General features: G+C 40.9%; 1 protein-coding gene across 7 annotated transcripts; it reads left to right on the top strand.

The window, feature by feature from the left end:
* The first annotated feature begins 12,817 nt into the window (after positions 1-12,817).
* Positions 12,818-50,328, top strand: MYB (MYB proto-oncogene, transcription factor). Of its 7 annotated transcripts, none has more exons than XM_084955579.1 (16): positions 12,818-12,879; positions 13,654-13,807; positions 18,174-18,291; positions 20,278-20,349; positions 21,857-21,949; positions 22,200-22,420; positions 24,398-24,632; positions 25,842-25,922; positions 26,615-26,719; positions 28,434-28,688; positions 31,451-31,593; positions 32,811-32,925; positions 33,017-33,142; positions 34,005-34,115; positions 36,872-36,979; positions 49,006-50,328. In XM_084955579.1, the coding sequence occupies exons 2-16, from the start codon at positions 13,785-13,787 to the stop codon at positions 49,120-49,122; spliced, it is 1,923 nt and encodes a 640-aa protein (XP_084811705.1). In that variant the 5' UTR covers positions 12,818-12,879; positions 13,654-13,784; the 3' UTR covers positions 49,123-50,328. The 7 variants fall into 7 exon arrangements, with proteins under 7 accessions (XP_084811705.1, XP_084811694.1, XP_084811712.1 ...); XM_084955568.1 differs by having other exon boundaries at positions 13,564-13,807; XM_001928929.7 differs by lacking the exon at positions 12,818-12,879 and adding an exon at positions 29,599-29,961 and having other exon boundaries at positions 13,556-13,807.
* The last annotated feature ends 21,761 nt before the right edge of the window (positions 50,329-72,089 follow it).

Raw genomic sequence — 72,089 nt, 5'->3', positions numbered from 1 at the left:
ATGACTCAAGGCAGAAAGGCCAATAACTACTGACCTCAGAAGTTCAGGTACTCCTTGTTTGGAAAATTATGTGGAATATATCCTTATTTAAAAATCTCAAGAAAAGAAAAAAAGAAGAAGTTCCTGTTGTGGTTCAGCAGGTTAAGAATCCATAGTTTCCTTGAGGATGTGGGTTCAATCCTTAGCCTTGCTCAGTGGTTTAAGGATCCGGCATTGCCACAAGCTGTGGCACAGGTTGCAGATGCAGCTCAGATCCGGTGTTGCTGTGGCTGAGGCACAGGCCTGCAGCTGCAGCTCCAAATAACACCTAGCCTGGGACCTTCCATATGCTGCAGGTATGGCCGTAAAAAAATAAATAAATAAATAAGGAAAAAAAAAATCTCTGTGGAATCATTCCACATTCTGTTTGTGGCAACAGGTTAACCCGCTTCTAGGCTTATAATTCCACAACGCTGCTCTCTCAAAATGAGTTATATTCTCAGCTCACTCATTATTTCCCCCCGAAATAATATTTGGATTATCTTACTCCATTAACCAAAAATAAATTAAGGAATTTCACCTTCTTTTAGGAGGAGAGAGTGGTGAAGTTTCTAGGAAAGCCCATAGGCTTTGGAATCAAAAAGCCTGGGTCCAAATTCTGAGACTGGTCTTTAAAGGTCCTGATACTTGGTACATGTACTTAAACTCTCAACTGCCCTGTTTCCTTCTCCGTCAAACTACCCGGTAAGGCTGCTTTGAGGATTAGAGCTAGACTACAAAGTGCCTGCTGTATGGAAAATGCTTAATAAATGGTAAACCATATTTCTGTTCTTATGGTAAGTTATTTGCAGTTTATGAAACACTTCAAAATGTATCATCCACTTGACGCTCGCTTCAATTCTGTATAATAGGTACCATCTCTATTACATAGATGAAGATGCTGCCTTAAATATGAAGCAGTTTGCCCATGATTACACAGTGTGCTTGGCAGTGCTAGGACAACTCAGAGCCGACTCTAAATCAGATGTGCATTTCTGCCCACATGCTACCCTGCCTCCTGTCACTGACCCAGTGAGTCTGTTCATTCATTTAATAAGGTAAAATGTTAACTCTTCAAGTAAAATTCTAATGTTAAATAATCCAAATGGAACCTATTGGGCAATCTTATTTTCAGCAAGCAAAATTCTTCAAATTTGATCTTTAAAAGAATGATGAAGAGTTCCCACTGTGGCACCATGGGTTAAAACCCTACTGCAGCAGCATGGTAAGCTGCAGAGGTGCAGGTTCGGTCCCTGGCCTGGCGCAGTGGTTTAAAGGATCCAGTGTTGGTCACAACTGCGGCTGGGATTCAATCCCTGGACCTGAAACTTCCATATACCATGGGTGGGGCCATTAAAAAGAAAGAAAGAAAAAAAAAAAAAAAGAATGATGAAGTTGAGCATGAAAACTTTGAATTCTGTTTATTAATAAAATATGATCTCAAACAGTTCCATGTTTTATAGCTACCTCTAATATAGGAACCATTAGCTCCATGTGGCCATTAAGTAACTGAACCATGGCTTGTGTGACTGAGGAACTCAATTTTAAATGTTAGTTATTTTTAAGCTAATTTAATATTAAATTTAAAACCTGACACTTGCTTCAGTTACTGGAAAACTTTTAAGAACATTTTGAAAAAAAAATTGGTTATGTAAATTTACTTTTTCAATTGTATGTTTCAATTGAATTCTCCCATAACAGATCAAGTATTTCTGGTGAAAACTTGGCATTGGAGTTAAGAGGTATTTTAAGTACCAAAAAAAAAAAAAAAAAGAAAGAAAGAAAAGAAAAGAAGAAGAATGCAAAGTATCTTCTTAATAATTTTTATTTTTGGTGTGCATTGAAGTGACAATATTTTACATGTACTAGATTAAATAAAAATATTAATACAATTAGAGTTGTCAGTTTCTTTTTACTTTTTTAAAACATGGCCACGAAATAATTTTTAAAGCAGATAAATGTTGCTGGCATTAAATTTCATTTGCTGTTCTATAGAAAACTCAATTATCTGTGTAACACGGAAAAGTCACAGGTAATATTTTTCATTTTATTGATAAATTTCCATTTTAGACTGGCCTGAGTCTCAGACTTTTCATTACTAAGATCTTTCAGTGTTGCTACTTTCTCCAAGACTGCAAGACGGAAGCTAAGAATGTATGTTGTTGTTGTTTTCTTATTGTTTGATGGGGGGTTGGGGAATGTAGGAAAGGAGAGACAGCCAAAACACCAGAAAAATTCTGATATTGAGGTAACTTTTGACTTAAAAGCTATGTTCAGTCTAACTCATTGCCTCAAATATTTATGGAATATTTACAAAGTGAAAGTGACTTGTTACGTGAAGGTTAATAGGAAGTTAATAGAACCCAAACTGCTGGTCACCCAAATGAGGTGCTTATTATAAATCATTGAATCTGCATCATCAGTTTCTGCTGCTAAAAGTGCAGATTCCCGGATCCTAGAGAGGTCAGTTGAATTAGAATCTGTTGAATCTACTGAACCTAGAATCCATCAAACCTCTGGACATGGCTACTTGAGGATTTGCACATTGAACGACAATTCTTACGTCACTACCATATGAGACCCACTGTTCCAGAAGGCCAGACGGAAGGAAACAAAGGTTGGACACAATGGCCGCATTTTGCTAGAAGCGCTGATTCACAGTGTGCCAGAGAAGGTTTTCTTGAGCGAGCCCTCTCAGCGGAAGCTGGAATAACCAGCAGGAATTAGTCACCAAAGAGGGATGGGAGGAGAGCCGCCAGCAGAGGATCAAGATGAGCAAGGTTCTTGGTTACAGATCCTCCAGCACACGTGGTAACATATGAGCAGTGGACTGTTACCAGGGTGTAAGAATGATATGAGGCTACAAAGAGTCATGGATGTAATGCTAAGGGGTTTGATCTCTACCCTGTAGTTAGGATGCTTTTTAGGCTGAAGGGGACGTTGGTAAAGGTGGTAAGAGAGGCATGTAGAGTCTGAAAATAGCTTCCAGAAGTTTCTAGATGACCCTGCTAGTCTGGTCCAGAACCATTGTTAGAAGCAGAATTTGAAGCCAAGGAGCCTAAGCATGTTTATAGAATTTTCTGACAACTGTGAAGAGGATGGCTTTAAGGAGGCTAGCCCAGCATCAAGGAGTTGATAAGGGTCTCAGCTGAAGTGGTGGCAGAAGAGATAAAGAGGAGAAAAACTATTGGTTAAAAGTTACAGAAATAAGGAGTTCCTGTCATGGCTCAGTGGTTAACGAATCCGACTAGGATTGCGGGTTTGATCCCTGGCCTTGCTCAGTGGGTTAAGGATCCGGTGTTGCCGTGAGCTGTGGTGTGGGTCACAGATGCAGCTCGGATCCCGCGTTGCTGTGGCTGTGGTGTAGGCCGGCAGCTACAGCTCCGATCAGACCCCTAGCCTGGGAACCTCCATATGCCATGGGTGCAGCCCTAGAAAAGACAAAAAGACAGAGGAAAAAAAAAATTACAGAAGTAAGTTTACCTGGAGTTTGTGCTTGATTGGAATGTCAGGGCAGAGAGAATTTAGGGTGAGTCCCAAGTGACTGGTTGACTAGCTGAAAAGTTGGGGACGCCTTTCGCCTTTCACTGAGAGGGAACACCAACAACCTGGCCTGTTCTGATTTCAAAACTTTGCTTGCCATGTTCTTTTGAATGAGTCATTCTATGCAAAACCTGTCACCAGATTTCAAAAGAAACCAATAAATCCGTAACATGGCAAAAGATCGTATACCATAACCCAGGAACTGCATCGAGTTTTGCATTAACAAAATCTGTTCCCATGTTACATTTTCAAAGAAACCTATTTACTGTGAAATGCTTTGGGGATTTGAATCAACATTATCATCATGAAAATTCTGATATTTACATACTGAAAAGCACCTTCAAGTGCATTGCAGTGAGTTTTTTAAACATTGGTAACACCTATTCCTGTATGAATATACATCAAATTCTTAATTAAAAAAACAGAGAGTCTGAAGATAAAAAGCATCTTCTTCCTAAAAGTATTTTGCATATGTATTGCTCTTTAATTGTCCTGTGAGGATATCATTAACTCCTAATTATTTTAGAGAAAGAAAAAGTGCCAATAAAGGCTTTCAGAAAACAAACTATATGTAATTTGAATTAAAACATAAGTTAGAATTTTTATAGGAGAACTCTTATGTACCTAAGATTTTTCAAACGAAATGGTGCCTTTCAGTAGCAAAAGTGCCTCTCAGTCCGTCTCTAAACTAAAATGGCATCAGACGAGCCTCCCTAAGCTCCCAGCAGGAACTTTGGAAATTTTTCAAAATTGTGGTACCAAAGAATATAAAGCATTTGATATAGTTTCCTTAGAGGCTATTTTCCTTTCCTTTTTTTTTTTTTTTTTTGGTCTTTTTTTTAGGGCCATACCCATGGCATATGGAGGATCCCAGGCTAGAAGTCCAATCAGAGCTGTAGCCGCCAGCCTACACCACAGCCACAGCAGTGCTGGATCCGAGCGGTATCTGTGACCTACACTACAGCTCTCGGCAATGCCAGACCCCTAACCCACTGAGCGAGGCCAGGGATGGACCTGCATCCTCATGGATACTAGTCAGATTCATTTCTGCTGAGCCACGATGGGAATTCCTAGAGGCTATTTTCTTTACAAAAAGTAAAATGTTTGCTTCACTCGAGTATTGAAACTGAATCCAGGTAATTCTGGGAATTGATACTTTTTTCATAGGACAGTTTTTATTTATTTCCTTAGAACCATTACTATCACCCAAAAGTACATCAGAATAAATAATCTCTACAGATGTCACAGCTTTGGAGTTCCTATTGTGGTGCAGCAGAAACGAATCCAACTAGGAACCATGAGGTTTCAGGTTCGATCCCTGGCTTTGCTCAGTGGATTAAGGATCTGGCATTGCTGTGGCTCTGGCGTAGGCTGGCAGCTGCAGCTCTGATTAGACCCCTAGCCTGGGAACCTCCATATGCCATAGGTGCGGCCCTCAAAAGACAAAAAAAAAAAAAAAAAAAAAAAGATGTCATGGCTTTGTAGTATTGGTTTTACACTTCCACAAACATTTTCTATTTCTGGCAATAAATCTAAATGGAAAGAGTACAGTCATGGTACAGTTTATCCCAACATGGGTCACATTTGAAATGATGTAGTCGTCTTGATATGAAGGGTCAAAGAAAAGGGATAGCCACCTTAAAGCTAGTCCCCTCTTCCTATTCTGGTGGAGGATAGACCTTCATTGTTTTAAGTCTGTGGTTCATAGAAGAAAGAGAGAGAGAAAGAAAGGAAGGAAGGAAGAAAGGAAGGAAGGAAGGAAGGAAGGAAGGAAGGAAGAAAGAAAGAAAGAAAGAAAGAAAGAAAGAAAGAAAGAAAGAAAGAAAGAAAGAAAGAAAGAAAGAAAGAAAGAAAGAAAGAAAGAAAGAGTTCCTATCATGGCTCGGGGGAAACAAATCTGGCTAGGATCCATTGAGGATGCAGGTTCGATCCCTGGCCTCTCTCAGTGGGTTAAGGTTCTGGCATTGCCGTGAGCTTTGGTGTAGTTTGCAGATGTGGCTCGGACCCTGCATTACTGTGGCTGTGGTGTAGGCTGGCAGCTGCAGCTCCGATTAGACTCCTAGTCTGGGAACCTCCATATGCCACAGATGTGGCCCTAAAAAAGAAAAAAAGAGAGAGAGGGAAGAAGAGAGGAGAGAAAGAAAGAAGAGAAAGAAAGAGAAAAGAGAAAGAAAAGAAAGAAAGAAAGAAAGAAAGAAAGAAAGAAAGAAAGAAAGAAAGAAAGAAAGACAGAAAGAGAGAGAGAGAAAGAAAGAAAAAAAGAAAGAAAGAAAGAAAAAGAAAGAAAGAAAGAAAGAAAGAAAGACAGAAAGAGAGAGAAAGAAAGAAAGAGAAAGAAAGGGAGAAAGAAAGAAAGAGAGAGGGAGGGAGGAAGGGAAGGAGGGTGAGGAAGAGGAAAGACACACTAGTGATTAGAAAAGATGCAAGTTCTTACCAAACGGTTTCCACAAAGACTAAGAAACCTTCTCATATTTGCTGGAATTAAGCACTTATTCGCTCATTGGGTTTATAACTTGTTTTAAAATGGATGGCCCCTTGGGTTAAAGAGGTAGAATTCGCTATTACATAAAGATATATTACAATAAATAAAATAGAGATAAATATATAATGATAGAGTAGGGAGGGAAGAAATAAAATTCAGAAAAACAATATGTTAAAAAAAATAGGCTCTGAAAGAAAAAGCTCCAGAGTCACATTGCCAAAAGAACAACTATCTATACAAATACTAGACATAAAGCACTACTACTAAAATTAAAATTATGGTATGATACAATTTATAAGGCTCTCAGCCTTTACCTGAAGACAGAATCGAATCCACATGAGGGCTTCATAATCTGAGAAGAATTATGGGAACATAAGGGGGAGGAATTATAATCTGGAGGCCACCATAGAGCGGTGGTAAGAACGCAGAATTTGGAATCAACAACCTGAACTCAAATAATCCCAGCTTTTCAATTTATTGTGTGTGACTGTGGGCTAGTCTTTTCACCTCTCTCAACCTCAGTTATCCTCACCTGAAGATGGGGGACATAACATTTTATTAAATGCAATAATATATGACAAAGCCTGTTGCAAACTGTAAACCCCAAATAAAGGCATAAAAGGAATTTTTAAAAAAGCAAAACACACACACACAACATCAGCTTCCAGCTAATTCCTCGTCAGTTGTCGTCAGCACCACAAACATTTCTGTGCAGCCTTGTGCTCAAGGTCCTGCTCCAGTAACTGAGTATATAGCAAGGTAGACAAAACCACCCCTCTCCTCTAGTTTATAATCAAAACTCAAGATAAGATACAACACTATCAAAAATAAAGGCAGGGTGTTCCTTGGTGGCTCAGTGGGTTAAGGATCCAGCGTTGTCACTGCTGTGGCACAGGTTTGATCCCTGGCCCGGGAACTTCTGCATGCCACAGGTGCAGCTAAAATAAATAAACAAATAAATAATAAAGACAGAGAAAGAGATAAGTAAGTCTATAGCAAAGGAAAGTAATGCAGGCCATATGCTCAATAAAAGGCAGGAAAGATAGGCGTGAATACAACTCACAGGTGGGCGAGATGGTTGCGGATTAGGGAAGTCTTCAGAAGACCTCAGAAGTAAGGCTGGGCTTCAGCAGGGCCCGAGGGATCAGGGCGGGGGTGGGGCACTTATGTAAGCAGAGGAAGGAAGGCATTGCAGGCAGGTGGCATGGTGTAAGCAAAGGCCCTGAGATTGCCAATGGTTTTGTGGGGGAAGAAGCGGAGTGAACAGAGTGTGATAGGAGATAAGGTTGGAAGGTAGGAGTTTTGTAAAGCCGAGGGACACTCAGCCAGGGCACCCCACTCAAACTATGCAGGTTGTGTTCAGCCAGGCCCATTCTGATTGGACGGTACATGAGCCATCCCAGCTATTAAATACCATCACCCCTGAGGGAAAGGTTGTGAAGGCACAGAGGCCAGGGCAAGCTTAAGACAGGGATTGCCAAGTGAAGGAGTTCAGATCTTATCTTTTCAACATTAGGGAGCCAGTTATGGGATTTTTACATATGGCTAAACTGCCCAAAGTGGTTATAGTGAGATTGGTTCAGCAGTGTGGTAAGGAGGGTTGGGGGAAAAAGAGATCATGGAGCAGAAAGTTAGTTAGAGGCCTGTTATGCTAGTTCATGGGGAGGTAATGATACTCTAGGAGAAGGCAGAGACAATAGAAACCACCGAGCAGAGGCCTAGAACAAGCAGGAGTCATCCAGCCAAAGGCCGGGTTTTTTCTGCAAGTTCAAGCCCCAGCACAGTGCTGGAAACTAAGTAAATACTTTTCACATGTATACCAATAAAAACAACCAGTGGAAATATTGTCAGGTATATAGAGGTCGCATGGGAGGCTAGGTGTTTGGGGGGAAAACAATATTAAAAACTGGAAACAGCTTTAAAGTTCTCTCCTGCGATCTCCCCCATTTTCAAGGTTTGGAACATGGGACTCAGAGAAATTGCGATCTGCTATCCGCTTGGTGAACCTGCCTCGCCCACCTTGTCATTTCGTTCCTTCAGTAAGCTCCCAAGCGTTATTTTTTGTTGTTTCTGCTGTAATTTCTATCAACAAAACTTGCTATTTTGTTAACTGACTCTGAAAGCTATCACTATCAAGAGGAAGGAGAAGAAATTGACTAAGAGGAATTGTGAGAAGAGAGGGGAGAAAAATTACTTCTGCAAGCTGGTTTTGAGGACTTTCCCCCAAAGTTTTGAAAACATAGGACTGTCACTTGGGGGCAATTAGCAGTTCCATAAAGCAGATTTTCTAAAGCAGAGAGAGGTGAGGCCTTCATCCTTCCAACAGTGATTTTCAAATGGTTGTTCACTTCCTATAAGCAGGGCACAAAAACAGTGTAGGGTTCTTAACCAGGATGTATTTAGAATATGATAAAATGGATTGTTGTTGTCATGGTCCAAGATGTTTGAAGGCCACTACCCAATAAATACCTTTCATCAAAGTAAAGGAAAGCCTTTCAAAATCAGTTGACAAAATACAGAATTCTGTCAAAAGAAGAAAAGACAAAAACATTTACTTTTATATATCTAGAAACTTCCTTTACTTCCCAACAGGTCTCTCCGTCTAGCTCCTACACTCAATCTCAATCTCATCTTTTAACCCCTTAAGTATTCTTCAAAGATTTTCTTTTGATCTATACTAATGCCTATTAGTAAAGCCATGCTATAGCACAGTTATTGCCTTCATGCACATAACCCGCAGATATGCTCTTTATCCAGTGCTGCCCTGGTAAACATTTAACAACTAGTCTTCCAGGGTTAAGGGGAAATACCATATTGGTAGCATTTGTCACTTTTGGTAGAGCAAATACTCCAACTACAGCCAACTCCAAACAACCCACACGATATCACTGAACATAAAATTAGAAATATACACACATTTACATACATTACATAATATTTCTGTCATGTATACATAACAGAGATAAATAACCTTAAGAGCATACATAGCAGTGAAACAGTAACATAATTAGAAAATGATGACTTTTGAGCATTTATTCACTTTTTAAGATCTATTTAATTTGCAGGTTTATATAATGTAACATTTAATAATGTCTGGGTATAACTGACTCCCCCAGTTTTGCCCCAGCACACCTCTGTCCCAGCCCAACCTCTCCAGCAGGCTCTGATCCCACACTCTCTACTACCTGCTAAACAACTCTACCCCGATCTCTTCCATAAGAAACCACAAACTTAACATACCGAAATCTAAACTCACTTTCCTCTTTGAATCTCCTTAGCCCACACTTCTCTTCCCCTCTTGACTTCCCTATTTCTATTAATGGTGCCTCCAATAGCCATCCAATCAGTTGCTAAGTCTTGAAGGTTCTGCCTTTGCAATTGCTCTGCCCCCTCTTTGGAATGGAAAATTCCAAGTAGGGTTACTGTCCTAATCCAACCCAATTAACTGACTTCTTCCCTCCCTCTTCCTCTTACTCCAGTCTGTCTGTGATACTGTTAGGTTAGGTTACTCTTCCAAATGCACCGCTCTGATGTGTAGGTCTTCCATTCAAAACAGACATACTCTGATCTGCCTTCAAAACTCTCCTCGCTCCAGGCAATCTGGCCAGCTCCTTATTCCCTGTTCTTAGAATACTCTTTGTGGTTTCTGACACTTTCCCTTCCTCTGGAATGTCCTTCCTTCATATCACACACACACACACACACACACACACACACACACACACACACACACACACACACACAAATCCTCATACCTTTTATTCAAGACTCAGTTCGAATGGCCATGAAAATATGCAGGTTGGTTGTCATAGGAATATATTTATAAGTTTATGAGAACCTGGAGGGTGAAAACAAACAGGAAATGCCAAACCCAGGACTCATTTAAGGATAAATATTTTTTGGGTTGCTATCCCATATGGAGGCTCTATGAAATATATTGCACTAAGGAAGCACTTCCTGCATTGCTATTACTAAAAGGTTTGCTGTGAGCCAACTGAAGTTTATCTCAAACCTATGGATTTCAGTTATACATGCTACAGCTGTCCTTCATTAAGTGAAATGATCAAGAATTGTCTGTACTTTAACCATTTGGTGTTTACAGTAATTATTTCCCTCTTAATACTCTGAACCAAATTGGGTTGAGGGGGTGGGCAAAGGTGGGTGGTTAGAGACATGGGGCCCCTGGGGGTTGGTACTGGTTTGTTACCACCATTGATAATCCTCATTCATCTCTGGGACAAGAATTACAAGATCCACCAGGTACCCAGAATTTCTCAGCGGTCAGAAGCCTAAAAGCTGGAATATGTGTTTTTTATACATCTTTCTTCTGTCAGCCCTTCCCCAATGTTTAGAGCAAAATAAAATGCTTTCAGTGCTTGCATTCTTTTTTTTTTTTTTTTCCTCCTTTTTTTGGTCATACCCACGGCTTATGGAAGTTCCCCAGCCAGGGATGGAACCTGAGCTGAAAATTGTGACCTACACCACAGCTTGGCAACACTGGATTCTTAACTCACTGCACCATAGCAAGAACTCCAGTGCTTGCTTTCTTGAGGAGGAGAATCATAAGGATGATCAGCAAGTGATCAAGTCATTCCTTTCCTTTCAAGTTTCAAATATAAGGCTGAAGTTTAGCAGTACAGAAGGAAGACATGTCACAGCCTTGTACTCACAGGCACCAACTTTCCACGGACCTAAACTGTCTTGGGTTTTTGAGAGTCTGATTCCTTAGCTCAGGAGAAGTGAAAGAGATTGAGGTAGAGGAAGGTGGTGAGAGACAAGGGGCAGCAGGAAAAGTGTTTCGAACCAGCCTGCTTTCACTCTAATATTGAGATTGTCAATGAATGACCTGGAGACCGCTTCCATGAAAACCATTTGGATATTGTTAAAATGCAATTTCCTGGGCCCTACCTCAAACCTACTGAATCATCTGATTTCTAGGGAGATGGCCTGGGACTGTGCATTTTTCATGGGTACACCCAGTGATTCTGATGCTAAAGCCTGAAGTTCACTGTTTCAGTGTTGGCCAACCATGGCCTATAGGCTGGATATTGTCTTCAAGCTAAAACTAGTTTTCATGTTTTTAAAGTTTTGTGAGAAAAATAGAGGGAAAAAAAAAGAAGAATATGCAATACAGCCCCCAATGTCTAAACATTTTATTTTCTGGCCCTTTACAGAAAATTTTGCTGACCCTTGTCTAGTGCATTGCAAATAAAAGGCTGTATCTGAATTTAGCTAGAGCTAAATTCAGGCGTGCCACACTAAAATAACTGATGCAGCAAAACTTTTAAAAAATGTTTATGAGACACGTGACATATATAATGTTGTCATCTAAAAATGCATTTGTAATAATTATAAGTGGAGGAAATGTATAAATATCGTTACAGTAAATATTTTACGACGTCTATGAAAATATATTTTTACCCGTACAAGAGTTTGTAACTCTATTTGATTCTTATCAGCTGGCAATATATCCAAAATTAGCCTAGTAAAATCATTGCATGTACATTCTTTATCGTACCCTACGTGTCTCCAAACATACTTTTGTAACACTTATGAGGGGGGAGAAAATGTCTGGGGAATGAAAATAATATAAGTATTATAAATTCTCAAAACAAGATATGGGAAAATGATGCACAAAGGGAATAAAGGAAATACATTTGCTATCTTTCTACTTAAAAGGAGTTTAAAAATCATAGAGCAGTTCCATTTCCTAAGAATCTTAGGATAGAGACTATGAACTCACTTTGGGAAAGGTTCAGACACTTATTGTGCCAAAGAGGCTCAGCATTTGGGAATCATGCCAGATTCATAAAGTAATCCCAAAGGCAGATGCAATTACTTTAAGGGTAATTTCTAGATTTTTGTTCTAGATACTTTTTAAAAATTTTATTTTTGATATGGAGAAAAACTTTATTATAGAATCTAGGAATAAATATTGGCCTTTAAAATATATTAACTTGTAAGTGACTTGTCTTTCAAGATAGTGAATTGAATTATCTCACAATAATTTTGTTTCGGTGTTCATTTTTTTTCCTCAGTAAGAAAGGGATGTTAAAACCTAACTAGCAACTAACACTTTTTGATATATTATAATGTTGAGAAACAAAGTTTAAAACACCAGATAAAGTCTTGAAACCAAGCATGCTTCACCATTTAATAAAATTATGACTCATTTCAGTAAGAAAATGCTTTTTTAGTAAGAAAAATGCTTTCTGAGCTAAGTTTGAACTGCTGGGGCACATGGGACACCCACAAAGCCAGTCAGCAGAAGTCGCAAACTCCTATAAGATTAAAGGAAAAATAAATTAGTGTGTACAGCGAATGAAAAAAAAGTCCCCAATCGTACAAGTGTATAAACGGAAGTAAAACTAAAACTCCCCTAAAATCCCCCAATCATCAATCCTTATAAATTCAGCGTTCATCTTCTCCCTTTACTTCTTTGGGAGCCCCTAGTTAAATGAACAAAGTCTTCCGTGGTTTTTATCTCGTAAAACAGAGTCCCAAACTACACTTAAAACATGGATACGGATCTCTGTATCACAAGCTGTTTGACTTTTAAAACCATGCAAGCAAGCACACGTGGGGTTTCCCAAGTTTTGCGGGGGGCGGGCTGTTTAGAACCCTGTGGATTTTGCAGGTGTGTAATCCAGGGCGAACGCAGCATTCTGCAGGGGCAGAGGTGTGTAGGTGGGCGCCGCCTGGGCTGGGCAGGGTGGGTGGGGCCGGGCGTGTGCCTCGGTGAGAATGAAGGGCATGTGACAATGCGAAGGTGGCGTGTCAGCTCCAGGATCTGGGTGGAGAGTGAAAGCTCCGCTGAGGTGCCCCATGTGTGAGCGGTAAGAGCTTCAACGCCACTCGTTTTTAAGTGTCCTTTGTCAGCAAGTTAAACTAGAGATGTTCTTTTTATTTAAAAAAAAAAAAAAAAAAAAAGAAAGACCTAGCTAAATATCCTATGAAAACGTATGCTCCCATCCCCTACTACCTACCCCACCCCCACCAACTCAACATTCCCCGATCTCCAAGGAGCTGAGTGTTAAGCCCTGCCTAAAATCCAGTCTCGAGTGCGGGAGTTTCCCTACGCCTCCTGCCGCTCAGCGACAGTGAGGCAGAGCCCCGCGAGCTCAGTTCTGGTCCCCAGCAGCAAAGACAGTGGGGCGACGGTGGTGCGGCCACCAAGAAGGAGGGGCGGCGGCATCAGTGGGACTAGGCGCGGGCCCGCGCGGCCGGTGCGGGGGAGCGGGGTTAGCGCAGGAAAAGGCGCCGCCGCGGCCCCCGGCCGCCCCTCCCTGGCCCCGGGCTCCCCGCCCGCGCGCTGCCCCGGCCTTGCCTCGCGCCAGGCGCAGCGCGGCGGCGCGAGAGCCAGAGGGGAGCCGCGGCCCAGCGGGGCAGGCAGCCCGGCGGGCGGCAGCCAAGGCGACCGCGGAGGCGGCGGGCAGGGCGCGTGCGCACTGCAGGGGCGCCAGATTTGGCGGGAGGGGGAGTGTCCAAAGCTCTTTGTTTGATGGCATCTCTGTTTACAGAGTTTACTCTTTAATATCAACCTGTTTCCTCCTCCTCCCTCTCCTCCTCCTCCGCGACCTCCTCCGCCTCCTCCTCCTTTTTCTCCTGAGAAACTTCGCCCCAGCGGTGTGGAGCGCCACTGCGCAGCCGGGGAGGGACGCAGGCAGGCGGCGGGCAGCGGGGAGGCGGCAGCCCGGTGCGGTTCCCGCGGCTCCAGGCGGAGCCCCGCGCCCGCCGCGCCATGGCCCGGAGACCCCGGCACAGGTAACGGGGATCCCGGGCGGGCGGCCGCGGGCGGGGGCGCGCTGGGGTCCAGGCGCCGGGAGAGCAGGTGGGAAGGCGTTCCCGGGTCTTCTGCGGGGCTGTCAGATCCTACGAGGACCTAGAGCCCCTGCCTCGGCAGCAGAAGCCGCTCAGGGGACTGATGAATGGAAGAGTCTATGCGGGAAATACATCAGGGCGTCGGGAAGCACGCCCTGCGGCTCATTTTGCAAGTTGCACGGGGATATATTTCCCTCCAGGGGAAAAAAGCAGCACGTTCCAGCTGGGGCAGAGTGTTGCCCACCAGTCTCAGGGAGCCCGCTAGGTCCCTGGCTTGATCCCGCGGGTGTCCGCGAGGGAGTTGCAGAGTAATTGTTGGATGCATTGAGATATGTTTGGACTTGGAAGTGCAGAGCATATGGCAGATACAGGGAAATGCCGGATTGTTTAGTAGCTGCAGGTAGTTCATTTAAATTTCATTCATTCTCTGAAGAGGGGAAGAAGAGTGTCAGCTGACAGGCGGCTGGAAAGAAGATTGCAGGGGTGCTAAGGGTCTCTACGTTTGCAAATTGCTTTAAGTCCGGGTTTTGAAGGTTATAACCATTATTCTCTGGAAGGCTTTTATTTCTAATGCAAACATTGCACACCCATCCACACGCGCCGCGCCGCACATGTCGGCACACTTGGGGAAGCTCGCCGGGTATCACGAGTGAAGAGCCCTTACATTTTGGCCGGACAGAAGGGAATAGGGAGAGGAGGAGGGAAATAAAGGTCCGAACTGTCACTTGCTGGCACTCCCGCTTCCAGCAGTCTCTCGACTTCCCAGACTGGACGCGCCGGAGCTTCGAGCAAGCGGCTGGGTTGGGGCGGAGGGAGGACTCGCCCGACGGCGGTCAGGGTTGCCACTCAACGGAAAGGGACGGAGGTGGGCAGCACCCTAGGCCGCTGCCGCGCAACCGGGACGCAATCCCCGCGAGCTCTTCCCGTGTGCAAGAGGTTCTGGCGCGGCGCGCACACGTGGACGCGGCTGAGGTCGCCGCTCCTCCCCGCGCCCTGCTCCCGCCGCCCTAGGTCGCCCGGGCGGAGCAGGGGAGACGCAACGGATCCTCGCGAAGAGGTTCTGGGGAAAAGTCCCCGGGGCAAAGCAAACTGACTCTCTTTTCCTTGGGTTGTTTGATGTTCTTGCACTTATTTGTTTTTGAATCGGCGGTCGCCAGTCCCTTGCAGAGAGCTGGGAAGTTGCAAAGAGCGTGGGTGTTGGCCCTGCAACAGCACCCTCCGTCGGGCCTGGCCGGGCGGGGAGCAGAACCAAGACCCGGCCCGGTGCTGGAAAATAAGACTGGCGACTTGGGGCGGGGATTGGGGGGTGTCTGGCTTCCTATGCCTCGCCCAGGGCCCGGCAGCGCGGGATGGAGGTGCTGCCCCTTAAGTAGTTTCACCTTCACCTTTGGGACCTTACAGTAGAGCCGCTGAGGTCACCTATTTTTTTTTTTTTCGAGAGCTGTAACTAGGGGGAAAAAATGGAGGAGGAGAAGGAGGGAGCTGGGAAGGGGTGCTGGGAGGAGGCGCGAGGGAGGCTCCGTTCCCCGAGATCAAGACTGTCCCCGCGGGGCGGGGCCGCGCAGGTTCCCTGTGGCTCTCAGGTAGCGGAGAGGGGAGGCGGCCAGGAGGGGCGGGAGCCTTGAACCTGCCTCAGGGGGAAGAGAAACCCGGCTGCGGGCTCGAAGCCGTTTCTTGCAGGACGAGCGTCAGTCAACTCGGCAGGGATTATTAACCAGGTCAGCGAAATGAGTCTGAACCCCTTTTCTAGAATCACAGTAGCGGCCACAAGGCACTTCCTCCCTCTCCCCTCCCTTTTCCCAACCCCCAACACTTCTTTTCTTTTTCGTTTCTTTGCACGGTTTGTTTCCTTGATAGAATGTAATATTCATAGTCGTACTCCTGTAACCACACCAGGTCTAGCAGGTGGGGGAGTCGGGTGCACCAAGCTTGAAATTAGCCTTTGAAAGTCCTCAGACTGTTGGGTCTGAGATCTTGTCAGAGCAGATAAAGGAAAAGTTATTTCAGGTCCTCAGTAGAAATTAATCATGCTACTTAGACGACGGGGACAATTTAGAGCGAGGAAATCGCATGCAAAGCTCAAAGGCAAGCCCTGTGCCTAGCCTGCTGATGGACCCAGGAGCTGACTGTATGAGCAGTCCTGGGCTTGCCCTGCTCCCCTCATGGCCTCTTCAGGACATGCGAAAGTCACAGACCACGTTTTCCCCAAAGACTTTGCTTTTGCACATCTCTGATTTTGCACATCTCTGCCTAATTTTTAAGAGTAACGGAAGACCTGGAGTTATCCTTTCTCAGCACTGGAAAGTACCTTAGAAGTAGAATCCAAGTCGTTCTGCACAGGCGAGGAACTAAGGTCGTGAGAGAGAGGAAGTGATTTGTCCAAGTCACGCAGCTAGGTGGAGGCAGAACTAGGACTGGCACCTTTGCCTCCAGAAGCCTAGTCCTGGTTGATGTGTTCTCTCTCACCTGATGTTGGCTGCCCCCTATAGGCGGCTGTCTTTGTTGCTTGTTCCCGGGTGTTTCGTTGCCAAGGCAGTGGTGTCCAATAACTGGTTTGGAAAATGTAGTTCTCAGTTCTGGAAACATGGTCTCCAGATCCAATCACCCCCCAAATTTAAATTCATTTGACTCTATGACACCACTTTCAGATGACTCTGGTTTTCTTGGTATCCCTGTTGTTTCACAAGGGTGCTGCTTCTTTTGGGGATTTTCCAAGGAGTTCCCTGTGAACCTTTCAGAAGATGCTGATCTACAGCTCTGGGCTTACAGTAACTTTTTTCTCTCGATTTATGATGCTTGTGTTTTTATTAAAGGGAAATGCTTGTAATTATTAATCAGAACTTGTTTAGAGCCCCTTGTTGATAGTGTGGAACAGGATCAAGCTCTTGTTTAAAAGCATAGACACTAAATGAAAGGTGGTTATGGATCATAAATACAATTCAGTAGTTTTTGTCTGTGGTGGCATTTTAAGTTTGGATCACATCCTACTAGTTACTATGCATCCTGGAACTTTAGATTGTTTCCCAAAATAATAGTTTCGAATTATAAGAACCTCAAATTCAGGATTTTTGGTAAGCATTTTTGCTTGCTTGTAAAGGATGGGCAATACATTCTTGTAAGTTACCTTGGGAAGACAAAACCTGATTTGCATATAACTTTTCCCTTTTTTAGAATGATGATTTGCATTATGATATTGCTTCATGTCATTATTTTTGATGTTCTCATGTTGATGGAATTCTCAAGACTGCAATGATAAGTTTTAGCAAATTTTTAAGATAGTATGCTTTCCCTCATATCTTAAGTTTTATAAATAAAATTATAACTAAAAGTAAACTGGCTGTAAAATGATTCTCATCCATTCATTATTTTATTAATAAATGATAAGTAGAGAATTACTTCAAAAGTCATCAAAATTCATAGTTTTGGTCAAGTAGGTAAAAGAAAAAACTCTTTTGAAAACTGTAATTGGTTCTTTTTAAACCCATCTGGGGGAATCCCTCAGTTTTGCATTAGGTACATTTTAAGATCTTACAAATACCATTCAGTCGGAGGTAGAAAAAATGTAAGTAAGATTCTGACTACCATGTGGCCTAATTATTTACTTGGTTACTCTGGAAACTGAGGATTGTAAATGTGGCGGCAGGTTGGATCAACCTGGCCTGGAGTTTTGACCTGTTTGATGTAATGTTATTTACAAAGCAGTGTGATCACTTGATCACTTACCCATACTCAGGTTTTTAAATCTTTTCCTCTTAGCTTCTCTTAATCTTCTAATCTTTAAGGGATGACTATAATTATATTGTTGGGTATATCACTTCTTGATTTTTTTTCTCTTAAAAAAACACCAGTCCCACAAGGATAACATACTTGGATTGTTTATAGTATATGAGAAATATTATTTAAATGATGTGATGTATGCCAAAGATGTCGAGTGTGTACTTATATAAAGGACTTGGGCTCTTATTCCTTTTATTGTCCTTAACATTACGTTTTAAACTTAAACTTTCATTGGTTGAAAGGTTGCCAACTGTGTAACCTGTCACTGGTCTAACATCAACAACAGGTTTAAACATGCAGAGTGATAGAAAGTGCCAGGTCCTTTGCCGTATCTGTGGATACCAATAACAGCAAAGCCAGTTTACAACACTAGAGCAACAGAATGCCAAAAACAGCCTTGTTGTGCTGGTTTTCAAAGTTTTATCTTCGTAACCTTTGAAAAGATGGTTGGGGAGGTTTTATGTACATTTTGTAACCCAGTAGTTTAAATCCCACTGTTTCAGTCCGAGTCTGCCCACTTTTATTTCTGCAGCATCTACAGCAGTGACGAGGATGATGAAGACATTGAGATGTGTGACCATGACTATGATGGGCTGCTTCCCAAGTCTGGAAAGCGTCACTTGGGGAAAACTAGGTGGACCAGGGAAGAGGTAACTAATCCTGTTAACAAAACATGGTAACAAACCGAGAGTGCATCCATCGATGAAGTGAAAAAATTTCAGCTAAACTCATTGGCCAGCTCCTTGAAATCTTAGTCTGCCTGTGCAGCAGGCTTACTGCCTACTACTCCCCAGCATCGACACTCTACCATCCTTTCCCAAACTCTTTGTGGTTGTTTGAATGTCCTCCTGTCACTTTGTTTTATCTGTGTCTCCCTCTGCCTCTTCTGTTCTTGTCCTTTTCCCCTTACTACCTCTTCATCATTTGTGAAGACATCACTTCTGTGAAGCCATCCCTGGCTTCCCCAGACAGGTTGGATGTGTCCTCCAGCCACTGGTTACATGTTCTTACTTATTGTTGCTGTAACGTGTTACCCTCCCCTATCCCCATCCCACCCCCACAGTAGACGGTAAGTCTACTGAGGGCAGGGCTAAACATCTCTTCATTTTTGTGTTCCCTGAACCCAGAATCATTCACCACAAAGTGGGATATTAACAAATGTTCCCTGAACAAATGAATGAATTACTAGTTCCAAAAACAAAACAAAAGAATAAAGCAAAACACTCATAGAACCAGTCTTGTTATGGTGGGTTCATTTGATGTTCTTGACATCTCATATTACCCAAAGAACTATACATAGCTGTCTGTTCTGAAACCATTCAAAAATGGGTGGAGATGTGTCTGCTTCTCGACTCTCTTTCTCTGCTAGGTTATCAAAAGCTTGATCTTTATTGGAATGGAAAAATGCAAAGAAAAAGTTGCTTTTTTTTCTTTCTTTAAAGTTCTCAAAAGAGTTTGCAACCAATTGTAGAGACATTTATGTTAGAATAAATGGTATTGATTCTTCAGTTTCATTCTGCTCTCCTTCACTTAAACCAGAGCCTCTGTTGATATCCAGTGGAATATCCAGTGAGGTCCATAGGAAATGCAATTTTACTTATGGAAACGGTGCACTTGGTTGATTCTTAATGATTTAGAAGTTCTGTTACCAACACTGGTTTCCTAATGGCTGTCTCTACCAGGGTCACTATGTGTGACAGTTACCTTTGCAGGAACATAAGGATTCTCCTTTGCTTGAAAATGTTGAGAAAGACACTTGGGAACTGAAAGATGTCATCCTAATGATTAGTGTCTTTTGTGGTCTAATAAGTCTTGTTTCCTCTAAATTGTGAACATATTGATACAAAAACAAAATGGTTTTCTTGCATCATACATGCCTTCAAGTTTAAGAAAAGTATCTTCCAGTTTTTATATGAAAGAGGTTGAACTTATTAAATGTGAGGATAGAGCTTGAACTATTTCTTATTGTGATCCTGTCTATTGCCATAGTTCAGTGTCTATTGAATCAAACACTGGAGTTCATTATTTTTTTCCCCACAAAGTAAAACTTTTGAAAGGTACCATATATTACCAGCAAGGGCCTATTGTATAGGACGGAAGGTACAGCAACTATACTCAATATCTTGCAATAACCTATAATGGAAGAGAATGTGAAAAAAGAATATATATATATAATATATATATATTCATAACTGAATCACTTTGCATATACCTGAAAGTAACACAACATTGTAAATCAACTATATTTCAATTTAATTTTTTTTAAAGTTACCATACATTAAACATTCAATATACCAGGAATCACACTAAATATTTTTCATAATTAACCCATATAATCCCCATATAATCCTGTTTACATCGTCATTCCCGTTGTATCAATCACAATACTAAGGCCCAGAAAAGCAAAATTATATATCCAAGCTTATACAATGAATTAATAGCTGAGTTGAGATGCAGACTCTGGTCTTCCTGACTCTAAATAAATCTGCTCTAAACCAGTATAGCACATTTATACTTGTTGAATTTGGATATTTTTGAAAGATTTTTTGATTGCTATTGGCTCCATTTTAACTCTAACTTAGATAGAGTTACACAGTAAATGACTGATATCCTAGGATTACCTTTAAATGTCTTAGGATGAAAAACTAAAGAAGCTGGTGGAACAGAATGGAACAGATGACTGGAAAGTTATTGCCAATTACCTCCCGGTAAGTTAGTAATTTTTTATTTCTGTAAAAGGAAGTCTTCTTCAAAGATTTAAATAAGAAATTCTAGAGATGACATTAAGACATTACATATTTGCTCATATCGAAGAAGTAGGGGAGAAATGTCTTATCCATAACTTATGTTTATATTGTAATGCATGTAATGAAAGTTTGCGAATATGTTGTTAAAGGATTATTACAATGTATTTTAAATATTTACTTCTTATTTTATTCCATTTTTTAGAATAATGTAAATTAACATTTTGATGGTTCATTATGTGGTAACAACTCGTAATATTCCCCCCAGTCGGCTTCTTTAAAATTTCCTCTTTTTTCAATAGCCATAATTTTGGTACCCTGGTTTAAAATTTTGGAAACTTTTTTAGACTTATCCCATCTCCCATCCCCCATACCCAATCAGTGACTAGGGAATCCAGGATTCCTTTGTTTTTTCTCTTCACTGTTTTGCATGTTCACCCCCCTTCCCTCTTCTCTGGATCATTGCATTGGCTTCTTAACTGGCTCCCCTGCTTGTAGCTTTCCAGGTTCCCACCATCCCAAACGCCATTGGCAGATGACACTTCCCCAAACGCAGCTGTACCCTGCTTTTCGAAGCCAGCAACAGTGACTTAGGGTCTCACAAATTAAGTCAACTGTCTCGACCTAGCACCCAGGGGCCCTCCCAGATGGTCTCAACTTAGAGCCCCAGTTCTGTTTCCTACTTCCTCTCTGTAAGCAGGTTTGTTTAATTCATTTCTGCTTCCCCTCCTGAGGGCTTTTGTCCCTGATGATGCCACCTCCTAAAATGTTCCATCCATCCTTCAAAGTCCATGTCAGGAACTCTTCTGGACTAGTTCTAAGGAAATGCAATTTCTCCTCCTATGGAGACACTCCTTTTCCTACCAGTATCATTTTGCTTTGGTCTCTTCTTGCATATGAATCAAATTCTGCCCTCTATTAGTTAATTATGTATTTGTCTTTGACTTCTATAAGATTAAAAGCTCTTGCAGAGTCCATCCTTATTCATCTTTATTTATTTCTTCTGCCCTATTAACACTTGCAGTCCTAAATTGCAGCCCATCCCTTACTTTGAATGGAAATCAAACTTGAGTCATTTACAGTGGGTTTCCATAAAAGGCCGACATCAATATGAAATCTCTCTGAAGTCATAGTCCATGCGGATACTTCCAACATGCACCATACCGAGGTTAAGGTTAAGTTAAACTGACAACCAGATAGGTAAATATGTCCTTTAGTTCACATGGCAGGACTCTTTCCCTTGGGAGGCAGAGCTTCTAATTTTATTATTTCAATATTTTCAACTTGGATATAGTCTTTGTATATTCCTTAGCTGTAAGTAATGAGGGAGAGGTGGGTTCTCCAAACATGCCCTAAAATGTTCTTGAATGTTTTTATTGTATATTGTCCATGGCTGATTTGTATTACAACCAAGTCTTCATGTGCTTATCATATCTATATGACAGTGCATACTTTTATCTTATTTGCCTAGAATCGAACAGATGTGCAGTGTCAGCACCGATGGCAGAAAGTACTAAACCCTGAGCTCATCAAGGGTCCTTGGACCAAAGAAGAAGATCAGAGAGTAAGTTCTCTCTCCACTGGTGTCTGAAGCACAATTATGAATATTCCCCAGACATCTTTGTTGAATGTTTCCCAACTTGAGGAAACAGGTAAAGTGTGCAAACAGGAAACAGAGGACTCCATTCCCATATTTCCCATGAATGAAAACAGATGTTCAGAAGTTTTCTAAAGATCTTGTACCATGAAGAATGATTACACTGACTCATTACATAACATTAAAACATAGGTTATTTTTGTGTGTTTATCTGAAGGTGATAGAGCTTGTACAGAAATACGGTCCGAAACGTTGGTCTGTTATTGCCAAGCACTTAAAGGGGAGAATTGGAAAACAATGTAGGGAGAGGTGGCATAACCACTTGAATCCAGAAGTTAAGAAAACCTCCTGGACAGAAGAGGAAGACAGAATTATTTACCAGGCACACAAGAGACTGGGGAACAGATGGGCAGAAATCGCAAAGCTACTGCCTGGACGGTAATAATATGTCAAAAAATATATTGATTGGGAAGAATGAGGGAATGGGTATTGAACATTCTGTTTTAAAAATGTATGAAGAGTGAATTACATTCTTATCAATGGTAAATGTTTCACTAGATAAACCAGATCCATAGCTTTGACAAGTGGAAGACATCTTAGAGTTTATCTGGTTGAGGACTTCCAAAATCCACCCAAGAGTGAGCCTTGGGCCAACTGACTGAACTTTTCCTGAGCCCCAGTTGCCCCATTTGCAAAATGGGTTATAACCTACTTCACAGGGCCAGTGTCAGTAAAGTGAAATGAATATCACAGCACGTTGTAAACTACAAAACTAGAAGGAAACCGAAGTTTCTGTCGTGGCTCAGCAGAAACGAATCCAACTAGTATCCATGAGGTTGCGGGTTTGATCCCTGGCCTTGCTCAGTGGGTTAAGAATCCCGAATTGCTGTGAGCTATGGTGTAGGTTGCAGACGTGGCTTGTATCCCTAGTTGTTGTGGCTGTGTTATAGGATAGCAGCTGTAGCTCCCATTCGACCCCTAGCCTGGGAACCTCCATATGCCGAGGGTGTGGCCCTAAAAAGAAAAAATAAATAAATAAATAAACAAACTAGAAGGAAACCAAGAGTAGACAGTTTGTCTCTGGTCTGGGTTCACACAGCTGGTTAACTGACCGAAAGGCATTTGGCTACCATTTTCCCGAAACCCTGTTCATTTCAATATACCTCTTGGCTTAATTTTTTTTCTCTTGAATAAAGAAAGATGGTACTTCTAGAATTATCATACTGCTTCCAGCTTCTTAAATAATGTTATTGTTACGCTTTTTAATGAACAGGGCACGAAAATGACCTCATTTTGAGGGGTATCTGTGGAAGCGCTTGTTTCCCTTTAAACAGTTTATAACTGATTTTGTTTAATTTGGAAGATACTTTTTACTATAAATAGTACATAAAAATATTGTAAGATAGGGACTATCTTAAGTATTTTTATTCTCGAAACTCATAACCCCAAAGTGGAGCAAGGGTCCTTTCAAAGGCCGTGGCTCTGATGGATGCTGCAGTGTTCACGTGTGATGTTCCAAAGCATTTCCTCCCTCGTGGTTCCATGTAAGCCCCGAGAACTCAAGAGCTTGATAAAAGGAGGCCTTGTCTCCCCTATGGTCTGAGAGGATATGCTGTTGATTCTTCTAAAAATTGAAGGGGCCATTGAACTTCCTCTTTCCTTAAGTTGCATTCCCCCACCCCCCATCGACATAGTAAAAGGCAGGCTTAAAACGGTTTTTTTGAATTGAGAAACTGTTTTCCTGAGAATTGAAAAACTTTAGTAAAAAATGCTTTGCAGTGTAAAAGTGCATTGGGAGTCAATCTCTTTCCCTTCTGGATTCCATTTTACATTTTCACCTCTGGTTATGGGTCCATTTGTCTGGTTATGGAACAATTTGAGGTGGTTTCCAAAAGGTGGGAGTTGTTTTTTCTTTCTTTCTTTTTTTTACTCAAAATCTCTGGCTGGTCCTAGTCTAGATAAAGAGTAGACATCGATGTGGCAACCACATCATTATTGGTCACCAGACTTTACTGAGTGTCTGTTGTGGTGTGTAGGCCCTCCTAAGCCACGCTGAAAAAGAGTATTTTCTAGCACAGCTGGAACTTTAGGTTGTATTAGAGTCTTATACCACAGACAATCAGCATAAACATGAGGGTGTTGAATTGAAAATACTCTTTCTTATCAAAGACACAAAATGGCTAAAAGATTTCAACATTTATGGAGAACTATTAATGTTCCATATTTTGTGATTTAGCGAAACCTATGGATTTTTAATTAGATCATAGGGGAAACATGATTTTTAGGAGGCAAAGAAGGCAGAAACAAACAAAAAGAAAAGGAAGGTCTCTGTTAGAAACAGTTTTCTGCCAATTAACTGTAATCTGAATTGAAGTTTTTGTTTGTAAAATGTGTATATGATATATTTCTGTGCAGAACTGATAATGCTATCAAGAACCACTGGAATTCTACAATGCGTCGGAAGGTCGAACAGGAAGGTTATCTGCAGGAGTCTTCTAAAGCCAGCCAGCCGCCAGTGGCCACGAGTTTTCAGAAGAACAGCCATTTGATGGGTTTTGCTCATGCACCACCTTCAGCTCAACTCCCTCCAACTGGCCAGCCCTCGGTTAACAACGACTATTCCTACTACCACATTTCGGAAGCACAAAACGTAAGCCCCTCCCGAGGATTTCGTTTAATGAGAGAGAAGGTTATTTCAGCTCCAAATAATAATAATGCCTTGCAGTTGCATACGTCTCAGAGAGCTTTCCTAAACATGATCATGATGGATCGACAGCAGTAGATGTTGTCATCCCTGGTGTGGATCCGGAAGTGAGGATGTTAAGTGGCTGGTCCAGGGTCACACAGCTCACAGAGATAGTACAGACTAGAATCCAAGTTGTTGGCGTCTAACTTGCTGCTTCAGATCTAACTTGATGTTAGCTTTTGAATGAAACTGTACTACTGCTGAAGAAGAATGGGGGCATGGAGGTACAGTTGTATCTAATACTTTCCCAAGATGAAAAAAGTGAAGGTAATATTACATTTAAAGAGGAGATAATTTGACACTGAAATTTAACAGATAATTGTAAATTCAATTCTGGTAGTGACCTAGCCGAAATGTCTTAATTTATTAATTCAGTAAAGGTTTACCTTCTTACTATGAATCAGGAGCATTTTCTTGACATTTTTTGCCCTCCTTTGAATCAGTATGATTCCCTCATCATTTCTTTATATTTATGGGAAGAAGTCTTTGTAATGTGTGGGAAATGAAGAATAAAGAGGGAAAAAAAATCAAGAAGCTTTAATCTTAATAAATGATGAAACTTACCTAAGAATACAACACTCATAAGCAAATTCTATGCAAAACATATTCATAAATCATTTTTACTCTTCTCTATCTGTTCCATATATTTGACTACAGACTTCCCTGAAAGGTCTTAGGTGAATGAACCTCTAATAATTCACAGGTTTACTAAAACCCTGATAATTCACAGAAAAATATTTTTTACTTACAAACAGCTAGTGCCATCAGCTTTCCCCATCAAAACTTCTTCCATATACTCATGAATGTATTTTAGATTATATGTTTCTTTCCGTTGTTCTCTAAGTGATACTTCCTGTCAGGATCCATGAGCCCTTTAAATCTCTTTCACTGTGATACGTTAGCTCTTTAATCTTTGTGAAAGGCTTGGCTAAAATGTCAAATGAGAGTTGGATTTTTTTAATGTGTTTCTTTTGCTTAGTGAATTTTATCAGAAAAGTTTTTGTTTTCTTTCCTTCTTAGTCTTAGAGCAAAACTCCAGGAAGCCAAGTCCCCTGAAGCATGTGTCACCATGAATGACTCGAGCCCTTTGTTTGTTTTGCCTTTTTGATGTAGGTCTCCAGTCCTGTCCCGTATCCTGTAGCGTTACATGTAAATATAGTCAATGTCCCTCAGCCAGCTGCTGCAGCCATTCAGGTAAGCCCATTTCAAGATCATTTCATAAAGAAACTCATTCGCTGCTAGAGGCACAGCTGTACTTCTTCCATCTAAACCTTCATTTCCACCTGACCCATAGACGTAAAAAGAAAAGGGGAAATCCTGGAGAGGTGGGCGGAGTTCTGGCCTGCCACCCACACTTCCAGAGTGATGGGCATTGGATTTCCTTGAGTCTTTGATATCAGAAGTTGAAACAGGGAGTTCCCATCATGGTGCAGTGGTTAACGAATCCGACTAGGAACCATGAGGTTGCAGGTTCGATCCCTGGCCTTGCTCAGTGGGTTAAGGATCTGGCGTTGCCGTGAGCTGTGGTGTAGGTTGCAGACGCGGCTCAGATCAGGCGTTGCTGTGGCTCTGGCATAGGCCAGGGGCTACAGCTCCGATTAGACCCCTAGCGTGGGAACCTCCATATGCTGCGGGAGCGGCCCAAAGAAATACCAAAAAGACAAAAAAAAAAAAAAAAAAAAAAGGTGAAACAACTCCTCTAGCATCAGGTTTCACATCTAACATTCACACAGACGTTTCTACACTGGCCACATTCAGTTGATGTTGCTTCCATGCCAAGGCTCCTGGGTTCTGTGTGGGCCTTCCTGAAACAAGGTCCACAACCATTGTATTTGCAGCTTCCAACCAGGGCTTTGTCTTTTTGCTCCCTTACCTGTCACTTTCAGAGACACTATAACGATGAAGACCCTGAGAAAGAAAAGCGAATAAAGGAGTTAGAGTTGCTCCTGATGTCGACTGAGAATGAACTCAAAGGACAGCAGGCTTTACCGGTAAGACAGTCACCAGGTACTTGCATGGGGCGGGGGATGTGGCTCGACCTCGCTGCTCTTCTGTATCTTTTCCCTTATCTTCTAAATACCACACTGAATAAGACTCTGTATATCCATTAATAATGTTTAAACACCAAGAGGTGTCTTGTAATAAAATTCAGTTGGTATCAAGACGTATGTTGACTAAGTTGTGTTGCAATGGAAATTCAATATCCACCTGTGATTCTCATCATCCATTTTCTTTTCTTCAGAAGGATCGTAATCCATTCAAAGACTAGCAGAGATAAAAATGACATTTTGGATTTATTTTCCTTTTGCAAACCTGTGTATCTGTCTGGTGCCTGTTCATTTGCTTTTTTGTTGTTATTTTTCTTAAGCTAGATTTTTTTTTTTTTTTGTCTTTATCTTTTTAGGGCCGCACCTGAGGCATATGGAGGTTCCCAGGCTAGGGATCGTATCAGAGCTGCAGCTGCCGGCCTACACCACAGCCACAGCAATACGGAATCCAAGCCACGTCTTCGACCTACACCACACCTCATGGCAACGCCAGATCCTTAACCCACTGAGTGAGGCCAGGGATCGAACCCACATCCTCACGGATCCTAGTCGGGATTCATAAACTGCTGAGTCATGAAGGGAACTCCAAGTTAGATTTTCTTTATTGTTTCAAACATAACTTGATGCATGTTCGGTACACATATGTAAAGAAGATATACGAACTCTCTCCATAAATAACATAAATGGCTCTTTTTTGTTCGTATGCACAAAAGCTGTGAATTTTGACATCTTTTCTAGTGACTGGATAGCAATCTGGGAAAGCAGGTTTTACTTGGTAACATATGTAGTTAACCGACAAAGGGAATAAAAGAGATGTGATACCCAATAGGTATTCTTAGGACTACATTTCTTTTTGGTTAAATAATAAAATGGTTATGTGCATAGGATAGTTCGACCACTTTTTAACTTTAGTTAATGTTTTGCAATTTCTCCTGTTGCGTGGTCATGCTGAAAGGAGACTTCTGTTAATTTGCTCTTCTGCTTTCCTAACCACGTTGATTTGGCAGCCCTTCACTGCATCAGTGCAATCCGTAGCATTAAAAAGGAATAGAAGCCACAAGAATATATGCAGATAAAAGCGACTTTGACTCTTGAATCCTCCAGTCTTTCTGTAGGTTAGAGTGAGAAGAGCCCAGTTCTTAATGCGCAGCTAACATTTTTGGTCCTATTGGAAATTATGTCAACTAGATTTTTTTTTAAGTTTTTATTTAGTATTTATTTATTGGCCTTGACCTCAACACATAGAAGTTCCCCAGCCAGGGACTGAACCTGCACCACAGCAGTGCCCTGGGCCACCGCAGTGACAATGCTGGCTTCTTAACCTGCTGCGCCACAAAGGAACTCCTCAAAAAGATGTTTGAGACATTTCACGTGAGAGTTATACTTTATAAGCTAGTCGCTGTATTTGCAGGCTAAACAAAAGGATGGCAATTAAGGTAATGATAAAGATGGCAGGCTCTACCACTATTCAAAAGTGGGGTCTTGCATTGATAAAAGGAAACATCTTGACAACTGTTTCATAGGCGCAAGTTTTGGATGATGCAACTACTTTTATCTTTCCTCTAACAGCATCTGATACCTTGTGCAACTTCATTGCTAAGTTCCTTCTCCCTTTCTTCTCCCCGCTCTTTCTTTATTCCCCTGCCCCCCTCCTTAGACACAGAACCACACATGCAGCTACCCCGGGTGGCACAGCACCACCATTGCCGACCACACCAGACCTCATGGAGACAGTGCACCTGTTTCCTGTTTGGAAGAGCACCACTCCACTCCATCTCTGCCTGTGGATCCTGGCTCCCTACCTGAAGAAAGCGCCTCTCCAGCAAGGTGCATGATCGTCCACCAAGGCACCATTCTGGACAATGTTAAGAACCTCTTAGAATTTGCAGAAACACTTCAATTTATAGATTCTGTAAGTAGAATTTTTAAGGCAAGTTAATGTTTTTGAAAGGGGAATTAGAAAACCCACTTCTCAAATCATTGCCATTTTTTGTAGCAAATATCATGTTACTAGCATATATTAACGTGAAGGTAAAAGTATGATTTTAGTTGTTGTGTATATGTTTTTTTCAATATGTGATGTCTTAAGGCTACCCAGAAAAGGTAGCTTTTCACACATCTCCTTCAAAATGGATATTTTTTAGAATAGTAAATTGAATGGCCTGTACATAGAGCTTGAGTTACAGGGATGATATTTAAAGTATTTTAACCTTTTTTTAAACTTTGTTTATTCCTTGTATTTCCCTAGCATTTTGCTTTATTTTTGGATAGCACCTTAGGAATTACATTCACTCAGAGCTTAAAGCCATGTTTCAGTGTGTTTGAAGTGGCAGTAAGATTCACGGGTGGTGCATGGCTTTCTCCACAAAATACTGATTATTGATTACCCAGCCAAACTGGTTTACTGAGAGATAAACCATCTAGTGAAATAACCTTGAGTACAGGACCACAAACGCAGATACTCAGTTCCTTTCCTTTGTTCCCCAGTTGGTTAAAAAGCATTTGCTGCACACCCATCAGACAGGAGATGGACATTGCCAAAACGTGCCATCAAAAGTCTTTCTTTTTGCTTTGGACTGCATGCAAATGACAGAGTCTGGGAGGTGCCTGGGTAGGGCCAGCCTTGAGGCAGCTTTGGAGGCGCACCACCACGCAGTGTACCCGAACGACGGCTCATCCCGAAGCTGTTTGTCAGGAAGTCAAACAAGTGGGCCAGGTGTTCTCTTTGCATTCAGCATCTCTTTCTCAGTGCTGTGTTTCAGGTGATGGCACACATCATGCACACCCTGTCTCAAAGTTCTGCACCTCCCACATTGTTTCAGGATGCTTCATCGTGGGGTGATCTCAGCAGTTTTGAATTCTTTGAAGAAGCAGATTTTTCAGCTAGCCAACACCACGCAGGCAAAGCCCTCCAGCTTCAGCACAGAGAGGGCAATGTGAATAGACCTGCAGGAGAGCCTAGCACGAGGGCGAACAAACGCAAGTTGAGTGAGGGTTCGCTTGACCCGCTCAAGCCCCTCTCTCCTGCGAGGCCCGGCACAATTCCACGGGTCATCCTTCGAAAAAAGCGGGGCCAGGCCAGCCCCTTAGCCACTGGACACTCTAGTTGCTTGATATTTGCTGACGTCAGCAGTTCAACTCCCAAGCGTTCCCCTGTCAAAAGCCTACCCTTCTCCCCCTCGCAGGTAGAGCACAGTTTCTGCACAGCTGTTACTAATTTTCAGCAGACACCTGAGCCTTAATAATCTAGAAACTAATCCTTTGGAACAAATGACTAACTACTGTTGTCTTCACTGATTTCGTTCCGTTGATGTTTCTAGCTGTTGCTAAGTCATAGTGCCTCCCAGAGTTGGAGGCAGTCTGTAGGCTGACTGATGATTTTGTCATAATTCTCTCTCTGACTTTTTGGTGATTTGAAAGATGGTCAGTTGCATGGGATGTGCTTTTCTTTCCTTCAACACTAGAGTTTAACATTTCTCTCCATTCCTCTTCTTCCATCCCTTCCCTCCCGTTAAAAACCTTTACAGATTTTCTGCCTCTTTGTTCACTTATTATTCTATGATTCACTGACCCTGGGGAGGAGGGAACTAAATTATGTTTAGATAACGTTTGAACTGCAACTAGAAAATTTAAAGGTTCCAATCCATCTTTAGGTGGAGAAGTTTTGGAAGAAAATGAGGAACAAATGCTTAAGAAAAATAACGTATGTTCTAATTTCAATTTCTCAACATTGGCTCTTTTGAGTTGTGCCATAATATTTTATTAGCACAGTTCTGGCCAATGAATAGTCTTGTTTCATATAGTTTTTTAAGGGATGAAAATCATAATTCTTATTAAAGACCTGTGTTCCTTAATTTTGAAAATAACTGAAGTTATAGATAATTTGGCACTTTAAAATACTTTTCCAATTATGTCTGTTGACATGATATGCCCACTGGAAAAACTATCTTGTTTTTTGCTTATATTTTCCAATCTTGATTCTGGAGAATATTAGTTTTATAAGACTTTAATGATGTTCCAGGAAAAACATCTAAATATATAGATACGTAAGTCTGAGAAACACTGAATCAAACAAAATTAAAATGGTTTCTTTACTGTAAGACCTCTCGGGGTTTTAATATACTGATGTACCTTGTGAATTTCCAGGAGGAGATTACTCTGCATATATTTCCCCAGTTTTTTTTTTACCTTGCAGTTGTCTGAGGAACATCTATTATGTTTCCAGAACCTTAGTGTTCTAAGAGATACAGCTTGTTATTCAAGAATTTTCCAGATAATGTCAACTTTCTATAACAATGGTTCGTAGATCATTAAAGAGAAAAAACAAAGCATGAAAGAAAAACAATGATTACTTCCCCCCCAAAAATCACGTTAAAGCTTTTAATGTTAATAAGAGTGCTTCTCATTCTCTTTGATGGCAAGTGTCATCTATTGAGAATGTTTTCTTAGGATCTTGCAAATTGTTCAGCATTGACTGTAGATCTCATTTCTTGGAAATCAAATTCCCAATCTTAGGTGCTCAATTGAAATAAAACACTATGTGCTTGTTAACATTATTATTTCATACAGTGGGTCAGTAAAACATACCTGCTTGTTAACAACCCGTGATTCTTAAACTGGACTGAGTAAAGAATTAGTGTTTAAGGTTTTTTTTTCCTTTCTTCTCATATTTAGTTCTTAAACACTTCCAATAACCATGAAAACTTAGACTTGGAAATGCCTTCTTTAACGTCCACGCCTCTCAGTGGTCACAAATTGACTGTTACAACACCATTTCATAGAGACCAGACTGTGAAAACGCAGAAGGAAAATACTATGTAAGTCCTTGTTTCAATATAAAAATTATTTTATGTTAATATTTATATAATATATTTATATTTATAGTAATTATTTAATATTAATATTTATATTTATACTAATAATTAATAGCATATCGTCCCCAAATGTCTGATCCACTTATGTGCATGTAATTTTACTGATTGACTTTTTGTATACATAATCATGTATATTTCCACGTCCTGGACATGTTAGAATCACCTGGGGTAGAAGGTGGGAGAATAAACTAAATTGCCTTTTGTAGTTCACTTCAGAATTTCCTATGAATGCAGAGGTAGTTTTTGTATGAATTTTCCATTCAGTTTTTCTATTTGTTCAATAAGACCTTTTCTTCTTCACTGAAAACAAGATTTTCAACTTTCTTTCCTCCCTGATTATAAACTTCGGAATGAGTCTGGTTCTTTAGGTCATTTTAAAGAAATCTTTTCTTTTTGAAATTTATCTGTAGATAGGACCTCTTTTGTCATCCACAGGGAAATTATATAATTAGAAGTCAAGGAGTGATTAAACCTTCATTTTTTCCCCCATTTTTGGGCACCCCATGGTATATGGAGTTCACCCTCTGGGGATCAGATCCGAGCTGCAGTTGTGACCTATGAGGCAACACTGTATCCTTAACCCATGGTGCCAGGCTGGGATCAAACCTGTGACCCAGTGCTGCAGAGACACCACGTCCATTGCACCACAGTGGGAATTCCTAAGCCTCCATTTATATTCCATAAAGGCTTAACCAATTCAAAGAAATGGCAGACAACATCAATATGAATAATAAGAAACCTTTTTAATGCAATTTTATTATTTCCAAGTATAATAAATACATTTTAAAAGGTTAACATATGTTTTCTGTTGTGAGTAGATAAAAGATAAAGAATAGATAAAAGTGACTTGTAGATGACACCAGATCTTCCCATGCTTATGGTCCTTATAAAGACTTAGGGGCACTACATGTGTTTTCAGAATGATTAAAGAAAGAAGAGAAACGTTAGTTTCAGGGTATAATATTTTGAAATATTTGGCAATATGTGATGTACATATTATCTTTTCCTTAATAATGCATATATGATTCACCACCATACCCTATTCCATATCAGTAACAGAGGTTATCATATTGAGTAAAAAATATGAAATATAATATGTAGAGAAATATAAGGGACATATGTTCCTTTATAATGAACCAACGCTTGATTTCTTTTTAAAGTTTTAGAACTCCGGCTATCAAAAGGTCAATCCTGGAAAGCTCTCCAAGAACTCCTACACCGTTCAAACATGCACTCGCAGCTCAAGAAATTAAATATGGTCCCCTGAAGATGCTAGTAAGTTCTTGCAAAGTTCTTGGGTTTAGTTGGTTTATTTGTATAGACAGAAATTTTTCTCTGATGCAAATGTACCCAATCTTCCCTTCAGCCTCAGACACCATCTCATCTAGTAGAAGACCTGCAGGATGTGATAAAACAGGAAACTGATGAATCTGGAATTGTCGCTGAGTTTCAAGAAAATGGACCACCTTTACTGAAGAAGATCAAACAAGAGGTAAGCATGAGATCCTTTGGAAGAAACAGCCTTGCTGCCCTTGTTCCTGTGGGCAGCTTAATGTGTCTGGTATGGGCACTGTATAACAGCACAAATTTTCATAAGAGATTTTCATACAAGATGCAGCTAAGGGGTACTGCCAGGCTGTAGGTGTGCAACCTTGCATTTGGGAAGCCAAGCCACTTCTAGCTCCTTCATGGTCAAACAGAAAACAGGTTAGAGAGGATAAAGGAAAGAGAAGGAAACAGCTTTGCGTTTGTATTTTTTTAAAAATCACTGATAATAGATGGATAGATAAGTGACTGATATGTAGATATTTAATTGTTGGACATCATGGAGAATTTAAACTAATTAAAATAATAGTGTCTTTAATTCATAGAATAAAAGAAAGGGAATCTAATTAGCCAAGATCAAAGCATTAGCTTGGTGTCAAGAAGTATCTCCAACAGGTTAGATACAATACCTCCTGAACTTATTTTCATATAAAAGTAGGTGGTTCAGAGATGGCTAGAGATTTGCTTTTTTTTTTTTTTCAGCTTTATTGAGATACAATTGACAAATAAAATTATTATACTGAAAGTGTACAATGTGATGCTTTGATATACACATACGTTGTGAAAGGATTCCCATAGAGTTAACACACATCATCTCACCTATTTACCTTTTTTCAGTGATAGCATTTAAGTTCTACTCTCTTAGCAAATTTCAATTATACAGAACAGTGTTTTCAGCTGTAACCACCATGTGATACATTAGATCCTCAGACCTTTATTCATCTTAACAGAAATTTACTCTTGAGTGTTGCTGTTTCGTGGGAAATTTTAGTTCTAGAAACAACAGTGCACTTCCTGTTTGCTTTTAGGTGGAATCACCAACTGATAAAGCAGGAAACTTCTTCTGCTCAAACCACTGGGAAGGGGAGAATCTGAACACTCAGCTGTTCACACAGGCATCACCTGTGGCAGATGTGCCAGTAAGTACACACCCATGTTCTGAGATGCTGGTGCCTCACAGAATTCTGTGTGTGGCACATGGGCCACTGTGGTTTCCACACTCTCTGGCGCATCATACTGCTAAATATTTTCTCTCACATGATTGTTTTCTTGTGATTATTAGTGTTGACTTAAAGCGAGATTTTATTTTTGAGTTGGAAATAAATTCTATTCCATTGCAGACTTGTTATTTATTTTCTTATGATTTGAGGGTCCTTGCCGCTTAAAAAATCTGCTGCATGTATATAAATACTTCCATGGAAACAGAACATTAACTTTTACATTTTCTCTTAATTTACTTATTTGTCTTCTAAATGTAGTACAGGTTTCCCCTACTGCCTAAAAGTAGAGCATTCCTGTGAAACCCTTCCTTGGCTAAAATGGCATAAAGCACAAAAAGAATAATCTTAAGGACATATCTAGCTAACAGATGCAAAAAATAAAAATTTTTTTACAAACAAACAAGTGTAGCAGTATAGAAACAGATTCAGGAGTTCCCGTGGTGGCTCAGTGGGTTAAGAACCCGACTAGTATCCATGAGGACGCGGGTTCAATCCCTGGCCTCGCTCAGTGGATTAAGGATCCAGTGTTGCCTTGAGCTGTGGTGTAGGTCGCAGACACGGCTTGGATCCCATATTGCTGTGGCTGTGATGTAGGCCGGCAGGTGCAGCTCTGATACGACCCCTAGCCTGGGAACCTCCATATGCTGCAGGTATGGCCCTAAAAAAAGACCAAAGAAAGAGATTTCACAGATATGGAGAACAAACCAGTGCTTGCCAGAGAGGAGAGGGGTGGGGGGAGGGACAGAATAGGTGAAGGCGGTTAAGAGGTACAGACCCCCAGTTATAAAATAAATTAGTCACAGGGATGTAATGTATAGCACAGGAAATAGTATTTCATACTAACTCTACAATGCGTAGTCCATTCAGTATTGACTGACTCGCCATGTTGTACACCTGAAACTACTACAGTATTACAAGAAAACTATACTCCAATTAAAAATGAATAAAAATAAATACATCGAGGTAAAATACAGATGCTTTTATGGTTCAGGCTGTGGGGCCTGATGCCGAGCTGCGGAGTAGAGTGTCGGGGAAGGCCCTTGGGGGTGCCCCTCTAGCTGCTCAAGGTGTAGGCTGCCTTCATAACAGCTGGCTGCAAAAGAAAAGCAAAAGTCCTCTGCAGCTAGCAGTTAGCAAAAACAGGTTTTTCATGAAGTGAACTTTCAGATAGTGGGGAGACCGGTGTTCCTCCTTAGGCTGTCTCCAGTTTGGTTTTATCTAGCATAGTGCTAATCATGATGTTTGCAGTTATAAGGGCCCGTTATTGTACCTGATGTTGCATTGCTTTGGTTACCGCCATGTTTTTAATTGACCTTATTTTTTAAGAGCAGTTTTAGGTTCATAGCGAGGTTATGCAAAGGGTCATTGATTTCCTATGTATCTCCTGTCCTCACACGTGCAAGGCCTCCCCATTATCAACCTCGCCCACCAGAGGGGTGCATGCCGTTCATTTATTACACCTGGTGAGCCTACCGTGACACCTCATCACCCTGAGTCCATAGTTTACGTTAGGGTTCACCCTTGGTGTTCGTTGTACATTCCATGAGTTTGGACATATTTATAATAACTCGTATCCACCATTGTAGCATCATGCAGGGTATTTCACTGCCCTGAAAATCCTCTGTGTTCTGCCCATTCATCCCTCCCTCCCCCTCAACTTGTAACAACCCTGATCTTTTTACTTTTTACTATCTCCAGTTTGCCTCTTCCAGTAGGTTATACAGTTGGAATCATGCAGTATGTAGCTTTTTCTGACCGGCCTCTTTCTCTTAGTAATATACTCTTAAATTTCTCCTGTGTTTTTTCATGGCTTGGTAGCCTTTTTTTTTTTTTTTTTTAAGGCCACCCTTGTGGCATATGGAAGTTCCCAGGTTAGGGATCAGGTGAGAGCTATAGCTGCCCGCCTACACCAATGGGGGAATCTGAGCCACATCTGTGACCTACACCACAGCTCATGGCAACCCTGGATCCTTAACCTACTGAGCAAGGCCAGGGATCAAACCCGAATCCTCATGGGTGCTAGTTGGGTTTGTTACCTGCTGAGCCACATCATTTTTTTTTTTTTTTTTTTTTTTTTTTGTCTTTTTGCTATTTCTTTGGGCCGCTCCCGTGGCATATGGAGGTTCCCAGGCTAGGGGTCTAATCGGAGCTGTAGCCACTGGCCTATGCCAGAGCCACAGCAACGCAGGATCCGAGCCGCGTCTGTAACCTACACCACAGCTCACGGCAACGCTGGATCGCCAACCCACTGAGCAAGGGCTGGGACCGAACCCGCAACCTCATGGTTCCTAGTCGGATTTGTTAACCATTGCGCCACGACAGGAACTCCCATTTTTAAAGTTTGTAATTTGTGAACAGTTGCCCTTTTCTCTTATGGAGAATCAGAGCTAATAGCACTTACTAATATTTATCCATTCAGTGTGTCCTAAGTGGTGAGTAATCTTCTGAGAGATTTAGATGCATTAACTCATCTAATCCTCGCAAGCACCCGACAAGTTTGGAAACATTATCACTTTCGTTATGTTAAAGGAGAAACTGATGCACAGGGAGGCTGAGCCACTTGCTGAAGATTGTATGGCTTGTAAGTGGTGGTTCTAGGTTGGAACTTTAGTCCAGTTCTAAATTCCATGTTACCCTGCCTCATTTAAATTTCAAATTATTCTCTTTCCCTTTAGAATATTCTTACAAGTTCCGTTTTAATGACTCCAGTATCAGAAGACGAAGACAATGTTCTCAAAGCATTTACAGTACCTAAAAACAGGTCCCTGGCAAGTCCCTTGCAGGTAATTATTTTTCCAACATTGGTATCTTAAAATCATTGGCTGAAAAAAACTGTCTTTTTAAAAGAATATATTTTAGACATAGAGGAATCATGCTTTATTTATTTATTTATTTGCTTTTTAGGGCCACACCCACAGCATATGGAAGTTCCCAGGCTAGGGGTCGAATCAGAGCTGCAGTTTCCAGCCTACACCACAGCCACAGTAACAGGGGACCCGAACCATGTCTGTAACCTATATCACAGCTCACAACAACCCTGGATCCTTAACCTGCCGAGCAGGGCCAGGGATCGTGGAACCTGTGTCTCGTTGCCACTGAGCCACAACGGGAACTCCCAAGGAGCGATGCTTTAAAATAACTCCCAGTGTGTCTAAAAACTCCTAAAATTCCTTGTTGCCACTCATGTGAGACTCGCTGGAAATTTTTATTAGAGGGGGCTCCTAAAGCATGATGAAGTAAAACATTTCTTACTGTGACTGAGACTAAGATCATTAATTACACGTGTCAATATCTCCTTCTGCTTTTAAAGATTTTATTAAAAAACGGTATAGTGGTATAGTTTACTTTTAGTTTCAAAATCTTCATTTTTTTTCTGCTCCATCACTAATCCATCAAAGCTCAAACTCTGTTTAGATTTCCAATGAAGTCTGAAATTAGAGAGCTAGAAAAGAATTATCATATATTTGACTATCAGAATGGGAAAGCCAACTGTCAGTGTTATGTGGCTAATCTGTAGGTGAACATCTGCTCTCAGGTTTTAATATCAAAGGAGATTTCCCTTTTTCTGAAGGAGGTGTGTGTTGATGAAATACAACAAATTCCAAATTAATCCTGAGCCAAATGTAAATAAGAATGCAAATTTGCTCCCTTAAATTATTTAAAGCAGTTCCCAACATTAAATAGCCTAGTACCCAGCCACCTGCAGAGCCCTGCTCTCCATCCCCCTGTGCTATACTGATGTTAAAGCCATAAACCCTGCAGCATAGAGCCAACCTGGATTCAGAAGCGGAAAGTCACACTTGTCCTGTGAGGGAAAGGCACTGTATGGGATGGTGTGATTTGAGAGAATGTCCTGTTCATGGAAGGGCTTTTCCGTCACTGGGGACGGGGCGGGACGGTGTGTGTGGGGGGGTGTCCTCTGTCCAGATTGTGAGAATCTTAAAACTCCCCCCTTTTAAGCATTCGTGATACTTAGCATTATTTCTAAGTAATACAGATGTACAGCTGGAAGGGCTGTAGGCACACTTTGTTTAATTCCATCCGATTGCTTTCCTTGTGGCCTCTATCTGATGCAACCTCAGCGAGGAAAGCTGACTGTTGACTGGAGGGTGGGCTAGGGAAAGCAGCCTACCCTCTGGCTCCTCTCTAAAGGGCAGGGAATCTGGGATCATTCCTGAATCAGTCAAGCCTGTGTAGGCATGTGAAGAAGACCTGAATATCTCAAAGAATTGGGAGATGAGGAAAACGACTTCTGCCTAAGAGGGATGCACAAAGGGGGTGTGAACGATGTCAAGGCAAGAGTCAGCCACTTCAGAATTTTACCTAGAGCTGGCCTTAGAGCCAGAATGGAACCGCTTTCTTTTTCTCTCGCTCTTTCTTCCTAAATTACTTGGCCCTAGGTTTCCAGAGCATAGAATTTGACTGGCACTATTAGTGCTTTAATTAAGCTAGGTTAGATTTATTTATATTTTGTAACCTAGGCTGGGATCTGATCTATATTTATAGTAGAGAAGAAAAAAATGCGTTTTAAGTTGCAAAGCACAACATGTAAATATATTTGGGGACAACTATCATTATGTAAGTTGAAAACCCCTGGTTCTTTCCCTAAAACTAAATCCTAAAAGCTTTTGGTCTAACCAGAAAGTATGTAGCAAAACCTAAACCTAAACCTTTATGCAGATATGAAATATATTGAGCTTAACATGGTACAGGTATCAAATATATATTGACAAGAAAGTCAGTATTTATTTAAAAAAAATAGGTCGTCAGGAGTTCCCACTGTGGTGCGGTGGGTTAAAAATCAGACTGCAGCAGCACCAGGAGCTGTGGAAGCACATGTCCAATTCCTGTCCTGGTGCAGTGGATCAAAGGATCTGGTGTTGCTGCAGCTGTGGCATAGGTCACAGCTTGGGCTCAGGTTCAGTCCCAGGCCTGGTGAATTTCCATATGCTGTGGGCATGGCTATGAATAAGAAGTCAGTGTGGAACTTTATAATCAGCATATTTATATTTTCTTTAATGGAAATATTACTTATCTTTAAAGTTCAGTATTAAGTAGTAGCTCTGTTTTGATTAATCTGTGTGTTCTAGCATGTCACTGAGTCATATTTGACACTCTACAGATTCTAACATTGTATATTGAGATTAAGCCATCAGTATACACCGCATGTCACTTGTACTAAACTAAATAATTGAGACCTACCAGTTGATTTTGGAGTCAGTGCTTCTATCTACTATATATGTTTTTACTGATTTACATCATTCAAGTATATTTCAATAACTTGCTATAATAGATAACTAATTCATTTTAAGAAACACTCACTAAATGAGTGAGTGGAACACACCTAGTAGCTCCTTCATCTTGTGTCATGGACACCTAGCTTCTAATACCACAGAAATGGGTGATTCCTAAAATGTTTCCAACTTTTGTGATAAATATCAGAAAATGCACCAGGTGATTCTAAATACTTAAGCATATACTGCTTATGTTTCATGTAATTTTGACTCGACTACATATATAGGTGTTTAAGCAGTTTAGTAAATTTTTTGTTAAAAATATTATGCTTTAATCATATATATTTCCATTGATGATTCAGTTTGACCTAAGGAGGCAGATTTTTCGTGAACGATATTGTTGAACATGCTGTGCACGTGTTAAATGATCTGGCTATTCAACTCGAGTACTTTATATAACCTAGAAACTTAACAACCTGTACCTGTAATAAATCAAATATTAAGTGGGATTTTAGCCAAACAATTTAGACATTTTTTGTCAAAGTACATCTCATGAAAACAACTGTGGTTTCTAAACTATTTTAACATTCTGATACTTTTAAAATATAAAAGACGTGTCACTTGTATAGTGCAATTGATTGTCTCTCCACCTAATTGGCTAACTTTCCTTAGGTACCAAAAAGGTTTATTGAAGACTACACTAACTGTAATTCTGTGTTCCATCATTTCAGTGTTAATCATCTCTGGCTGAATTATGGCCATAACACTTTAGACAGAGCAATTTTTGTTTTGAAGCCCAAAATATCGGGCCTTTATAGTTCAGCTTCTAATGCACCTGTAAATGCACATGCTTATACATGAAGACATGTAAATTTCATGTGAAATTTTAAAATTAGAAATGCAAGAAACTATGAGTTTAACATTTTATTGCGATAAATTTCAAACATACCTGGAAGTATAGAAAATATGCTGTGATCTAGACTTAACAATTATTAACATTTTGCCATATTTACTGCCTCTTTTTTATTTAGCATTTTCAAATAAGTGCCAGACAATATAACAATTTATTCATATGTACTTCAAGATGTACCTCTAAACTAAAAGACGTTCCATCTATGACCTAATATTGCATTACATGTTACTCGTAATAATAATAACTTGGTATTCTAATTCCAGGATATTTTAAATTTTCCCCATTAATCTAAAAAGGATTTTTTTTTTGTCTTTTTGCCGTTTCTTGGGCCACTCCCATGGCATATGGAAGTTCCCAGGCTAGGGGTCCGATCAGAGCTGTGCCGGTAGCTGCCAGCCTCCGCCAGAGCCACAGCCACGCGGGATCCGAGCTACATCTGCAACCTACACCACAGTTCACGGCAATGCCAGATACTTAACACCCTGAGCAAGGCCAGGGATCGAACCCAAAACCTCATGGTTCCTAGTCGGATTCATTAACCACTGTGCCACGACAGGAACTCCCAGGAATTTTTTTATTATTTGTTTGATCAGTATTGAAACAAATTCACACATTGCATTTGGTTGTTTAGTCTCTTAAATCCCTTTTAATCTCTAGACCAATACTATTCAATAGAACCTCTGTAATGACAGAAATGTCCATTATGCTGCTATCTTATATGATAGCTACTAGTCACATTTGGCTATTGAGCAGTTGACATGTGGCTGTGCCATTAAGGAATAGAATTTTCTATTTTATTTAATTTAAACTGCTTTAATGTAATAGCAACATTTTCTTCTTGTCTTCTTGGAACCAGCCATTCCCCCAAGGTGCTCTGATGCTTTTAGTGGGAAAATGGTATGTAGAGACCAAAATCAGGGTGCTAAGTATGCCCATTTGTTATGTGGGTTGTCACTAAAAAGAATTTTAATAACTCAGAACTTTCCACATACCTCATGTATGGAATAGTCCATAAGCTATAATGCTTAGAGGCTATCATAAGCCATTATGCACAATAATGTTATATTTGTTTTTGAAATTATTTATGCTTGATCTTTTTTAAAAAGGAATTTGCAGTAGCTGTATAATCATATAATTGCTGGATTTCTTCTTTTTAGTTGCCTTAAAATTGGGGGTGTTTTTTTGCCATAGTTGTAAAAACAAAGAGGGACTCTTACAATAAACACGTTCTGAGACATTTTTTATATGTGTGCCTTTCATGTAGCTCAGAATATGTGAGATTTTTGATTATGCTTTTTTCCGCACATTGTGTGGTGGTAGAGAATGGAGTCTAGAAGGATTATCAAATGATCACAATAAGGAAATAGACCTTGAGCCTAGAAGCTTGCAGTTTGGGGCAGGAAAGACAGATGCACTGTGGATTGCTACTGGATTCTGCTGTTCAAAAGTTACCCTGGGAGAGCTCAAGGCACACACACACACACACACACACACACACACACACACACACACACACACAGCTCCCTTAGCAAGGAGATAAGAGCTGCCTGCTTTTCTGTGTGCTTTCAATTTGCTTTACATTTTGAAATAAATACATTTTGCCAATAAACATTCCCTAAAGTAGAAATTTTCATTGGTAGATCTGAAACTGTGTTTAAGTTATAAGCTTCTGAACTTCTGTATTTTTCTCTTAAATTATAATTTCCTTTTATTCCTATTTAAAACCCAATGTAAAAGATGTGTTCATATGGTTTTTACTCACTCACTTTCCTCTTTTTTGTAACCACAGAATGACAGCCTTAAATTTTAATTTCCTGACTTGGCTTGTTCTGGCCTTACTCTTTTAAAATAGTGAGTTTAAGTAAACTTCTCAAGCCATTAGTATTTAAACACATTTGCACAACATCAAAGAATCTTAAAATATTATTGCGAGCAATTGAAGCTCACTTTTTCTGTTCCATGTGCTTCAGATTGCTCCTATCTTTGTATGAATTGTTCATAAATTTTTCAAAAAATAGGGCAAACCCTTTTTGTATGATCCATGTTGCTAAGGAGTGTAGTAAGCTAGCATGCAGGACTAGCTAGACTCCACCATTTTCTAATTCATTAGCTTCTTCAGTCCAAAATGCTCTCATTTATAAACTGGGGACCCTGGTATTTCCTCCATTCATCATACAAGTTGCTGTGAAGATCAAATGGATGTAATAATACTTGGAAAACGGCAGCACCAGTGTACTTTGGTGGTAGCTATTTTTCGGCAAAGGGTGTGCACAATCCTTGTCCTTAGCAACTCAGGCAAACAGGTGTCTCCAAAAGCCAAGTCCCTTTGCACTGTGGTGTATTATTTCCTCCAGTATATTCTTTCTCATTCCTTGTTCCACTCTTGCAGAACTGTGTCAGTGGGTCACCAAAAGAGATTGCTGATTCGACTGATTCCTGAAATACAGGTAGTCAGATCTCTTTGGTGTCATGGAGATGAAACAACGGATTTACTGATCTTTTCTGTTTTTCTGCTACTTATGTTGGCATGTCAACAGACATGGAAACAGTCTGTCTCCATGTGACATAGATCTTCTGGGGCATTTCTTTTTTTTTTTTTTCTTTTTTTTTGTCTTTTTGCCTTTTGCTCCCACGGCATATGGAGGTTTCCCAGGCTAGGGGTCAAATCAGAGCTGTAGCCGCCAGCCTATGCCAGGGCCACAGCAACGCAGGATCCAAGTCATGTCTGCGACCTACACAGCTCACAGCAATGCCGGATCCCTAACCCACTGAGCAAGGCCAGGGACCGAACCCGCAACCTCATGGCTCCCAGTCAGATTCATTAACCACTGCGCCACGACGGGAACTCCGTTTTTGTGTGTGTGTGTGTTTTTTTGTTTTGTTTTGTTTTGTTTTGTTTTTGCCAGGGCATTTCTTAGTGTAGTATGCTGTTGTTGACCTGCTCCCCTGGATACCTCTGTATTTGGTTCTCCCTTGGTTCACTTTTTTTTTCGACTTGCGCTGGCAAGATTTAATATAGCTGGCAGTCATATTTCAGCAACCTGCTTTCAATATATCTTATAAAATAAACAAGCTGGCCATGTAATTTTGGGAGTGAACTGAGAAAGTATCAATAAGTGGGGAAGGCAGGTTGGGCTCCAATTCAGAGTCTTACCCCAGAGAGTATAAGACGTGGATTTTCCTGTAGTTGGTTTTGGTGAACACTCTGACATTGAATCTTCCTCGGGCCAGTGAAGATAGCATTGCTTTAGAGCGATTTGACGCTTGTCTTAATCCTAATAGCTTAAAACCAATATGTGACTAAGGAAAGAGTTGTTCTTCCCCAAAACTGTGACACCTGAGGCTATGCGATTTAAACTACTGGAAAGCCTATCAACATGTAAGATGAAAAGAACTCTAGTTGAATTTCTTTTTATTAAACTATAGTTGATTTGCAATGCTGTGCCAGTTTCTGCAGCACAAGGAAAAGAACTCTAGAGACATCAGGGACAAACTCCAAATTTGGGAACCTTCCATCCGTATTAGCAATCGTCAACTTAGACCTGGGTGGGAAGTGGCGGCACGGGTGGGTGGGGCAACCTTTGATCACCATCTGGACTTTGAGTTATTAACTTTTCAGGATCTTTTCTCTGAAAAGTTAGCAACCCTGAAGTTGGGAGCATTTGATTGTTTTGTTCAGACATAAGGAAGCACTTATGCCCAGGGAAAGTTTGATAATCCTTAACCTTACTTCAGTGACACCTCATCTCAGGTTCATTCTTGACTCTCAAGATACAATGAAAGATTTCTACATTATCTCTTATAACTAATATGTTTTAAAAGATGCCCCTTTGGGAAGGAATTCTGACTTTTAGAGTTTTTGTCCAGAGTAAGTATTTTCTTCAGATGGTTTAAATAGAATAATCAATTCTTAGTCTTTTGGACACCATTCATATTTGCTTATTACTTTAAAATATGAAACAAAAATGTAATACCACCTTGCAAGTTGCTTTAGTTTTACAGAATCATTTTTTATGCTTATGCCAGTTTCTTATGAGGTGAATTATAAAGCGCAAACTCTGCCACGGCTTTGGACACCGGCAGCTATTGCGTGAAGCTGCCCTACGAATGTGACTACAATAGTGGTTCTTGTTCAGCACGATGAAAAAAACCATTCATATTCCAAGTGAAAATGTGAAGGCCATCTAATGCTGACAGAAAACCACCTGTGGACATGGTCTTGTCTCGTTTTATTTCTTCTGTTCACTACAAAGGATCTGAGTATTTATTTAAAGTGCTTCAGCAGGATATCCCAGTTAAAACTCTGACAATCTGTTTACAGTTCACTTCTGCCTGGGGGCAATTAAAGGTCCATTACGGGAGAAGTAAGATGACTGATAGGTAAGACGAGGAGGATGTGCAGTAGGATTATTAATGTTAAAATGAATTAGGTAGAGTGACACATCTGCAGCAGCACCATGGGTTAGTCATTTAATAAGAATGCCTGTGCAAAGAATTCTGTAATTCTTACCCATTCTTTAGTATAAATGAAACTAACATTTAAGGAGAGAGAATAAGGAGGATGTCCAAAGATCTACAGGACAGTCTTAAAAAATATCCTTCTAGCACAAAGCCATTTAATCCTCCTCTGTCAGAACGATTCTGTCGGCTTGAAAAGTTGGCTAGGGCCCCAGGGCTTCAAGGTAAGGAGGACGAAGGAATCAGCCGAAGAGGAGGCAGCTGCTATCTTGGCTGGTGGACCTGGGCATTTCTTTTCTTCCCTGAGTACTCAACCTTCTGCTTCTCCTTCACCTTCATGAAAAGCAGGTGTGTGTCTACCTACTTTTCCATGCATGGAGTAGGAAGTCCTCGCTTTGTAGTCTCATGGTGCAAAAAAGGAGCTGCCCACTCATACTCACCTTTTTGTTCTGCACACAGGGGTTCCTGCACACAGTGGTTCCTTTGTCTTGCTGTCTACACTGGGAGGTTCAGGTCTTCCAAGTCATCTTGACCTCCCTAGGTTCTGGGCTTCAGGGCTTAAGTGCCCCTGAAATGCTCTGCTTTCTGGAATTCGGATATTTCCGTCAATGTGATTTACTTGTTCATAAATTTTATTTTGACTTGGGAGAAGCTGACTGAAAAGTTTGTTTCAAAATACTAATTAAAAATATACGGTACCTTTTTTATATGGATCCTGTTTTAAATATCTGGTCCTGGAGGAAGAGCCAAACATGTATAAAGTGATGAGGCATCTGGGAGATGCCACAAGCACACCATCGAAGTTCAAGTGGAAAATATACTAAGCTGGTAATTGTTTTGGATTCTCCTGAACAGACATTGGGAAATCCAAAATAAGTCCCGTATTGTTGAGGATCAGAACTTACAAAGAGGCACTGTAAAAGCAAGCATAAAAGTCTTTTAATATAGTATTTTAAGATCCTTAATGCATTAAAAGTTAACATAGAAAATTAATTCTGATTAATTGAAGCACTGCTAAGTAGAAAAATTCTTAACCAGAGAAGAACAGAAATAATCATTTCTTTCTTTCTTCTCACTTTCATTCTCCTTTCGCCTTCATTTTTTTTGTATGTACTCTTTCAAAATATGTATTTTTTTTGGATTTTGTGTGTATCTGTGCAATTTTATGTTTACATATAAGATACTATTATATTAAGTTATTTCATTCTGTGTCTTCTTTAGTTACTTGCTTTTAAGATCCATGCACCTTGTTCTGTGTACATCATTAAGCCATCATCTTTATTCACTCTCAAATGGTAGTTAATACATGTCACATTGTCGTATATGTTCTATATGTGTCATTATAAACACAAGCTTCATAATTACAGTGATAACATTATATTTTAGTTTGTTAGTTGGGTTTCTTGTGTCAATTTGGTGTTTCAGTGCTGCCCTGAAAAAATTTAGCAACTTATATATGTAAGCAACCAATTCAACTAAAATATGGGATTTGGTTGGGCTGATACACACCAGAGAAATGTGTGTATTTAATCCACTTCCTTCAACCTAACGAAACATCATTTATTCAGAACTGTATCAAAGAAGGCTTTAACTACCGTGGTGATTTTATATAGAAAAACATTAAAAGTGATTCAGTGGTGAAAGTCAGCCCAGAAGCCCTGTCATCTTTGTCCTGTCATTTTTGTGATTCACGGTTCCAGGGAAATCTTATGATAATTCATCTTGCTTGTGTCGTATTTCAAGTTATGTATTGAGACTCTGAGTCTTGAGGGTAAACACATGTAAACTTGGATGGTGCCGTTGGTGGTTGGCGGTGAGATGGCTTGACAGATTGGGCAGAAACTGGGAAATCTAGTTTGTGTCCTATGAAAGCTTACAAGTTGAAAACATGGCCTTGTAAACCTTATGCCACTGAAACTGTTCCAGACCCTAGGCAAGGAAGCCTCATCACCATGCAAGTACCTCATCCATTTGAAATTATCTTGCCTCTTTGCTAAAAAGTCTGATAACTTTTGACACCTCATCTAAGCACTTCTTCCTGTATTCCAAGGCCCCACTGAGCTGATCCTACAATTTCCCACTGATAAGAATTCTAATGGAAGTAGCAACTTGTTCTTATTAGAGCCTAGATTCACATACCTGCTTCATCACTTCTTAGCTGGTGACTTTAAGGATGTTGCTTAAGTTCTCTCTTCCTTTAAAATTGCCAGTTCTGTACTTGCAGTTGCCGAGAGGGAGAGAAGATGGGGGAGGGATGAATCGGGAGTTGGGAACTAGCGAATGCAAACTGTTTTATATGGAATGGATAAACGACAAGGTCCTACTTTATAGCACAGGGGATGATAGTCAATATCCTATGATAAACCATAATGGAAAAGAAAAAAAAATCCCTGCTTTGTAAAACAGGTGTAAGGAGCCATGCAGATGCCATAGGTGTCTTAATGTGAGAACTGAGTGAGTTGACATGTGTAAAATACTTAGAAGCCTGGGTGGCACATAGTGAGCACTTGTTAAACGTTGTCACTGAGTCCACGGTATCCCTTCATCTGTCTCCCAGTCCCTGTCACAAGCAATGTACAGACTACAGCTTCCTGACTTTTTCATGCTACTTCTCCATCTAAGCTATCCTCCTCTTTACCACCTGTCTATCTAAAGCCTACCGAGTCGTGCCCTTTCCCTAGAGCATTGCCTGGCTCATCCTTGGTGTCCTGTCCCCTCTTCTGCTGGCTGTGGGACAGAAATCTTTCACACTGCCGGTCATCACTTACCAGTTTCACATGTGTTCATTTTGCCTCCTGCAGGACAATTGAGGCTCTAAAGAGCAGATGCCTTTCTTTTCTTACTCTTCTTTTGTCCCGCGGAAAACATCCCGCTTCGATGTCAATACTAGGAAGAGTTGTGCTTTTTCTACACCACTGGTTTAGGTTTGAGCTTACGAAGAGCAGATCTGCTTTTGTTTCCGTCTTTGCATTGACTGTTAGAGAGCTCAGAGTGAAGCTTGAGGTTTCCATCTCACTGGTGCATTATACTTCAGGGCAAGTGTTTTGAATACAGATCACACCCCATCTTCAGAATATTTGTTTTTTCCACATTTTCCTATGACCCTGCCTTGTTCACTTATTAAACCCTGTTAGCTTGCATTTGTTTTGTAAGCATTGTGAATGGGGGCTGGGAGAACTAAAGAGGACACAATTAACTAGTATATAACTTGATTTGAAAGACATGGAGGGAAGGCAGGAGTGGGGGCTGGGCAGAAGACAGACACAGATTCAAAGCCACTTCATTACTACCCTAAGAACAGCCTTGAACGTTATCTCCACTTTCTCCGAATCTCCATTTCCTGCCCAATTAAAGACAGAAGGGGAGTTCCCTGGTGGCCTAGCAGTTAAGGAACCTGGGTCACTGTTGTGGTGCAGGTTTGATCTCTAGCCCGGTAACTTCCTTATGTTGCTGCTGAGGCCAAATTAAAAAAAAAAAAAAGAATGAGCCTCCCTCCCAGGGTGGTTGTGCTGTTGTGCTGTGTAAGTGAGATCATGAGTGTGAACTGTCAAACACAGGACACAGGACCTGGGTGCTGCTCGTTAGATATGCATTGCATCTTGTGCCTTCCAGTGACTCTTTCACAAGTAAGCTATCCTGGTAAACGGATATCTCCTAATTGATATTTAATTGATAAGGATCAATTTTGATTGATAACTTTAAATTTTATTTATGCAAATCCAAATTTACATTTAGTTGATAAAAATATATACTGTTTAGTAGATATTGATCAATTCTAGCACCTACAGGAGCTTCTTCACTGAGGCGGTGGGGGCACTCACCAGTTTGCTTAATGAGTAAATGCCCAGCGCTCCCCTTAGGTATCTGGGGGATGGCACTCATTCCTGTCTCCAGCTTTGCAAAATTTCCTAATCGACAAAAGGCACTCAAGTATGAAGATGCAGCTGTCTCTTATCATACTCTTTGGAGTGGGTTTTCTCTCTTTGCGATAAACAGTTTCTAATCATTAATATCACTTAAGAATGCTGGATTCCTGGTTGTCAGAGTGGAGATTTTTATCCAACAAAGGCTCCCCAGTGTCTACCACTTGTCGTGTGGAGGTCAGCATTTTTTCCGCTGGCCCTGCTGTGTTTGGGAGTCCATGTGTGGGCTCAGGGTGTACCTCCGGGTCTGACCTTGACGCTGCCCTCTTCTTTCCCATCAGCCTTGTAGCGGTGCCTGGGAAGCTGCATCCTGTGGAAAGACAGATGATCAGATGACAGCTTCTGGTCAGGCGCGGAAATATGTGAATGCCTTCTCAACCCGGACTCTGGTCATGTGAGATGTTTGCAGATAAGCATTATGGTTTTCAGAACACTTCAAGTTGACTTGGGATATAGCATTCCTCGACGTGAAACTTTTCATGAATGGGAGAAGAGCCTATTTTTGTTGTGGTACAACAGTTGAGAGCAGCACCAAGTGCATTTAGGTGGATGAAATCATATCAGATTTCACCCAACTAAAAGGATTTTTTAAAGTAATAAATAACAGTCTTACCTAAATTATTAGGTAATGAATTGTAGTCAGTTGTTAATATCTTAATGCAGATTTTTTTTTAAAAAGCATAAAATGATTTATCTATATTTTAGAGGATCCAACAGATCAGTATTTTTTTTTCCTGTGATGAGGTTTTTGAAATTTTACACAAAAAAGGTACTCCAATATTTCGCTTTTCTCAATCACTAAACACAATGCATTACTATAAACGTTGGCTTACTACCACAGAATAAGTAATCAATATTGTAAATGCTCATTTATGGTTAGTAACCTTGGAGGTACATTTATTGTACTAAACCATTTTATGAGGGTTTTTTTGTTAGCTTGCTTAAAAAAATTATTACTGTATGAAATAGTTTTATAAAAAATTATATTTTTATTCAGTAATTTAATTTTGTAAATGCCAAATGAAAAAAAAAATGTGTTTTGCTGCTATGGTCTTAGCCTGTAGACATGCTGCTAGTATCAGAGGGACAGTAGAGCTTTGAATGAACAGAAAAGAAACTCGGTGTTAGGTAATTGACTATGCACTAGTATTTCAAACTTTTTTATTTTTTATATATATATATACTTTTTTTTTCCTTTTGTAATACATTGGAAAACTTGTTTGGGAGATTTTGCATTTGTTGTTGTTCTTTGTTTTATTTTTTGTTATTGTTGGTTTATAAGAGCATGCATTGCACTTCTTTTTTGGGAGATCTATGTTGTTGGTGTCCTGTGTTTTGTTTTGAGTTCAGCCTGACTGTTCTTTAATTCAGGGGTTGTGTGTTTAATCAGCATTCCCCATGGTCTCTAAGCATATGGTCTCAGAACTGCTGCACAGAACCTGTGTTTGCAGCTGGGGGTCAAGAGATGGGGGTCAAGAGATTGGGGTCCATAGCCAGTTGCTGCCTTAAGAATCCTTGGTGCAAGATGGCCAGCACTGAACTTTTGATATGACAGTGTACTTACTGCCTTGTAGTAAAATAAAGCTGTGCCCTTATTTTACTTACTTTTGACTTCTGTCTTACTTTCGATGGTGGATGATAGTCCTACTTTGAAGAAAATGGAGTGAACACTGAGCACTTTTCTTCTGTTAATAATTTGTGCACCATCTGAACTTCACTTGAGGAATTAAAACGTTGAAGAAAGAAGAACAAGCACACCAAGTTCAGAAATTCACAAAATCAATCATGTGCAGAATGATGGCTGGGAGGAATCTTCCAGAATCTATCGGGCAGGGTTCCAGCAGGGTTCGAATTGGGGCAATGCAAGGAGAGTTCATTTGCAAGGGAACTGACACCACAGCTGTGGGCAGGGGTAGGAGGACCACAGGGGCAGTGCTTGTGTATGGATGCAGGCCTGAAGGACGCTGTCACGTGGAGGGGGAGAGTCATGGAAAGCGGCTGCCCTTGAGAGGAGCAGTGACCTCAGGGAACCTCGCAGGAAGAGAGGCAAGGGCAATCCTGTAACTTTATATCCCCATCCCTCGAATTCTGCCAGGATCCTCATTGGCAGAACTAACCGTGAACACAAACTCGAAGGCACGGGAGCATCTGGATGTAAGGCAGCTGGTCAGCCTCCTAGGGCAGAGCCAGAGGACATTTTTCTTTGGGATGAGGACAGGGCATCCCAGCTGAGTCATCCATTCAGTCCAACTCCCTGTTTTATGGAGTTGCATCTCACGGCTCAGGGTTCTCCTCATTGTGCTACAATTTCCCTTTCATAGATTCCTTGTAATGTCCCTGGGTCACTCCTTTCCAACTCAAACTGTAGGATCTGAGTTGGATTCTCATACGCATGATACACTTGGTGTTCCTAGAACCAAGGATTTGTTGCCCCTAATTACTAGTCTTTAAGACTGCTTAGCAGTCTTTGATTGCATTTTTAATTGCTTAGTATTCTTTGATTGTATTTTTAATAGGTAGTAAGACATCATCCCAGTGTTAAGAAGCTCCGTTTACAGTCATGTACCCTCAGAGCAGTTGCCAGGTGCTGACTCTGCCACTTACCAACAGCTGGAACTTGGACAAGTCAGAAACCTTTCTGAGCCTTTTTCCTCCATCTGTGAAATGACTTCATTGCTACAATGCACTATAAATAATGCACGATACAAATGTTCATTATTACATAAGCTTTCCATAATTAAGCTTATTGCATAAGCTGTCCATGACATACTGCATGCTGTGTAGTGTGTCAGAGGTTCATCTGGCCAACAGTGTGCTCTGCTGATTGTTGAGTTAAACCTGGTAAGTCCACATGACATATCTAGAGAATTGCAGATACACTGAGAATATTCTGAACTGTCTCTCATCCACTAATAGGGCTGATAATCCAAGATGAGGAAGATGTACAAGGAAGAACTTTGTTTCTTCAGAAATTGTACAGTATTAGGAGTTCCCATCATGGTTCAATGGAAATGAATCTGACTAGTATCCATGAGGACACAGGTTCAATCCCTGGCCTCGCTCATTGGGTTAAAGATCTGGTGTTGCCATGAGCTGTGGTGTAGGTTATAGGTGGGGCTTGGATCCCACATTGCTGTGGCTCTGGTGAAGGCTGGCAGCTACAGCTCAGATTTGACCCCTAGTCTGGGGACCTCCATATGCCGAAGGTGCGGCCCTAAACACACACACACACACAAGAGAAATTATACAATATTAGACATCGTAAGGGGCTTCCAAAGGACTCCCCACATTGCTTTATTAAAACTGATTTATTTTAGAGCCTCACTAGTCTTGGCTCAAGTTCAGATTCTGCCTTTGACCAGCTCTGTGACTTGGTAAGTGTTTGAACCTCCCTAAGCTTCATTTTACTTATACTGGAGATAAAGGTACCTCTCAAGGTTGTGAGGTATTGTGAGGATTATGTGAGTTGGTAAAGGCCTTCTTGCATCTTTGTACAGTGTCCCAGTGTCTGCTGATGAGGTTACTCACCATGATGGCCCTGAGCAAAGAAAAAGCACGGCTGAACCTAGCAATGGAGAGATGAGTATCACTCAGATCCATGTTCCCTACTGTGTGTGAAATCTATGTTTTACATTAAAACTAACTTTAAATTATATCTTTTGAAAATATCCCTAGACTTTTTTTTTTTTTTTTGTCTTTTTGCCTTTTTGTGGGGCCGCTCCCATGGCACATGGAGGTTCCCAGGCTAGGGGTCGAATCGGAGCTGTAGCTTCTGACCTACACCAGAGCCACAGCAACGTGGGATCCGAGCTGCGTCTGTGACCTACACCACAGCTCACGGCAACGCCGGATCCTTAACCCCCTGATCAAGGCCAGGGATTGAACCTGCATCCTCATGGATACTAGTCAGATTCTTTCCTGCTGAGCCACAATAGGAACTCCCTGTATTCTATTCCATGTTAACACCTCCCCCCGCCCCATAAGCATCTTAAATTTAGTATGAACGAAACAAAATTTGTAGTCATTCAATGCTTCTTTTTGAATTAACTTCTTCATTTCTCAAGTCGAAATTTGTGCCATCCTTGGAATTCCCATTATGGCTCATTAGTAATGAATCTGACTAGTAACTATGAGGATGAGGGTTCAATTCCTGGCATCCCTTAGTGGGTTAAGGATCTGGCATTACTGTGAGCTGTGGTGTAGGTTGCAGACATGGCTTGGATCCTGCATTGCTATGGCTGTGGTGTAGGCTGGCAGCTGCAGCTCCTATTCAACCCCTAGCCTGGGAACTTCCATATTCTGCAGGTGTGGCCTTAAAAAAGCAAAAAAATTATGCCATCTTGATTTCTTTCTGTACTTTATCACCCCTCTTATACCCAAGGGCTCAGAAAGAGCTGAGCACTCTACCTTGAAAATATAATTAATTTAACATGTCCACTTTTCTCCATTGTCAGCAACGATATTATTAGTAATAATAACACAGTACGTGTAAAGGGCTTATTACATGCTGGGGAAGCAGTGGGAGGGAGCTAAGTTTCCCAGCTAAGAGAGAAGAATAATTGTGAAATCTGAGAGGTCAGGATGAGGAGAAACTGAAAGAGAAACCTGGGGAAATGCAAAAGACATGAGGCTGGAGAAGGATGTCCTATAAATATTCTTCAAGAGTTTGAACTTTGTCCTTAGAGATATGGGGAGTCATTGAATGGTTTTACTCAGGGACATAAAATGATTAATTTACACCTGTGTTAGAGAAATAATTCTGCACAAATCCTTTTTTCATACATAGGATAAACATAAACCTCAAGATGGCAGGGCCAAGTGATTGCCAGGTCTGAATTTTATGTCTAGTTAATTGGATTTTACATAGTATATTTCCTACTGCTTATGACCTTCAAAAGAATGTGCTTTAATCTCAGAAAATCTTATTGCAAGAATGTCATTTGATCTGAAGTGTATAGACTGTTTTCATATTTTATCATATATAAAGTAATTAGTTCAGAAAGAATTCTTTGTATAAAACACTTTCGCCTTTAAGAGCAGAATAGTTTCGATCGATAACCAATAATTTATCTAAAATTCTTTTTGTTGTTTTCTTTTCTTTTTTTATTTCTTTCTTTTTTTTTTTTTTTTTTTGGTCTTTTTGCCTTTTCTAGGGCCGCTCCCTTTTTGTTGTTTTCAAACACTAAATTGTCAATTGACTTTTTAAAATATTGCATAGTCCTTGATTTGCCTGATATTTTGCCCATTAAGGAATCCTGCCAATATTTGCTCTTAATGGTGTCTTTAACTTACTTTTTTTTTTGTCTTTTTTTGTCTTTTTAGGGCTGCCCCTGTGGCATATGGAGGTTCCCAGACTAGGGGTCAAATCAGAGCTGTAGCTGCTGGCCTATACCACAGCCACAGCAACACGGGATCCAAGCCACATCTGTGACCTACACCATAGCTCACGGCAATGCTGGATCCTTAACCCACTGAGCAAGGCCAGGGATCGAACCAGAGTCCTCATGGATGCTAGTCAGATTCGTAAACCACTGAGCCATGACGGGAATTCCTTTATTTTACATTCTTAAATCTAGAACACATTCTTATAGTCCAGTAGTTTTCAGATGTTGGGGGGCATCAGAAACATACTGAGAACTTACTTAAAATGCAGATTCTTGACCTCACCCTCAGGGATTCTGATTTATGAGTCAGGTTTAGACCTAGAAATTGTTCAGCAAGCCTCCAGGTGATTCTAAGGCAGATGGTCGGAGGGAATCACACTAAAAACCCAGCCTTAGGAAAAGCCTTTTATTCCCCCAATGCTGTGCTTTCTTTCTAATACTCTCCACAGCTTTTAATTCCAGTGGAACCCATAATTCTTCATTCAAATGTCTGCTGGTCTCTAGACTATTAGAATAATATTAAGCCCATAACTGTAAGTACTTTCTTAAATCCAGAGAATTACTATGTTACAGATATTAATTACGGCTAACCTCGACCATCAGATCCATCTTTTGCTTGATTTTTTACAATATGTGGGAAGCATAATTTTGCACACAGTATATCTGAATAAAGGTCATAGTATGGTTCTATTGCATGTGATCTATCGAAAGGGATTTTATAGCTCAAGAAGTTTAGCACATGAACAAAACATAGCACTATTTTAATCCACAAGCTCCTGGTTCTAAACCAGTCTCTAATCAACTTGCCAAAACTCCTTGTTCAAGTCCCTTTACAACTCTGTCCTTTGGGATTTCTATTTAAGCGGAGGAAGTATTGAATCCTGTATATAGTTACAAAGCACACAAAGGTCCTCAGACCAAAGGCAAACAAAATCCAAAGAAAGCTTCAGGAACCCAAAGACATTGGAATACTTAGTATAGAATTGTTAGGTTTTCCTGCTAGATGACATCTTCTGAATTGAATTTTTTTTTTTTTTTTTGTCTTTGTCTTTTTGCCTTTTCTAGGACCACTCCTGTGGCATATGGAGGTTCCCAGGCTAGGGGTCGAATCAGAGTTGTAGCCACCAGCCTATGCCAGAGCCATAGCAACCAGAGGATCCAAGCCGCGTCTGCGACCTATACCACAGCTCACGGAAATGCCGGATCCTAAACCCACTGAGCAAGGCCAGGGATCGAACCTGCCACCTCATGGTTCCTAGTCGGATTCGTTAACCACTGTGCCACCAAAGGAACTCCTCTGAATTGAATTTGAAAGTTAATAAATTTCCCTTAGCAGATGTGAAAGACAGGACTAAGATTTTTTTTTTCCATCACTTTTCTAAAGAATGTAAATCCACCCATTTTTTTTAATGGTCCCAAGTACTTCTCTCGCCTTCCCTTTTTGGGTCAGTTTTCAAGCAGTGACCAGTGACCAGTGTCCAGGCTGAAGCATACTGAGTAGATGGTTACTGAGTAAGACAGTGGCCACTTGGTTTGACTCAGACCATCCCAAATCCATTTCCCTCTCCTATGTCCCCTATTTCAAATCTACCAAAATAAAAAGATATTAGAAACAAGTATTCTGGTTAAACATAGGGCACTGAAGACATGAATTAATGAAACACCCCATCAGGAAACTCCACCAAATGACAATGTTGGGAAAAACAAGAGGCATAAATATACAAGTCAAAGAGATTAGAAAACAAGAAGTTAGAGATATTTGCCAAGAATCTCAGTCACTTTTCAACAAATATTTCCCCGTGCAAGGCAGAATTCAAAGCTATGCATTATTTGATATACATAATTTTCAAATTACTGACAGAACAATAAGAACTTGGATACCTCTAAAGTACCAAGAAAATGGTCTGTTTCAGATTTGTCTCTAAATCTTAATAATCATAATCATAACCACATTTTTCTAAATCAAAAAAGTCCTTTTTTTTGGAGTTCCCACTGTGGCTCAGCAGTAAGGAACCCAACTAGTATCCGTGAAGATATGGGTTCGATCCCTGGCCCTACTCAGTGCGTTAGGCTCTGGCGTGGCCAGCTGCAGTGTAGGTCACAGACACGCTCAGATCTGGCATTGCTATGGCATTGAAAAGGCCAGCAGCTATAGCTCCAATTTGACCCCTAGCCTGGGAACTTCCATATGCCACAGGTGCAGCCCTGAAAAAAATAAATAAATAAAAACCAAAATGTCCTTTTTCATGGTTTAACATTTTTACTTCCAGATGTGTCTTTAACATGGTCTATTTCTTTTCTTTCTTTGAAAACTGCTGTTAAATCCCTATAGCCATGTAATCGAGAATACCGTAAAATAAAGGAAGAGCTTGAAATTCTTGGAAAGCAGAAATTTCAGGAAGAACTCCCTAGCTCCCTGTCGGTGTTCAGCTACCAGGTGTTCATCCCTCCACAGACGTGGTCCACCTTCCCCAGGCACATCAGAGCCACGTGCTTAACTCTGGCTCAGGTTACTGCTGTGGCGAGGGTTTGATCCTTGGCCCGGGAACTTTCTGCATGCCACGGGCAAGGTCTGCCCCCCAAAATGGGAGTCCTTTATTCCAAGGAACTCAAGAGTACTCTGTTGGATCACTTGTACGCTTGACAAACGGAAGATCTCTGTGGGTCTTAGAGCTAATTTGTATAACTTTAGTTAAGCCAACTGGCCAGCTGTGTCATCATGCAAAAGTTTCAGACAACTTATAACCACTCTCCAGCACTCTTATGGAAAATTCCTAACATAGAACCAGGGTTGGTAAATTGTGGTCCCTGGCCAAAACTGCCAGTTTAAGTAAATACGGTTCTATTGGAACACAGACATGCCCTTTCGTTTACACATTGTCTATGGCTGGTTTCTTACTACAGTGGCAGGGTTTAGTTGTAGCAAGAGATACCATGGGGCCTGCAAATTCTAAAACATTTATTATCAAGCCCTTTGCAGAAAAGTTTGTGACCCCAGCTCTTGAGGAAAAGTAATCAAAAATCACAGTAGCAGTTCTATTATTAGTGGTGAAGACAATGGATATTGCTTCAGTTAAACAGATTGAATTTACTCTCATCTCTTCATTTCCTGATCCCTTTTAAGTGCTGTGTTATAGCTAAGTGCTATCTATGACTGCTTTTGGTGGGGAGTTGACAACATCAAATAGGTTAAACCACTTGTCATTGCCAACATTTGACAGATTTTGACTTACAACTATGGCCACGTCATGTGACTCAAACCTATTACTTCGGCCTCCTTCAGTTTCAATTCCCCTTTGCCTTCATCGTCTTCCAGCTATCTCAGTGGTTCTCACTCTTGGCGACATAGTAGAGTCTCCTGGAGAACTTTAAAAAATTTAGGCCCAGGCCACAGGCAGAGCTGATTAAAACGGAATTTCCAAGAGAGGAGTCTGGTATTTTGCTGTTTGGAAAGCACCCCAGGTGACTCCAGAAGGCAGTCAGGCTTGAGCAGCACTGAACTACAGAGCGCTTTGGCCATCCCCTGGGGCTGGAGGTTAAGAGCTCCTTCCATGGATTTAGAAGAACAGAGGCAACCGTAATGGCCAACAGAGGTTGTCACTCCTGCAAACCCAAACCTACATCACATCACGTGGAGCACTTGTGAAAACACAGAAGTGGAGTCCCACCCACAGAGTTTCTGATTCTATAGGACTGGGGCGGGTACCAAGAATTTGTATTTCTTTTTTTCTTCCTTCCTTTCTTTTTTCTGGCTTCCAGCAGCTTGAGGTGGGATCCAGGTCAAGGATTGAACCTGTGCCACAGCAGTGAAAGCACTGAGTCCTAACCACTAGCCCACCAGGGATCTCCCAAGAATGTGTATTTCTAACAAGGCCTCAGGTGATAGTGATGCGGCTGGTCTAGGATCTACACTTTGAGAACTACCGCACTGCTGCTGCTGTCTTTCATGGGCACCACACCTGGCTCATGGTAGTCTTTTGTGAATGTTTGTTAAGCCAGATAAATGGGAGAATTATGATCAAAGGTACAGCTGGCTATTTTCTCTGTGCCGGATGCTAGAGATAGAGCAGTGAACGAGACAAACAGTCTCTGTCCTCATGGAGCTTATGCTTTATGGAGAAACATAAAACTTTCAAGGGTGAATATAAATACTACAAAAGGGAAACATGGAATACTACAACAGCACATAGAATTCCCCTGCATAGTGGTTCCTAGTCCTCTGAAAAGTCCCTGTTAAATTACATGCTGCTGGAGTTCCCATCATGGCTCAGCGGAAATGAATCTGACTCGTATCCATGAGGACCAGGATTGATCCCAGGACTTGCTCAGTGGGTTAAGGATCTGGCGTTGCCATGAGCTGTGGTACAGGCCGAGGATTCGGCTCGGATCTGACATTGCTGTGGCTATCGTATAAGCGGCAGCTGTAGCTCTGATTCGACCCCTAGCCTGGGAACCTCCATATGCTGCAGGTGTGGTCCTAAAAAGACAAAAAATAAAAATTCCATGCCGCCAAGTTCTATCATCACTAGGTCAGCTGGAATCCAAGAACATAACAATTGCTTGGGAAAACAGATGAAGAGAAAGAGAGGAGAAAGAGAAGACAAGAATGAAAAAGAGCTGGTTGGTGGGTTTTTAAAAGGGCCAAAGTATGTATTTGATGAGGAGTCAATTCCTACCTTGGTTGTGTTACCACTGTATTAGTCAGTATTAGCTCAAGCTGCCATAACAAAATGCCACAGACTGGCTGGCTTAACAGAAATTTGTTTTCTCACGGTCTGGAGGCTGAAAGTTTGAGATCAGAGTGCTAGCATGTCAGGTTCTGGTGAAGGTTCTCATCCCAGCTTCTAGAAAACCACTTTCTCACTTGATCCTTCTATGGCCTTTCCTTGGTGTGTTTATGTGGAGAGAACATGAGGTCTCTTTTCTCTTCCTCTTCTTAGAAGGCCAACAATTCTGCCAGATAGTCCTGCCAGATTAGGATCCCACCCTTATGACCTCTTTAACTTTAACTACCTCCTAAAAACCCTGTCTTCAAATACAGTCACATTCATTCCTTCATGAATTTTGAAGGAACATGATTCAGTCCATAGGAACCACTGACTTACCCACATAGGTTTTTTTAATCAGCTATAAAATGATATTGTCTCCAATATACCCAAGATCCTAATACTTCCTAGAAGAAAAAACATGGAGCTGTGAGTGAAAATTATATGGCTCTGTATAGCACAGGAAACTCTACCCAATATTCTGTGATAATCTATATGGAGAAAGAATCTGAAAAAGAATGGATGGGTGTAATGTATAACTGAATCTCTTTGTTGTACAGCAGAAAATACCACAACCTTGTAAATCAAGTATACTTCAATAAAACTTTTTAAAAAATGGGGAAAAAAGATGATGTGGTTCATTTCTCTACTCCTCTCACACACATAGAGCTTCTGGAATGCCAGCACACCTTGGGATGAAAGGTCTTCCTTTTCATTTCTTTATGGAGCTGCTTAAGGCTATGGAGCCCAGAAAATCCTGTGAAATCAGATTGTTATGATCATTATACAATTATAGATGTGATAAATTCTTTTGAGTAATTTAAAAAAAAAAAGACTATGGAGGCCAAAGACACATTCAGACTCGGGTCTTGTAGAGAGTTAGATGGTTGTCTGGGAAATCATGGCAGTTGAGATGGTCCAGTTGCCCCTAGTAGTCTTCCATTCACAAAGCTCAGCCACTGTTCTCTCCCAGACACTCTGGTTCTACAGCCTTTCTCACCACGAGTGCTCCCTCCAAGTCCTGGTCCATTGCTCTCACAATGCTTTAGTCTCATATCACCTCCATAACACTAGGATGCCATGACTGTTTTTGTCTTGAGCTTAATTTTTTAATTGTCTTCCGAAAACTATTATCAGAGACCCTCATTTTTCAAGCCAAGGTCCAGATACTCTTATCCACAGGGAAATCCATAAATGATGTACTACAAATCCCCTCTTTCTATTCATCTAAAATGCTCCCCTCTGAGTGGTCTCCTGGTAGGTGGTGACATTTTGTAAACATCTGCTTATCCCCAAACAGGATGGTTGTGGTTTTAGTAACAGGAGGAGGAGTCAATGGGCTTCGCTTAATGGAGAAATTCCCAGCAGGCAGGGTCACGCAGCCACAGAACTTCCCACATGGTTTATGCAATCTCTCAGCATGCACTGGAACTCCCTGGGCTCCCAAAGCCATACATTTCAAATCCATTTGTAAGAGTGGCTCCCTTTGGTTCAATGTTTATATTAAGTGAATGGAATAAGGCAAGAAGTAGCATGTTCCAGGGATTTAAAAAACAAAAAACAAAAACAAAATAGTTATCAGGCTATGTGGGCGTTATGGTTTTATTTTTTGTTTGTTTGTTTTTAGGACCACACCTGCATCATATGGAGGTTCCCAGGCTAGGGGTCGAATCAGAGTGACGGTTGGCAGCCTACACCACAGCCACAGCAGGCATTATGGCTTTAAACCAGTAGGGGATAAAGTATTCCCTGGGCTATCCTTCCAGACTCCTGGAGCATATATTGACCACTTTTCCTTAACATCTAGCTGTGTCACTGTTCTGGCATTGCCTTGCCTCATCTCTCCATCACTGTACATGTTTTTCAGCTTTCTCTCTTCGGTGGACTTTACCCTTAATCTCAGACACCTGGCCCCTTTGGCAGAGTCTTGAGGTGGTCTCCTGTCCTTCTGCAGCCCATGATTTCATGACTCCTTTCCCTGTCTTTTATTTTTGTTTATATCACTATGGGGAGGAAATTCCCAAAGAAAAAAAGAAAGACAGCAAATAAGGGAAGAAGGAAATAAAGGAAGAAAAAAGCGGCCACCATATGACTCAGAATTAGAGCTTCAGTAAAGGAACATTCTCTAGGCCAGTGGGCAGGAGTTGCATTCTTGCCAAACCTTCCTATCAGCAGGCAGGCAATGCCTCCATTCAGACTATGCAAGTCATTTTGAAACTGAGTGCAGTTGGTGCTTTTATTGGCATCCTTCCTTTGAATTTGGTTTTCAGATCATCAGTGGTTTTGTCTTCAGACCCTAGAGCCAAAGGTGAGGTGACAACCCTTTGCTCACAAAGCAATATTCTTAATAGTGTTTTGTCCTGGGCTATGGGGCCATTCAATTAAAGGTAAATACAAAAAGACTAATTGGTGTGTGGATAGGAAAGTGTAGATGAGTAGATGATATGCCAGAGCAAGTATTATAAAATGTTAATTATAGAATCAAGGCAGTGAGCAGATGGGTGATGGCTTTAAAATTCTTTCAACTTTTCTGGATGTTTAAATTATTAACTCACAAAACTTTCCTTGAAAGAGACACATGCACCTGCATGTTCATTGCAGCACTATTCACAATAGCCAAGACATGGAAACAATCTAAATGTGCATTGACATGATGATTGGATTAAGAAGATGTGGTATACATACACAATGGAATACTACTCAGCCATAAAAAAGAACAAAATAATGCCATTTGCATCAACATGGATGGAAATAGAGACTCTCATATTAAGTGAAGTAAGTCAGAAAGAGGACAGATACTATATGATATCACTTATATCTGGACTCTAATATACAGCACAAATGAACCTTTTCACAGAAAAGAAATGCATGGATTTGGAGAACAGACTTGTGGTTGCCAAGGGGGAGAGGGAGGGGAATGGACTGGGAGTCTGGGGTTAATAGATGCAAATTATTGCCTTTGGAATGGATAGGAAATGAGATCCTGCTGTATAGCACTAGGAACTATATCTAGTCACCTGTGATGGAGCATGATAATGGGAGAAAAAAGAATGTATACATGTATGTGTAACTGAGTCATCTTCCTGTGCAGTAGAAAATTGACAGAACACTGTAAACCAGCTATAATGGAAAAAATAAAAATCATTATAAATAAAAAAATTCACAAGTCAAATGTTAGAGGAAGGATGAACACAATATCAGCAGTGAGATTAGTAACAGACTATAAACACTTGAAAGACGAGCATGCAAGCAAGACTGTGGAGGTGTTTTTGGTTTTTTTTTAAATATTAAATGATGTATTATCATTAATTATTTCCCTATTCAACTTTTTCCAAATTAAAGACATAGATGGTATGCAAGAAGTTATTAACATTTTGAAGACATTAAATGGAACATACTATCAAGTTTCAAACCACTGATCATTTATTAACACATGGAAAAAGCATGGGTTTTGGTATCGGATGGTAGTAGGCAAATTCCATGCCTCTTCCATTAAGCCAAGTGACTTAATCTCTCAGAGCCTTGGTAATCCTGTGTATCAAATGTGCTGAGCATGTGGGGGTGAGGGATAATGCCCACACCTTAAAAGTTAAAATGGTATAAATGTTACTTATAAAAAGAAATCAGCTATAAGAATTATGAAGAATAGAAAGACTTTTGTTATTCAGATGTTTCAGACGAGACCCCTCCCAAACCCCCAGTTTGTCCAAAGCTATGTGGTAGCACTGGAGCATTTTGAAATTTTGGAAATTTAGGAAAGTCTCAATTAAACTCATCTTTTTTCTTCTGAAGCAGTTGGAACACACCATCCACTTAATTTTTTTCACTCAGAGAAAAAAATGGAAATAAAATATTGTGACTTTTAATGATAGCTCTTTAGTAAATTACACAAAATCTGTGGGTACCTATCACAGAAAGGTAATTTTGCACATTATTGAAACAAATGAAATATGTTTGCAAAGTTCCTGTGAGAACTCTTTGCCCCAGGTCACTAAGTAATGTTGCTGCTAAAGAACAGGGTGGGACTTGCCCCTTTAACCTATCAGAAGAGAAATGGAACTATAATATAACAAAGCAACCCAAAACTTAGCATCTTAAAATAATAGCCATTCATTTTTTTCTCTGCTGATCTCGGCTGGGTTTCCTCAAGCACTTGGAATCCAGCTCTGCTTTTGGATTTGGCCGCATGGAAAGCTGGGCTTGTTCATGTGGTCACTCTGCAAAGTTCCACAGTGGGCACAGTCTCTGGAGACCAGGCATGATGTCACCTCTTTTGCATTCTATTAGTCAAAGCAAGTCACAAGGTCAGCTGAGAATCTTGATGGGAGGAGCTACAAAGTCACATTGCAAAGGAAGTCAAATAATTATAGCCATGTTTGCAAACAGTTTTTCAAAGTCATCATCTTATCCATCACTTGTATCCTGAAAGATGTTACTGAAAGGTGCCTCCTCTTTAAGGCAGATGTACAGTTGTGGACCAAGTCCTCTTTCAGGACTGGCCAGCAAAAAGTAAGAGGACTCTGGAGTTCCCACTGTGGCTCAGCATGTTACAAACCTGACTAGTATCCATGAGGATGCAGGGCTGATCCCCAGCCTCACTCAGTGGGTTAAGGATTCAGTGTTGCTGTGAGCTGTGGTGTGGGGCACAGACACAGCTCGGATCCTGCATTGCTGTGGCTGTGGTGTAGGCCAGCAGCTGCAGCTCCAATTTGAGCGCTAGCCTGGGAAAGTCCATATGCCCCGGGTGCAGCCCTAAAAAGCAAAAAAAAAAGTAAAAGGACCAAAACAAAGATATCTTGTGAGCAATGAAAAGCTAATGTGATTACACTTGCCAGAGTGACTATTATCAAAAAGACAGGAAATAACAAGTGTTGGCAAAATTATGAAGAAAGGGAACCTTCGTGCACTGTTGGTGGGAATGTAAATTGGATCAGCCACTATAAAAAATAGTATGAAAGTTCCTCAAAAAATTAAAAAGAGAACCACCATGTGATGTGAAAATTCCATGGATGGACCTAGAAATTATGCAAAGTGAAGTCAGTCAGACAATGAGACACCAACATCAAATCCTCTCACTTACATGTGGAATCTGAAAAAAAGGACACAATGAACTTCTTTGCAGAACAGATACTGACTCACAGACTTTGAAAAACTTATGGTTTCCAAAGGAGACAGGCTGGGGGGTAGGGGATGCACTGGGGGTTTGCGATGGAAATGATATAAAATTTTGTTGTGAAGATCGTTGTACAACTATAAATGTAATAAAATTCATTGAGTAATTAAAAATAAATAAATAAATAAATAAATATTCCATCCCTGTGTATAAATTCCAAGAAAATGAAAACAGTGATTTTAAGATATGTGCACCCCAATATTCGTGGCAGCAGTGTTTGCAGTAGCCGAGATATAGAAGCAACCTAAGTGTCCATGAACAGATGAATGAATAAAGAATATATGCACCCACTCACATAATGGAATTTCAGCCATAAAAAAGAATACAGTTTTGCCATTTGCAACAACACGGATGGACCTGGAGGGTATTATATTTAGTAAAATAAGTCAGGCAGAGAAAGATGAATATTGTATGTTTTTCACTTATATGTAGAATCTAAAAATTAAAACATAAATTCCTGCTGTGGCACAATGAGATTGGTGGCATCTCTGCATCACCAGGACACAGGTTCAATCACTGGCCCAGCACAGTGGGTTAAGGATCCAGCATTGCTGCAGCTGCAGTGTAAGACACAACTGCAGCTCAGATATGATCCCTGGCACAGAAGCTCCACAGGACATGGGTCGGCCAATAAAACCAAAACCAAACCAAACTAAAACAAAAACAAATGAACAAATAAAACAGGAGCAGACACACAGACACAGAGAACAAACTAGCTATTACCAAAAGGGAGAGCCCTGATGGGGAGGTGAAAGATAGGTGAGGGGAGTTAAAAGGTGAAAACTACTATGTATAAAATAAGTAAGATACAAGGATGTAATGTATATCCCAGGGAAGATAGCTAATATTTTATAATAACATGATATGAAGTATACTCTATAAAAATATCAAATAAAGGAGTTCCCGTTGTGGTGCAGTGGAAACGAATCCAACTAGTAACCGTGAGGTTGAGGGTTCGATCCCTGGCCTTGCTCAGTGGGTTAAAGATCCGATGTTGCTGTGAGCTGTGGTGTAGGTCGCAGAGGCAGCTTGGATCTCACATTGCTGTGGCTGTGGCTGTGGCTAGGTCAGCAGCTGTAGGTTCGATTCCACCACTAGCCTGGGAACTTCCATATGTTGCAGGTGTGGCCATAAAAAGCAAAAACAAACAAACAAACAAACAAAAAAAACCCCAGCAACAAAAAATCAAATCAAGAAGTTCCAGTCGTGGCTCAGAGGAGAGGAATCTGACAAACATCCATGAGGATGCGGGTTTAATCCCTGGCCTCGATCAATGGGATAAAGATCCATTGTTGCCATGAGCTGTGGTATAGGTCACAGATGCAGCTCGGATCTGGTGTTGCTGTGGCTGTGGCGTAGGCTGGTAGCTACAGCTCTGATTCGACCCCTAGCCTGGGAACTTGTGTTGTGGGTATGGCCCTAAAAAAAAGACCAAAAAAAAAATAAAATAAAATAAAATCACCGTGTTGTATATTAAAACTAAAATAATTTTGTAAGTAAATTATATTTCAGTTTAAAAAAATCAATCTATTTTATAATATTACTTTGGGCAGAGAATAAAGCAAGAGATAACCTGATGGCTAGTCTATGAGTCTCTTGATGTCATCATGAAATTGATGTCTTGATGTCTTGGTTTATCTTTAAATAACCAAAATTAAACCTAACACAGAAAACAGAGCTCCACCTGCATTAGACATAAACATACATTTAATGGTTTGCCAGCATATTAACACGTATGTTACAGAGGGCATTCCAGCAGGATTTTGAGGGAAAAAAAATGTTTTTTCTTTAAGTGAAATTGTGAAAGGCCTGGGATACTTGTTTTCCACAGGCCACACCTCATGAGCTGCATTCCCATAGAATCTTCTGGATTTCTTATCTGGAAATAATCTTTCTCCCCTGTCCCACAAAGAATTTTATTTTTCTCTTTTAACACATAAATTTCTCCATTACTTTTTACATAGATGGCTCATCTTCCTCACAAGGTTTGTTGTCACATCTTTTATTTTATTTTATTTTATTTTGCTTTTTATGGCCACACCTGCTGCATATGGAAGGTCCCAGGCTAGGAGTTGAATCAGAGCTACAGCTGCCAGCCTACACCACAGCCACAGCAACACCAGATCCTTAACCCACTGAGCGAGGTTAGGGATCGAACCCACATCATCATGGATACTAGTTGGGTCTATTACTGCTGAGCCACAATGGGAACTCCTCTCACATCTTCTTTGTGTCTCTCATAGCACCTTATAAAGTGCACCCTAGGTATTGGTGCCCAGCAGGGCTGCTGTTTAGTTGTACTGGGCTTTCTTGGTTGGTGTCCATTCTGATTGCTCAGTAACCATGCTGTATCATCAGTAAATACACACACATGCACACTCACACACCCCTAATTAATAAAGAATCCATGATGGAAAGTAGTATGAGAAAAAGAAAAAAAAAATCGGTATGACTGGGTCACTATGTTATACAGCAAAAAATTGGCACAACACTGTAAATCAAATATACATTAATAATAAAATTTTTTCTTAAAATAAAAAGACTTCTTGGGCATTGAATGCATCATTATAGGGGATTATATTCTCTAAATACCCTCCTATTACAAATAACTAGAACCTGGATAAATTTAAAGAAACATTTTTTAAAGAATTGTTTAGCCCCATAAGAAAATAAAAGGAATCTCTAAATCCCCCAGCCAACTCAAAGAATACGAAGAATAAGATGATGAAGATGCTTAGCAGGCAAAATCCAAACGGTAATCACCAAGTCACTCCAAAAGCTGAAGTCGCCCTGCAAGAAAATACTCATGCCAGCTGTGGAATGGGGAGGTTTCCACATTCATCCAACAACCCTCGGAGGCTTCCAAGTTGATGGGCATGGTAGACAGAATTCCCAAGACGGCCTCCTCCCCCAAGACTCCCCTGCCCTAGTTATTTAATCAAATGCTCATCTACTTGGTGCTCTGAAAGATTTTGCACCCGCAGTTAAAGTCCCAAGTCTGTGACCTTCATGGAACATCCCTTGGTGGGTTTGACCCAGACAGGTAAGCCCTTTAAAAGCAGAGGATTTTCTCCAGAAAGCAGCAAAAGAGGAAGCCAGACAGTGTGAGGGGGATTCACACCCACTGGTGTCTCTGAAGATGTCGGGGTGGGGGAAGTCTCGTGACAGGACCAGAGAGAAGTCTCTAGACGCTGAGAGTTGCCCCTACCAGAGAGTCAGCAAGAAAAGGAGGACCTCAGTCCTCACCAACCACCAGGAACTGAATAAGCTTGGAAGCAGATTCTTCTCCAGAACCTCCAGACTTCAGCCTGGGAGGCCCTAAGCAGAGAACCCAGACAGGGCCTCTTAAATGGCTGACCGCATAACTGTGGGCTAATAATTAAGTGTTGCTTGAGGTTGCTAAGTTTGTGGTAATTTGCTATGCAGCAACATATGACTCGGTAGTTTAAAGGTGTGAAGTGTAAAGAGAAGAGGGAATATGAGTAGTCTGTTTTTGAGAACTAGTTATAAGGAAAATTGTCATCAGGCAAAAACCAAGTTTCAGTTAAGGCGCAGAGGTAAAGGCAGTATTAACGTTTAACATGTGCTTGTCAAAATGAGAAGAGGATGTGTTTAACAGAAAGGTGCTGACAGATACCATCATTCAAGTGTAGGGGCTGGCTGGCTTTTCTTTTTTTTCTTTCTGTCTTTTCTCTTCTCTTTCTTTTTTCTTTTCCTCTTTTTTCTTTTTTTTTTTTTTGGTCTTTTGGCCTTTGCTAGGGCAGCTCCCACGGCACATGGAGGTTCCCACACTAGGGGTCCTATCGGAGCCGTACCCACCGGCCTACACCACAGCCACAGCAACATGGGATCCGAGCCGCGTCTGCAACCTACACCACAGCTCACAGCAACACTGGATCCTTAACCCACTGAGCAAGGCCAGGGATGGAACCCACAACTTCATGGTTCCTAGTCAGATTAACCACTGCGCCACGACGAGAACTCCTCTCTTTCTTTTCTAAAGTCAAGGGATATGGAAATATAAGTTTACATTTTATAAGATAGCTTTTCTTTGTTATCCTTTTAGTTTTATTGAGATATAATTGACATCTTAAACACTGTATAGTTTAAGGTGTATAGCATCTTAATTTGACTTACATGCATCATGTAATGATCACCACAATAAGTTTCGTGAACATCCATCATCTCATAGAGATACAAAATACCAAAAAAAAAAAAAATACATTTTCCTTATAATGAGAAAGCTTAGGCTTTACTCTCCTAACAACCTTCACAGATAACATACAGCATATTTCACATATTGTACTTTACATCTATAACTGCAAGGTTGTACCTTTGGCCTCCCGTCATCCAGCTCACCCTCCCCCTCTCCAAAGATGGATTTTCATAAGGCAGCAGATAACATGGTCAGAGGGAGATACAGTTTTCCAGGTCCCAAAACAGTCTCCAAAGAGAACAACAACTAGCTACAACTGTAGAAAATACTGCCATCTTGGAGTAAAGATTCCACTAGACAAGAAGAACTCTTTTTTTTTTTTTTTTTTTTTTTTTGCTTTTTGTTTTTTAGGGCCACACCTGCAGCGTATAGAGGTTCCCAGGCTAGGGGTCGAATCTGAGCTATAGCTGCTGGCCTACACCACAACCACTGCAATGAGGGATCTGAGCCACATCTGTGACCTACACCACAGCTCACGGCAACGCTTGATCCTTAACCCACTGAGCGAGGCCAGGGATCGAACCTGCAACCTCACAGTTCCTAGTCAGATTCGTTTCCACTGCACCACAGTGGGAATTCCAAGAACTTCTTTGTTCCCTCCTGACACCCTCTCCTGCCTGAAGCTAGTAGAAACCCTGCCCTCCTGCCGGCTTACCAGGGTCAAAGAACTAGTGCAAAACGACCCCAGAACATTCTTGAGTGGTTGCTGCGTGTTGAAGGGATATCAAGGCAAGTGCCCCAAGCATCCCTCTGAGGCCCAGCTTCTGGCTGCCCTGAGATCCACACCCAGAGGGGCTCCTGCGACAGAGGGGTGCTTCCCAGGGCTCAGAGGAAAGAGTATGAGGTGCGCCTGAGCACAGGTGCAGGACTGAAATAAGAAACGTGGCTCTTCTACGTGGCGCTGCCAGGATGGGCCTGAGCTGTTGGGCCATTTAATCCTCTTGACACATATGTGTGGTATGGGGACAGGGCTGCTGAGGGGTGCAAGGCGGGGGGGAAGACAGGATCTCACCCAGGTGTTCTGAGAAGAATTTTTTTTTTTTAATTTGGACACATGGGAGAACTGATACAAATACACAAAATCAGATAAGTAAATTATGAAGCATATCATGATTCCATTGATCTTGCAGCAGCGTAAACATTTATCCTTCCTAATCAAAGAGGTATTGTAATCACTTAGGTGTTGCTCAATGTAAGATGATAGCTCAGTGATACCATCTCTGTTCTGCCCACTTGTTTTCATGAACTCTGTTCATGGAGCCATTTGCACAGCTATGAATAGGTGCTCTACTTGGCACTTACTTATTTTTCGCTTCCTTCTTTATTGACTTAATTGGTTGTGAGTTCTATACTGGTATCTGTGTTTATCTGGGGAAAAATCCAAAACAGAAGTCCTAGTTACTGTTTTTCTCAAACATGTCTAAGGACTACCCAGCAAGGCAAGCACTTCTGCCAGGAATAGATAACCTGTATTTAGCCTTCATAAACTCAGAAGTGCACAGATGACACTAATATAGGTTATAGGGTTCTAGGGGCTGAGCCATAAAGAATTCATGACTGTGCCCTTGAACTTCTGAGATTACATACAAAGTTTTGACTATGTTGTTTTCTATAGAGAGAGGTTTTGGCATTTGAGGGCTGTACCATCTGGGTGATATTAGTTGGGATTTTTTTGGATACAAATGGCAGGAATGGAATTAATTATCTGAACTCTAGGTTTGATCTCAACCACATCTCGGAGGCATCCCACGTTGCCCCAAGAACAGCTAGAGGCGGGGATTTTGGCATCTCAGAGTTGGCTCCCCAGCTTTCTGTGGGTCAGCTTCAGACTCAACCTAACAAGCTTTCTACCTCCCAAGTCCAGGTATGAAAATCTCAAGGAAAGAAACTCTTTGACCTGTGGGAATCAATGCTGCCTTGGATCAGTTTCCCTAGGAGCAGAGCCTATGAAGGGGCTATGTATTCAAGTCATTTATAATGAAAGTGCTCTCATGGGAAAGGGAACGAGGGAGCAGGAGGCGGAAGGGGAAAGAAACCAAACAAGGGTACGCTTTCAGGCAAGTTCCCAGCTTCAGCCTGATTTTGTGGGGAGCTACAGAGTGCAAATGGTGCTCAGAGTTTGTCCAGACACAGGGCAAGTTTGGGCACTTTCAAACTCTCACACCAGCTAGTCACTGGCTAAAGGCCACCCCATTCCAGATGCTTCTGACTCTCTGCCTTTGCATGCAGATGTGTGAAAGCAAAGCGACTCCGGTAGCCCTAGGCCGGCCTCAGAACAGGGGGAGCTCCCATTGGGGCTCAGCAGTAATGAACCCAACTTAGTATCCATGAGGACACAGGTTTGATCCCTTGCCTCACTCAGTGGGTTAAGGATCTGGCATTGTGATGAGTTGTGGTATAGGTCGAAGACGCAGCTCAGATCCTGCATTGCCAGCAGCTGCAGCTCAGATCAATCCCTATCCTGGGACCTTCCATATGAAAAAGGTGTGGCCCTAAAAAGCAAATAATAATAATAAAGCCAGGGCACAGGGACACAAAAACAGGTACCAGAGGGTATTGGTGCAAAGTACCAAGAGTGTCTTTTATATGTGGCTTTTTTGGGGCAAGTGCTACAGTCAGTGCCTTGGGATTCTATGTGTCTTCATTTGATGCAGGGATTTTCCTCTTGAGCAGTCACTGTGGCCAAGTGTTTGGGGTTGCTTAAATGATGACAGCCACTATTTAGATCTCATGTTTGGAGATGGGGAAGGAGAAGTTTCCCTAAAGGAATGCAATAAATAAAACATGAATTTTTTTTTTTTTTTTTACTATGGCTACTCCCCAAAAATTATGAAGAGTGAAGCATTTTTGAACAGAATTCTGCAGGTAACTTTGAAGCTTCAAAGAACCTTGGGATTAAGATCTAACACTGGAATATGGTGTTATAAAGGATGCAACAGTCTGTTCTTTGTGATAAGCATCCTTTAAATGTGTTTATTTATGGAGATGTCATTTATAATGAAGGGTTTTTAGTGGAAAGAAAATCTCTGGAAAAGGTCAAAAAGCATTCATAAATAAAGTGTCCTTGAACTCATAGCAATGTTTGAGTAAAGACAGATTTCTGGAGAACTGATCTTGCATACTATTTTCTGTTATCTTGATCTGCATTTCAGGAAATAGAATATACCTGAAATTTGTTGCTGAAAGTATTTTACTTCCTAGAAAATGATGTTTATAGCTAAGAGGGTGTCACATGTCTTTCTGATTTTTTTTTTTTAAAGGCAATTTTGAAGTTGGAAAATAGTTAAAGGCAAACATTATGACTTATGGTTGATTCCAAAAGAGTACACATTTGAAAACAAAACATTGCAGAATGTCCCAAAGTAAATGTTTCTTTGGCTTATTCAAAAAGCTGTGTTAAGGCAACCGCAATGAAAGATTCATCTACAATTTGTATAAGATTCCTGCAGAACACATTAAACACTAGGGAAATCTGACAGATGCTTGGATTTCATTGAGACAGTTTTCACAGGATTATAAAAGCCTCTTTCTAGTTTCTAAAATGCATGGCCAGGCCCACTGCTAGCGCAAAGGGAAATTCAGTGGTGTTCTAGAAAAATATTAAAGAAAAAAAAAAAGGAGTTCCCATTGTGGCTCAGTGATTAACAAACCCAAAGAGTATCCATGAGGACAAGCGTTTGATCCCTGGCCTCGCTCAATGGGTTAAAGATCCAGCATTGCCATGAGCTGAGGTGTAGGTCATAGATGTGGCTTGGATCTCATGTTGCTGTGGCTATGGTGTAGGCTGGCGGCTACAGCTCTGATTTGACCCCTAGTCTGGGAACCT

This window comes from Sus scrofa, chromosome 1 (assembly GCF_054392235.1).
Source record: "Sus scrofa isolate SSC_HxYL_T2T_F1_AM1 chromosome 1, Sscrofa_HxYL_maternal_Yorkshire_Landrace_v2.0, whole genome shotgun sequence".
NCBI lineage: Eukaryota > Metazoa > Chordata > Mammalia > Artiodactyla > Suidae > Sus > Sus scrofa.
Note: the sequence above shows the minus strand (reverse complement) of the source record. Positions and strands in the feature narration are given on the sequence as shown.

Excerpts from the sequence above, each read along its gene's own strand:
- MYB (XM_001928929.7), top strand. The coding sequence starts at position 13,785 with ATGGCCCGGAGACCCCGGCACAG. Across the intron at positions 22,421-24,397 it reads GCAAAGCTACTGCCTGGACG|AACTGATAATGCTATCAAGA; the intron begins GTAATAATATGT and ends ATTTCTGTGCAG. Across the intron at positions 24,633-25,841 it reads ACATTTCGGAAGCACAAAAC|GTCTCCAGTCCTGTCCCGTA; the intron begins GTAAGCCCCTCC and ends TTTTTGATGTAG.